The following is a 72,089-nucleotide window of genomic DNA, read 5'->3' as shown; positions in this document are numbered from 1 at the left end:
AAAAATAGATCAACAACAAGATTCTTTTAATGACAATTCGTTGGACGGTTCATCGAATACCACTAATTTAAGACGTAGCGAAAGAATTCGAGAATTACCCCCAAAGAATTATAAGCAAATGCACGATCCTGATTTATTTTTATCTCTTTTTAATGATACGCAATCTTTACCTACATCATATACGAATATTTTCGATAGGCACGATTCTGATAAGTGGTTGAACGCTATACAGGATGAAATTGAGTCGCTTCGAAGCAACCAAACGTGGACATTAGTTATTAGACCGAAAAATGTTAATATTATAAGTTGCAAGTGGGTATTTACAATTAAAAATAATGAATTTGGTGAACCTACACGTTATAAAGCTCGGTTGGTTGCTCGAGGTTTCACTCAAGAGTATTTACAAGACTATCACGAAACGTTCGCACCAGTGGCTCGGATAACTACTTTTAGATTTATATTAGCACTGGCAAATCAGTTTGATTTACATTTACACCACATGGACGTTAAAACCGCGTTTCTAAATGGTATATTGAAAGAAAATATTTATATGGAAGTACCGGAAGGTATTTTAGCAAGTAATAACCAGGTTTGTAAATTGAATAAAACATTATATGGCCTAAAGCAGTCGTCCAGGTGTTGGTATGCACGGTTCGATCTCATTCTCAAGGAAATGGGTTTTAAGAACTCTGAATTAGATCCTTGTCTGTACATATTAGATAAAAATTGTATAGATAAAAACGTGTATATAGTTCTGTACGTTGATGATTTAATTATTACTACTAAAAATAGTAATTTATTACAAGCGTTTAAAAACAGTTTAATGCAAAAATTTCAAATGACTGATTTGAAGGACTTAAAACTATTTCTTGGTATTAGAATTCAAAGAACAACTAATACAATTTCTTTAGATCAAACAACATATTTGCAAAATGTTCTAAATAAATTTTCTATGAAAGATTGTAATCCATCGAATTCACCTTTTCCTTCTAAAATCAATTTTGTAGCTTTAAATTCAGACACTCACTATGATGCACCTTGTAAAAATGTTATAGGATGCCTTATGTATTCAATGCTTTGCACAAGGCCAGATATTTGTGCTTGTATTAATATATTAAGTAGATATCAATCTAAAAATAACGAAGAGTTGTGGAAATATTTAAAACATCTCTTACGATACATTAAAGGTACAATTAATTTAAAATTGGTTTATAAAAAATCTGAATATAAAGAGATAATAAGTGGGTATGCAGATTCCGACTGGGGAGGTGACGAGAACGACAGAAATAGTACAACTGGCTATTTGTTTAAGGCCTTTAATAATTGTACAATTTCGTGGACCACACGAAAACAAAATACTGTCGCCGTCTCTTCAACGGAAGCTGAATACATGGCTCTCTTTGAGGCTGTGAGAGAAGCAGTCTGGATAAGGTCATTGTTAAATAGTATTTCTATACAAATAACAGAGCCTATTGTAATATTTGAAGACAATAATAGTTGTATATGTATTGCCAATAACCCCACAAATCACAAAAAATCTAAGCACATAGATATAAAATATCATTTTATTAGGGAACAAATCGCTAATCAAATAATAAAGCTAGAACCTATTTCCACAGGAAATCAACTAGCTGACATGTTCACAAAAGCGATACCCTCCAAGAGATTTATAGAATTAAGAAAGAATTTAAATTTGTTTTGAAAAATAATTCATGTTTTGTGTTAATCAAGTAAATGAAGGAATGAGTTTATTTAATAAATAAAACTATGGTTTATGTAACTAAATAGTTAGTATTTTATTTGTAAAAATGAGTAATGAAAGAAATTATGTTATGGTATTGTTATATTATATTAACTTGTATTTTTGAGGGGGACTGTTGGAATATACAAAAATTCAAGCCTCTATACATAATAGATTTCTCTTTCATTATATTATTCAATCTTTCACTCATTCACATTCGCTCACCACTCATTCAATCAACGAACAGCTTTACTTGATTATTTAATTATTCATTATTAAAAACATTGTCAAACAGTGCAGACGTGTCTTATTATACCTACCCCATTTCCCTTCATGGTATGTTTCAATATTTAGTATAAGAACTAATTGTGGTATAATAATATAAATAATAGAAAAAAAGGTTAAAACTAACTCTCTATTTTATTGTATACAAAATATAAATAAAAATATTGTAAGTTTAATTGAATCAGTTTTATTTTATAGTCATTTGTTAACTAACATCGAAAGAAATAAAAATAATTCTGTTGTCCTATCTATTTTTTATGAGATTTATGATTGATCTTACGTCGCTCGGTTTGGCGCCATCTATTAGAATATTTGGGCGTAATCTCGTTACCTCGCTTAACCCTTAGTACACGGGCTTGCCGTTTTTGTCGATTTTGTAAGTGTGTGCGTGCGATTCTCAAGGGCACGTAGCTCTTGTAGTCCTCTTAAGCGTATTAATAAATTTATATTTACATACCTCTTGATATATTTTATAATAATTTCAAACTCCGATAAATAATTCTTTAAGCCAATCATGTTTTAATATAATTTCTTCTTTTATCACCACTACTAAAACATAAATTAATACATTCGCAGTTTTTATTTCTTTTAATAATAAACATTTTTTATTATAATTTTGGCTTTTATTTGTGCCGCGAGGGCACAGATTATTTCGCCAATGTCACGTGCGATGGAGATTGATCGGTGCGGTCGAGATTACAGTCTTAATTTAATTTGACGGCATAATAGAAGTGGACTGTTAAACCCATAACCTAAAACAACACAATAATAAATAATTAGATAAACATAAATTTTTATTAAGATAACATACATGAACAAACACAAAACTATTTACAACTTAATTTTATTACGCTCAATATATTTACATAAAAATTTACAAAATGGACTGAACACAAACATTAACATACATTGAACATTAATAGGGCGAAGGACTTAGGGAGGAAGAACGTCATATAAGGAATGGAGGAGCTTGGGGCAAGAAAACAATATATGGGATAAGGAACCTTCGTCGAGGCCACATTCGCACAAAGAATGATCTTTAACTCTAATTTTACAAAGATGTATGGAAGTACATGCATGTCCAAGGCGTAGTCGGCAGATAGTTGTGGTGACCCAACGATTAGCTTGCCTGTGAAGAGAAAACCAATGTCGCCTTGAAATATCTGGTTGTAGAGATGCGTAAAATCTACCTTTAGATTTTGATGAAACTTTCCAAACAGAGTTCCAGGATTTATCCAGATGAGTTTTCGCTAGAGCACACAAGTCCTAGGATGAATTTTTAAAATGTTCAAGCGAGCCAGTTGTTATAGCTCTAGCGAAGGAGTCTGCTGCATCACTATCGGATATATTTGGTATCCAGACAAGCGATATTTCCAGCCCTTTTTGATGACAGGGAAACAATGCCTCCCTGATCTTAAAGATGATAAAAAAATTTCGCCTACTACAAAACGGATTTTCCTTAATTTCCAACAAACAAATCAAAGAATCTGTCAGATTCCCATATGTCTGAGGTCATGGGAGTGGGCAAAAAGGATTCCAAATCCAAAATCGCAATCGCTTCACCGGAAAAGATGGATGTTTCAGGAGGGGATTTAAATTGAAGGACAATTTTGAATTTAGGGATCCAACAGGCTGAGCCGATGCAGCTATCAGGGGATAGTTTCGAGACATCAGTAAATATAAGTAAATGATTTGACCAATTTTGATTAAAAAATCTTTGAAATTTAGAATTTGAAAATGAAAATTTCGAAAGCCGAATTGAGAGGGCGAGAGATTATTCCTGCTTTCCATTATCCATTCCAAACGGTTTTTTAGGAGATGTTCAGTAACTTTCACTAATGTAGATGATAAAGCAATGGGTCTATAAGAATTTGGATCCAAAGGGCTTTTTCCTGGTTTGAGTATGGGGATAATAATTTCGGACTTCCAAGATTCCGGGACGATTCCTGTTAAGAAAAAAGCATTAATGATATTCAGATAGACGCATTTAGCTTTATCACTGAGGTTTATTATAAAGGAGTAGGGCACGCCATCTTCCCCTGGTGACGAGTCCATTTAGAGCTGTGTATAGCTCAGAAAGTGTAAACGAACTATCCATATCATCTGAGACTGAGGTTGGAGTAAAGTTTATAAAACTATCTTGGCATGGTACAAAGGGAGGTGCAATTTTGGTAGTAAAATCATTAAGCCATTCGGACGGATTATAGGCGTTTAGGTTTTCTGAATTGAGGGAGCGACTTAAATCTCTTAAGATTTCTCCAAACTGTTTGAGGGGAGACCGAGGACTAAGGGATTCACAGAAATTGATCCAACCCTGCTTTTTCTTTTTAGAAAATATTTTTTTAATTTTGGCATCTATACGCAGTATATGACTTTTCGGCTTCGGATCTCTGTTGGACCAAGGCATTACACTCTTCATCCCACCAAGGTGGAGAGAAACAAATCGTTTTATTAATATTTTTTTGTGGAAAGTGGGAATCAGCGGAGGATTTGATAATATTAAGGAAAATGTCGTAGTAAGCAACAGCATTTACAGCATTTACACCATTTACAAAATCAGGGAGGGAGCTTAACATGACATCAACAGAGTTAGAATATGCTAACCAGTTAAAAATTTTAAGCCTATATTTTAGGAGAGGGGATGATTTGGTGACAGCAATGGATCTGTTGTTTAATGAGAGAAGGATAGGGAAATGGTCACTTCCAAACGTCGATGGGAGGATGTTCCAACATATTTGCTAGGATAGGGAGGGAGATGGGTATAAATCAACAGCAGAATTAGGATTCTGATTAGGATAAACTCTACGAGTAGGCGAACCATCATTGAGAATGCAAAAATTTACATCATCAGCGATGTCCGCCAACAAGGGAGCAAATCCATCACAGAAATAGGAACCCCATAATGTATGGTGGGCATTAAAATCCCCCATTACAAGAACAGGGCTTGGGAGAGGAAATAAAATAAAGTGTAACTCAGGAGCAAGTGAAGGAGTAGGACGGGGAATGTAAATAGATAAAAAAGAAATGTTGAAGGCTTTGATAGCTACAGCATTAATGTGCTGGCTAAAAGGAGGTAAGGGGTTTGGGAGAAGGAAATGGAGTGCTTGATTAGGACGGACGCTTTTGCAATTCCATTGAAGGAATCTGGTTGGGGTCATTGTGGAGGATGTCAAATAATTGATTTAAGTCATTAGCAACGTTGGACGGTAAAGGGATTTCATTGCATGTACTGAGGATATTTAGGAGGATTTTTGTGAGTAGTTCCAATAAGTTAGGATTATTATTAGGAGGGGACAGGTTAGCAACATTTAAGGCACAACCATTAGGAGAGCAGGAGGGGCTATTGCCAACTATGGCTTGTTGGGCATGTTTATCATACCCCTTCCATTGAGGAAGTCTAGGGGCGGGAGATTGGACAATGGTTTGTCTGTATGATTTACTAGGACAGGGGGTGGAAGGACCATGGTTAGATGGGATGTATATGGGAACCCGTAAATTTTTCCCACTGCTGGGCTTATCGATTAGGATGCACGCGTTTTAACCACTGGGCCATCTCGGCTCATATTTTTTTTTTTTATAAAAAATAAATTTTTTTATATAAAAAAAAACAACTCTTTTGCTACCTCTGCATAGGATCTACGGACACTAGGACACTACGGACACTACTACACTAGTCCTGAGACATTACAATTTTTATAGAGTGCTATCGCGAATACTTCGGGCAATCTTTATCTGTGGAAAAGTGTTTGCCAGAGCAGTGTAGGCATGTAGCATTGTCTTTAACAACCTCACACAACTCACCTGTATGAGATTGGGAACGTTTAAAACACCTGGGATTTGGATCTACACTAAGTCTCAATGTGTGGCCACATTATAACGACAACAGTTCAAGCATATTATAGTGGGGAGATTATAGGTTTCGACAGGGAGGGATATATGGTAGAAAAAGATTTTACAAGGAAGGGTTTGACCTTTAAAAGTTATAACAACCGATTGAGTTGGAATCCAGGACACAACTCCTTCGTTAAAAGTCTTGCGGTTTAGTCGTCTCAATTTGATTATTTCCCCACATCGATGAGGGAGCTCAATTGATTTCAAAAGATCCTCCATAGACCAGTCCACCGGGATGCCTTTTATTAGACCCATTCTGGTAATGTTATATGTGGGTAAACTAGCCTTATACTTGCAAAGATCCAGTATTGGGTTTTTAAGAAAATTATTTGCCGCTTGTGCTGATGAAAATTGTATTTCTATTTTATTGCGACCAACATTTTTACATTAACAATTGAGCAAATCTTGTGATTGTGTAAGAACTGTCCGAATTTAATGGCTCGGATCGAAATACCAGCAGCTGGATCAGCAACTTCCCGAGAGACGTGAACTATGAAGGGACCTTTATCGTCATCTGTATAACTTTTAGGGCCATCAATAAAAGATGGATTTACATATACTGTTTGAATAGAAGGACTTGCGGTAGTAGGGTGGACTACTGTTTTCTTAGAGGAACTACTACTGTTTTCTTGGAGGAAACAAGAGAACATGAAGAATTATCTCCGGAACGTTTGCGAGAGGAGGATGATGAGAGGTCAGTTTGTAATTCTGAACCCCCGGGATCGGGAGGTTCAGGAGGAGGATCGACATCCATTATAAACTAACTACTGTAACTAAGCTAATATACTTTATCTATAATAAAAATTAAAAAATAACACTTACCGTAACCGAATTATGTTAGTAAAACCCAAAAACCATAAAATCGAACTATTTGCACTGAAAATTAATGAAAGAATTACACAAAGTTATTGTAAAAACACAGATATCTCACTAACACGTGTGTCAACCAAAGCTAGCATTAGCATTAGCAGCCTGTAAATTTTCCCACTGCTGGGCTAAAGGCCTCCACTCCCTTTGAGGAGAAGGTTTGGAGCATATTCCACCACGCTGCTTCAATGCGGGTTGGCGGAATACACATGTGGCAGAATTTCGTTGAAATTAGACACATGCAGGTTTTCTCACGATGTTTTCCTTCACCGCCGAGCACGAGATGAATTATAAACACAAATTAAGCTCATGAAAATTCAGAGGTGCCTGCCTGTGTTTGAACCCGAAATCATCGGTTAAGATGCACGCGTTCTAACCACGGGGACATCTCGGCTCAACCAAAGCTAAGCACAAAAAAGCTAAGCACAAAAAAGCAAGCGAAAACACAAAATAAACATTGTAAAATAAGATAATATACACATGACAAGTGTCAAATACAATGAAAATGACCGAATATATTTTTCTCAGCTTTTTTTTGCGCGTGTAAGTGAGATGGAAATATAAATTGTGGTGTACGTGTAGTCCAGGGGCATGCAACTCTTGTACATTAATCAGAAAAAAAAGAAATGTTTAGAAATTAGCGCCATCTTTTGGTCAATGCCCCTAAACTTACTTAAACTTTAAAACTGTGTTGTTTATGCGCTCGCTAGATGGCATTAGCATAGTAGTAAACATTAAGATCTAAAAATATTTTAATTAGCTAGTATAAGTATTATTATTTAATAGGGTTTATTATTTAGTAGATGTTTCAGATGACGAAATTATTTTATTTCGAAAATGATTCTGTTTGTTGTCATATAAAAAATCTAATAATTTCATGGTGCTGGCAGCATTTTAAATTCTCAAAATTTGTAACCTACTTTATATACTCTTTGTTTGTAACGACTTTAACCAAACGGCAAAAGTTTAAGATTGTTTGAATCGTTCGCTGTGCATCGCGCTAACTTTTATTTAACTTGTGAAAATTCCATCAAACTCCCGATTCAAGTGTCATTTGGTTGTAAAAAAGATGGTGAGAAATTTAAAACTACATTGGTTTATGTTTGGGTACATTACTGGCCCAGTTCCTACCACTGGTTTCATTTGATGAACTTCATAGTACATTTGAGGATATGTAAACCTTCGGGCAAAATCTAATATCTTTTATATATATACTATATATATATATGCTTTTATCCAACATAAATTTTAATTGTCCCAGACTAAGTTTTCACCAGTGTCTATTTGATGTACCTACTACAAGAACAAAATTCACACAAAACAGTTTTATATTCCGATCTTGTAGGAATTATAACAAATATTTTTCTAATGTTGACTTATTTGTAACCACACTAAATTATTTTAAAAATTTAATTAAAAATGCTTTAGATAATCGTAATTATAGTTACATTTAAAGAAGATGTAATTTGATGTATTTTTACTAATTTATTATTGTTAACATTATTTTATTTTAATTAAATGCTTATGTGTTCAGATTTTATATTAGGTTAGATTAGATAATTAATATATTAAATTAAATTCATATCATTGTATTCTAATTGCTCTAATTCTGTATTATTTGTAAGTGAAAAATTAATTGGTATCTGTATTACCTTTTCTAATCATATATTTGTGTATTATGTTACTGTTTGTTTCCCAAATAAAATAAATAAATAAATAAATATATATATATATATCGCAGATCCATTGCATCGATTTCCTAAACCACAATACCCATATCTAGAAAAATTTAATGTATGGAAATCTGTCCTCGCTGAAGATATTCAAGACAAAGGAGACATTTACATTTATAACCAAATTCATATATGCTATCGCCACTTTGAAGAATGTTATTGTTCTCAAAGCCACAGACTCACAGCTAATGCAGTTCCAACGCTAAATATTGGTAAGTTTTTATGTTGTATTTTTTGTATAAGATAATATTATTATTTGGCCTACTTATTAATAAACTTGGACTAAAGTATTATTAAGTTTACCTTTAGTATTATAAAAGTATAAACCAATTCAGTATTACTAATATAGTATACCATGATGGTGTCTCACTTGATTAGTCTTGCAAGCTAATTTTACATTCCACTATTTATACTTTCAGGTTCATCTCAGCTGCAACCCATGGAAACTGATGTTATTGAACATGTGCTTTATGTAATGCAGCCATCAACTGCCTTAAAAACAAAGGATGATCAGGGTGAAGGTACTTGCAAAGAAGAGCAAATTGGTTTTTCAGAATTTTTCTTAGATTTTATTTAATATTCCAACATTAAGTTTTTATTTTATTTATTTATTTATTTTCAAAATACAAAACAAGTTAGTTTAACAAGATAAAATGCCACGAAAACCCCTAAAGGGTTTATCTGGGCAAGTTGTCGTTCACAAGTAACAGTAGGTATATATAACAGTAGTAGTATTATATTATAGTACATCTCTGAACCAAATTACAACCTGATCCTTAAATGATCCTCACAATTAGGCATTTTTATTAATATTATAGTTAATGATTTACATTCTTATAGATAGAATTATGAGTAAGAAGTTGTGTGGGATTTAACGAGAAAAATTCGATAGAAAAAATAATAAGACGTGTATCAGTGGTGAACTGCTATATTCAGTGACGACAAAAAAATATGTAACTTAAATCTAAGTACATCTAATTGCACGACGGCGCAATAAGTGCAGCTGCATTAAATTTCTCGCAGGAGCTTAAACATGCCCCCGGGCGTTGAAAGCATGGCTTTTAACCATGGAAGGTTGTTATGATGACAGAGGCAATGGACAAATTCTGTTGAATGCCCTTCTGATAACACCAGTAGACGTCCGAATATCTGCCACGCGAACAATACCGTCCGAACAATACCGTCCGAACCAGGGTGGACTGCAACAACTCTTCCAAGTCTCCATTTTAAGGGAGGAAGATTGTCCTCCTTCACAACAACCATGGATCCTAACTTAAGCCCATCTTTACATGAGCGCCACTTGGTCCTCTGTTGGAGTTCAGCTACGTACTCCTTACTCCACTTTGCCCAGAAATGTTGGCGGAGTTGTTCAATTCTTTGGTAGCAAGTAAGCTGGCTTGTTGAAACATCCTGAAGATTAGGCTGTGGTATTGAGGTGAAGGGTCGGCCAATTAAAAAATGTCCTGGCGTAAGCGGTGTATCGTCATCAGGATCTGAAGACAGCGATGTCAATGGGCGGGAATTTAATATTGCTTCGATCTGTGTTAACGTAGTGTAAAGCTCCACAAAAGTTAAATGACAACCCTCGCTGCAAATGATATTTGGTTGACTACACACCAGCCTCCCAGAGACAAATGTATCAGTAGCCCTTAATTCTAAAGATTCGTAAATATTTGTCGTCCATTCTCAAACACCTTATCAAAAAATCAAATCTATCTCTGCTCATGGCAGCAACATATCTGTTTCCTGAATACGAACAATCAAATAGCTCATCCGAGATCAAATGATTGTCTTTCATAGCAGCTGTAAGTGTTAGTATGCCAAAAAGAGCCCGAAGTTTATTTATTTATTTATTTCATAGGAAGCCAACATAATGTACAATGATCTAAAATTTTTTTAACAGTAAAAGTTTTACAATATAGAATATGTAGCTACAAAGTACATTACAATTATAGGCTAACTCAGCATGCACTGTAATAAAAACATAAAAAAAAACTTTTCTCACAACTTTTTTCTCACTCCATGTTTACAAATATATAAATTAAAAAATAACAACACAACACTATGCTTATCTAATAAAGTTTAAACCAATCTAAGCTTCAAATTGAAAAATAAGTAGAGATAAAAAATTTAAACAACGAAATAGCTAGTATAAAACACAAAATAAAAAATTATAAAATAATAAACATTGAAAACCATAAAAGAGGTATATGGACTATTCCGCAGATATTTTTATAATACGTATATTACGTTAAAAGTTTAAAATTATTTTTTATTTTTGTTTTATAAGATTTTAGATCATCGTTATATATATCAATACCAACTTTTTTAGAAATTTTATTATAAGTTCTAAAAGCCCTATTTAACCCTTAATCAAACAAACTTTATTTTTCGAGTAATTTGAAATCTGGTCACGGCTTTTAGGTAAGTGGGTGCCGTAGATTTCGAAAAACAACTCCTTTTTTTTATAAAAAGGGGGGAAATGGGGGTTTTGCAGTGGGAAATTATTTCCCAGTATCCGGTATTTCAAAGCAAAATATAATTAAGTGGGAAATTATTTCCCATTATCCGGAATAGCTCTCAACTTTTGATATATTTTTACTACAAGTTCTCTGTTCTTTCTGTTTGGTACTGCAAAAGCGACACCTTTTGTAAGTATTAGTCTCTTCTGGCAAGTGTATGCCCACATTCAATAAACGAATTTCGTCTGGCACGCCAAACCTACCCCCTTTCTTATCTTTTTTAAAAAGTACACCTGTTTGTGCTTTACCTTTCCGTGTTGTGTGATTATCTATTAGGGCACGTGCTAAGCGTAACCTAAATTCTCGGTGTCCGTGAAGGGTCGCAACATGTGTATAGTTGTAGGTAATATATGCATTTATTATGGATGCATCGAACAAAAAAAAGAAAAGTCTCATCCAGTATTTTCGTGATTTACGGCTTATTAGATACGATGATCTAAAATGATCGAATAGATCAACTCCACCCATGCTAAGTGTATACGAAGCAATTGCTTTCGGGCAAAGAATGTCTGCTCTAGAACCATCCTTTTGGGTCCTCTTTACAAGCATTGTATCTAGTGGCTGATGGGCTGTCGTAAGTATAGCGACTTCTTTCGTATCAAGCCATTTAATGGCTGTGATTGGCTCTGCAGTAACAGCTGCAAACTGATGTTTTTCCAATCGCAATGGTTTTGGTTGCTTTTTCTTTATTATATCAGGTAGATCTTTTCTATTGCATCTGACTGTCCCTACTGCATAAATCTTTTTATCATAAAGATCTTCCATAAGATTACAACTTGTAAAAAAGTTATCAAATGCGACTAAAGTATTTTTTGGTACACTACTGCAGAGTTTCATGACAACATTGTATCCTAATCCTTCATTTTCCGTGCTGTCGCCTTTTCCAGTATAAACTTCAAATTGGTACAAGTACCCGGTTTTTGCATCGCACCTTGCCCAGACTTTAAATCCTCTCTTGATGGGCTTTTTCGGCATATATTGCTTTAACGAACTTCGACCTTTAAACTTCACCATACATTCATCAATTGATTGTACTTCAGAATTAAATGCTTCTCTCTGATAAACCTTGTTCAGTTCTGTGAGGAGGGGTCTCAGTTCAGAGCCTCTTGGTGGTTCCATTTCATTATCATTTAAGTGGAGATTTTCCGTAATTTTTTTAAATCTTGTGATTGGGAAAACCTGGGCAATTTCCTTGTTGTAATAAAAAGGATCTGAAGACCAGTACAGTTCCATGTCCGGCAGAGGATTTAAGCCCATGAGGATTAAAACTCCTAGATACGCCTTAATATCTTGTTGAGTTACTGGTTGCCATTTGTTGCTATTTTTCTGATATGCGTATCTATTTGTTTGTTCCACAATTATAACAATCAGTTCATCAGGAAAAAGCCGTTCAAAAATACTTAGTGGTGAAGTTTTGTGCGTGTCATTCGCCTTGGGTTTAAAACGTTTTTCAAAAACGGGAATATCATGGGTTTCGGATTTTGTCTCCCATACTCTTGGCTTAGAACGATCTCTGCGTATTTCGTTGTTAGTTTCAGTCTGTTCATCATCTGCCAAAATCTCTTCCATGGGAACGTCAATGACATTTAAGTCTTGCTGAACTTCAAATGCGTGAATGTCTTGAAGTTGTATATTACATTCGTCATTTTCTGTATCTAAGTAAGTTAGCAAAGGACTGTCTGTTGTTGGTGAGTTTGTGATATGAGATGTTTCTCCTAAGGCTGTCAGTAAGGCATCCGTTGAAATCTGTTGGGCTTGTATAGTAGGCGTTTCTTGTTTATCTTCATTCGATTCGAAGCCGAAGATATATTCAAGACGTTGTTCAATTAGGTTATCGTCAAGCTGATTGAGGTAAGTATCGGATGGAGAATGAATGCTATTGCCATAGCATGAGTCATCTTCAGAATCTGAGGTTGATAAATCAGACAAGTTGTCTAAATTTTGCACCACCTCCTCCAATTTTTTCTTTGATAGAACTTTTTGTAACTTTTTAGCGTCCATATTTAAATAGCTAAAACAAATAAAAGGAAGTCTAAACTAACTTGGTAGTCTGAGCAGTACAAATAGTTCTAAAATATAATAGTTATAAAAATCAAGTGAGAAATCACACAAACGCAGTCATAACTGTCGAGAAAGCTCCATACATGAGTTACTCGCTGACAATTTTGTGTAAGTTAGATAAAATTATAAGTAACTATACCTGTTTAGGTACTTATATAGTGCAACAGACAAATTATTTATTGTATATATAGAAATTGGTATTTTTCAAATGCAGGAACAAACAATGGGAAATAATTTCCCACATAATTAAACCTAAGAAAATACAACAAATATCAATGCTACGAGCCCAAAAACCGTAAGAAACATTCAGAAAACAAGTCTAGTTTACAAGATTATTGTGTTTATGCACTTACCAGATTTTTTTCTTCAAAAACTTTTAAATCTTCCGTTTGAACTGGTTTTTTCACAAAATATTTCAAACTGTGTTTTTGACATTGACATACAATGACAGTTCGCGCCTTAAGACAAAATGTTGCAAATAAATAAAATTATACTCGTTTTCACGAAAGAAGTCCCACAGACGCAGCGCTGTATTCGCGCGACATAATGTTGCCAGGGTTAATTACGGGAAAATATTATACCTATTACGAATATTAAGATACGATATCAAAAAATGTTTAATTATTTTTTTTTTAGTATTTTATTAATTAAATTTTATATTTATTGTTTAATTGTATAAGTTGCATTTTCATTAATTATATAATTGGATTTGTTTTATTAACTGGATTTTAAATGTTATTTATGAAAATTATTGAATAGATGGAATTATTAGTGTTGTTATTAATATTGATTATGTAATTTGATTATTTATTTAGAATTTTCCGGGATATTAAGCGGGATTTTATATATCACAAAATAAGGAATAAAAAACAAAAATAATTTACAGTTTTATTGAATAATTATGATCAGTTACATCATCACTATCGGAAGAGTGAATGGAAACAGAGTCAGATTCTGTTTCACTATCACTAGCTGTGGATATGATGAGTCGATCCATTTCTTCATCTATAAGGCTGTCATTTTTCAAATATTCCTATTCCAAATGCTCTACGTGTTTGCATTGAGCAGCCCAATCTTCTGCTGAGATACTCTTAAAAGCATCTTCCGTTATAATCGTTATGTTTTTTGGGTCTTGGGACACGTTTTTATCCGCTACCTTTCTTTTCACAAGGCTCCAGATTTTTTCAATCGGGTTGATTTCGCAGTGATAAGGCGGCAATTTCAAAACCTCATGGTTGTGAGCTTTTAATAATTCATCCACAGCATATGTCGGTGGACCTTTATTTTGTTTGACGAGATCAAACAAAACAGCTTTTGTCCATGTGTTTTCAAAATAGATACCCTTTTCTCGCAGCCACTCTTGCAACTTACTTTTGATGCTCGACATTGTAGGCGCTTTGTTTATTTGTGTACAGTGATAAGAAGCGTTGTCCATTACCACAAGAGACCTTTCACGTAGGTTAGGAATCAGTTTTTCCTTCAGCCATTTAAGGAAATTTGTAGAGTTCATGTCATCGTGATAATCTGAAGACTTGGACTGGGATTTGAACATCAACAATGCACCATTTATGAAACCATTCTCTGTCCCTGCATGAGCAATTATCCAGCGACTCCCTACAGATTCTGAGACCATCAGTCCCGGCTCCTTCTCACTTTGCCAACAACTTTTTGCATGATATGTATTATGTATATAGGTCTCATCTAAATATACGATTGGCCTTTTTTCCACAGTGCGATTTCTTCGGATTTTTTCCAAATATCTTGCACGCCATGCGATTATGTCATGGCGTTCCATAAGAATTTTACGTTTGGATTGGCATCGCTTATACTTGAAACCAATATTATTTAATATTCTATGCAATGTTGTGATGCTTCCCTGAAAATTTATATCTTTTCTCAATGCGGCACGTAGCTTAACCAATGTCGGTAACTCCTTCCTCACAATATAAAAACTGTGAATTTTTTCCCGTATGGCGCACAGATCAAACCCATCCAAGTCGAACTTTTTGGGATGCGGACGACTTTTCCCTGGTGTGACAATTTTTTTGAAGTACTCGCTGCTGTTATGCCTTCTTTTGTTATCCTGGTCACAGTTTTTTCGGACACGCCTGCAATTAAATTAAGAACAAATAAAAATACTAAAATTAAAAAATATATATCACTTGCAAGTTCTTTTTTTTAATATAAATTCATCTTAAAAACAAAAATAATAGTAATATATCAACAATACAATAAATCGGCAAAAAAATCATTGGTACGGCAGCCCTAAAACTAACCTGTCATTGCGGCGACTCTCTTGCGAACATTGTTTAGTGGTATTAAAATACCTTTATTCTTTTGTTCCGCATCACAAAACTCCTTCACCTTCAATATAATTTCTCGAGCTGAACTTTTTACAACTTTAGGCATCACGAAAGATCCAATAACGCACTAATCTTATTAAAAAAACACAAACATCTACCACAACAAACGAACTTGATAACATTGACTGACCATTGACATCGACAAAAGACAACATGACCGATCTGTCAAATTTGAAAGTATTGTTTAGTTCCACAATCCACCGCGGGACTTCTTTTATGAAAAGGACTCTAAAAAATTCTGTACGATTATTTTTCCCTAAGGTTGGTACTGATTAGAGTTGCCAAAAACGAAATAAAACAAAAAAATTACAGTAGTGGCATGTGGGAAATAATTTCCCAATATTTGATTAAGGGTTAAAGGTGCCGTTATTCCTAAATTTGTTCTCGCAAACCGACATTTGAAAGTTGGTGTATTTGTATGCCTCGCGTTAGGTCTCGGTACTACTATTTTAAATTCTTTTAATAATTGAGGACAATCAATGTTACCTGATGTTATTTTATATAAAAAGCATAAGTCCAGCATATCTCTACGTTTTTTAAGCGTTATCATATTGTAATGTTTTAATAAAGGATCATAATTATTAAGCATAATCATGTTTCTATCTTTGAACCTAACAAATTTTAGCAATTTCTTTTGAATTCTCTCTATCCTGTCTATAATATTGGATGTTTTTCTGCTGAACGTTAAGATGTAACATTTGCTTTGATTTAAATTCATATGGTTTTCCCTACACCACTTTGCAAATCTGTCCAAGTCTAACTATAGCAATTCCGAATCCTGTAAACTATTTATATTCCTATAAATTTTCAGGTCATCTGCATAAAGTTGAATTTTACTGTGATGAAAACAATTTTCCACATCGTTTATAAAAATACCAAAGGTTATATAATATAGGAACTCCAGAGGTTGCCGAAAACGTATACGATTCATATCCACCCATGACCACATTCATTTCCCTTTTTTTTTTTTTTAAGATTCACCAGTGGTAAATACATCAACACGTACAAAGGTATACAATTTTAATACAACTTAAAACTAAATGCATTACCTATTATGTGATTTCCTAAAACACACAGCGTTATGATGAAGAAAGCTGTTGTGTGAATCTGCCTTATCTTATAAATCTATGATAAAACTTACCAAATTATCTCTGGTTCTATACTTGTCTCTTTCTCTCACCAGCAGGATTCATCTTCTGTCTCAGGAATGTGATTGACAGCTCATAGCGTTTGTGAATTTTGCAAATTTTGCAAATAATTGTAAAAAAGTGTTTAAATACAATTAGAATTTGTGTAAAATTTTCACACAGCGTCAAATACGTATACGTATTTGTTTACACATAGTTTAAATAGTGTTTATAAATGGATCCGGAAGAAATCAATTCGGTAAATTTCGGAGGTGAACCAAGTTCTGTTGCTGATGCTTCGGATGAAGATCGGCATTCGAACAATATAAGTAATAATACTTCAACTTCTTCTTCATCCTCGGAGGACGAAGAAGGCACAGCTTCACCTCCGCCCAAAAAAAGACGAAAGAAAAGTAAGTATAAACGTGTTCAGACATGTTCGGACCCGCGAATAGATACACTCATTCAACAAGTAGGGTACATGTCTCAATACTTATCACATTTACCACATTTACCACATTTAGCTAATAACCATCAAATTAATTGTGAACAAAATCATAACGAGCCATCAACATCTCAATTCTTGACAAATCCACTAACTTCAAATAAACTATCTTTGGGTAACTTAGGAACCGAGTTTGACGAACGAACAATAATTCCTCCAGCAGACAAAGATCTTTTACAAGAGTTATGTATTCTTCAAAAATTTGACACACCTGCTTGGAAAGACATTCGATATAAAAAATCTTTAAAATCTTGTACTCCCGGTTTTATGGGTTTAAAACTTAATGAAGAATTAAGTCATTTTGATAAAAATAAAGACTATCTTGCATCCACCGAACAGTTATTAGCAGGACTGTCAAATAATATTTTACAGCAGAGACAGTTATTAAAGTTAGGGTTACAGGATTTAATAGATTGGGCAGCTATGAATCCTAATAATATTAATTCTAACTCATTTGATAAAATTTCTAATATATTTGGCCCGGGTTCACCGTCTTACAAAAATTCCGAAACAGCAATGCAAATTATCTGTGGTAAAAGGGCAGAATGCATTGAGGTGAGAAGGGACCGCATTTTAAAAGAAATAGCTAACCCTAATTTACGTAGTACCCTAAGGAATGTGCCTCCAAGTCAGGAGTATCTTTTTAGCCGGGAAGCTTTGCAACCTGTTATAGCTTCCTTAGGTGGCTCTCAGGTGTGGCTTAATACACCTGCTTATCTAAGTGATAATAAGAGATTGAGTACATCACAATACCAGAACAAAGGCTCCTTCAAAACAAATATTAAAAATAATAGGCCTCAAAAGAAACAAAATTATAAATTTAATAATCAGCCCTTTCGTAAAAACCATAAAAGACACACCAACACACCTGCCACCAGTAGCAATAGTAAACAAAGTTGACAATCAATCAATTCAAAAACTTCAAGGGAGGTTGTCTGAAGGAGTATGCTCATATGTGGCAGCGGCTCGGAGCCAGCAACTACATAATGAAATTATTAACTGGGGGTCGAATTCCATTTTCGAAGAAACCTCCATTACAGTACCCAGACAGCCTTATTTTAAAAAAATTTGCTACCAAAGTAACGAAGGACATGACGGACATGATTCTTCAATTAAAACAGAAAAAAATATTAGAGACACCTCCACACTTGAGCCCAGGTTTTCTTTGTCGAATGTTTCTTGTAAAATAATCGGACGGGGGACTGAGACCTGTCTTCGATCTCAGAGGTTTAAATGCTTTTGTGACAGTAAAACATTTTCAATTAATTTCACAAATAGATGTAGCAGATTTTTTACAACTGAACGACTGGCTGGTGAAAATAGACATTCATCAGGCCTATTTTCACTTACCAATTGCAGAGGCACACCGCAGGTTTCTCAGGTTAGTATACCAGAACGAAGTTCTGCAGCTAACATCCCTACCATTCGGCCTGTCGTCAGCCCCAAAGATGTTTGCATCAGTGTCAAACTGGGTAGCAGAAACCCTTCGAGCTCGAGGGTTCCCCTTATTAGTTTATCTAGACGACTATTTTCTGGTCAATCAAGACAGAACAGCACTTTTATCCCAGGTTGCGGAAACCTTAAGAACATTAGAGACTTTGGGGTGGCATTTAAATTACCCAAAGTCTGTGCTAGACCCCTCTCAGGAGGTAGAGTACCTAGGCTTGGTATAGAACACCAAACAAAACAAAGTGAAACTTCCTTCCAAGAAAGTATTGAAAATAAAAAGTTTCATTGATACATAGTATTTTTAAGGAAGTTGACATTGATGCCCCACCGGGTAGTATCAGGTCAGCGGTTGCCTCAAGAAGCTGGTTAGAGAATAGACCTGTGCAGGAGATACTTAATAGAGGAAACTGGAAGAGTATCGAAACTTTCGGAAAATTTTACTGTCGGCCAGTAAACAATAAAGATAAAGTTAATAGCAGTGTTGATTTACTACGTACAAACTTTACTAATCTTTAAAACTTTTTAACAATTATTATTTTTCATAACATTACTCTTATCTCTAAATTAGTCAAAGATGATTATGAGACTGATTTATTGTACCTTTATTATTGTTATATTATAAATATATATACTGTCTTTTTTTTTTTGACTTGAAATTGAAAAACTTGCTAGAAATTGTTCATTATTTTTGTTTGTTACTTTTATATTGTTGATTAAAATTATTAATTAACACAAAATGTTAATTTACTATTGTTTTAAAGAAATTATGAATCAATACAGTTTATGAATAACACTAACTAGTTTTGTTAGAAGAATAGAAATAAAAGATGTAAGACTGTTCATAATATTTTAATTATTAGCAACTCATTAAACAAATTTTCACAAAGAAAAGTTTTATAATTTATTCTAGTTTCAAATAAAATTCATCATAGCGTTTGTGTTTACCACCAGCAGATACAAACACATCTTCATCATAACGCTGTGTGTTTTAGGAAATCACATAATATGACTGTTTTGCACTACAACAAAACAGGTATTATGTGTTGAATAAAACACACAGCGTTATGGTATGTGTGTTTTATTCAACACATAATACCTGTTTTGTTGTAGTGCAAAACAGTCATATTAAGGTGAATACCACTTGCAAAGATAAAGTTGGAGATGACAAACTTACAAATAATTAATTGTTAGTAAATCAAGGTTAAAAATGACAAGAATTAACAATAATAGTAAAATAATAACATACAAATATAAACAAAATAAATTAGTTCGCTGAAAATTTTGACAATATTTTTTTGTGAAACTTGTTTGATGAGTCTCCAAAAGGGTCTAAAACAGCACTGTGCTCATTCAAAATTTTACACAAGCGAGATACAGGTAAATTGCTTCCTAAAACAGTTTTGCGAAAAGGTCTTACTCAAAGTCAAAGTCAAAAATCTTTATTCAATATAAAAGTGTTTACACTTGCTTATTGATTGTCAAAAATCTACCACCGGTTCGGAATTTAGCACCTCGGACCTGAGAAGAACCGGCGAAAGAAACTCAGCGGGATATTTTTTTTTTTTTTTTAACCATTTAACTTTTTTTTTAACAATTTACTAATGGTGTTATTGGTTTACGTGGAAATCTAATGGGAACATTCAATTTAATTTTTTGATATCAAAAACGAGTTATCATAATTGTTGTTAAGTGTTTTATATAGAAATTTTAAATCCAACAAATCCCTCCGATCACTTAGTGAAAGAATTTTGATTTTTTTTGTTGTAGGTAATTATGCAAAAGTGTAAGCAGGTTTCCATTAAATCCATATCTGTGAAGTTTGTTCATTAAAATATTGTGATCCACGACATCAAATGCTTTAGCCAAATCGGTATAGATACAGTCAAACTGATAATTATTATCCATAGATTTAGTAATACTATTAACAAATGTGGCCAAATTAGACACTGTGGACCTGTTTTTAATAAAACCGTGTTGATGATGTGTTATTAGTGATTTCATTGGCCAAGTTAAAAAAGGAGATAGTAATGACTCAAATATTTTGGAAAATATAGATAGAATTGACACGGGTCTATAGTTTTTATATCTTTTCTGTCCCCACTTTTAAAAATCGGGACTACCCGCACCTTTTTCCACAAACTTGGAAATTTGCCTTCATCTATTGAATTTTGATAAATTATTGAAAGTGGATCTACCAAAGCTGATGCACACTGTTTAACAAAAATTGGAGGAACATTATCTGGACCTGTACCTTTATTGACATTTACTGATTTTAGTTTATTTAATATTTCGTTCTTATTAATAATTATTTTAGTTATTTGTGAATATTGACTTGAATTATTTATTAAAGTTGAGGTTTCGCAATGCGTAGAAACGTAATTACTATAAATACTTGAAAAATGTTTGGCAAATTGGTCACAAATTCTTTTCCCATCACTATAATTACAATTATCCATTGTCATCAAGGCTGGGTAGTCACATTTTTGGTTTCGAAGATCCTTTTGATAAGAGTAAAAGAGCTTTGGATTTATTTTAATGTTGTTTTCTATGTTTTCAATATATCTCTTATCCGTATCAATAATATCCCTACACCTGTCCCTAAGTAATTTAAATTCAATTTCATCTAGTGGGTTACCATACTTTTTGCTTAATAGTCTATATTTGTTTTTTTTTCTTTTAGCCTCCTTATAAGTTGACGCGAATACCACATTGGATATTTAGTTTGATTTTTAACAACCTTTTTTGGAACATAAAGTTCTATAATTTTTCTTAATTCCTCATAGAATATTGTGACCATATCATCGATATTGTTACAATTAATAAATATTCTTTCCCAATTTATGTGACCTAGTTTTTCTTTAATGACTTCATAGTCAGCATTAAAATAAGCATATTTAATTTTGTTCTTAGGTGTTATTAAAATTTCAGTCGAATCGTCAATTTCAATAATAAATTCCAAGGGAGCGTGATATTTGTCAATAGAACACATATATGTATCACTGTCTTGAACATTAATGTTCGTCATGTTAGTGAAAACCAAATCCAAAATTTTTCCATAGTTATTTTTAATACCGTTAACCTGGGATAGGTTTGTCAAATCCATGAAATCCTTTACTAAAGCATTAGCCGTAAAATTCGTTCTTAATACTGTAAATTTTTATGAATTGTCTTCTTCACAAGCCCATTGTATGGATGGAATATTAAAATCACTAATTACACTATGCAACAAAAAAAAATTTTTTTTATTTCACTGGGTTCACACTATGTAATTATGTTTTGCCACCTTAAAACTATGTCAAATATCGAAATAGAATTGTTCTATCACATCACGTTTAATAGTGAAACGCATTTATTGATTACACTTAAAAGTACCTACATAACTGGTGACAAATGTACAATAAGTGTTATTCTGCATTTAAAAAATAACTTTTTTTCGAGCGACTGGCTTATCTCTTATAGTCAGTAGTGGCAGTATCCCTCTGGAGGTTCCAACAGAAGTCTGCAAGCATGGCTGGCTCCCATCTACCCTGATAACGGTTCTCGTATTCTGCAATTTCTTGATGAAATCTTTCACCATGTTCATCACTTACTGAACCCATGTTATCGGGAAAAAAACTTAAATGGGAGTGTAAAAAATGAATTTTTAACGACATATTGCATCCTAGTTTCTGATAGGCATCCAGCATCCGATTAATTTTGTGATGGAAATCCGGTGATTTGTGATTTCCGAGAATTTTTTTTGTGACGTCAACAAAAGCCAACCATGCATTTTTTTCAATCGGTTTGAGGTTCGATAAAAAAGCAGGATCATTAACCAATTTCCTTATGTCAGGACCGATGAAAATACCTTCTTTAATTTTTGCCTCACTTAGCCCAGGAAACTTTGTTTTAAGAAATAAAAATCCAGGTCCGTCTTTGGGGAGTGCTTTTACAAAATTTTTTATTAAACCAAGTTTGATGTGTAACGGCGGTAAAATGATTTTCTGAGGTGGTACTAATGGTTCGGTTTTTACATTTTTTTGACCAAGCACGAAACCAGATCTTAAAGGCCAGTTTTGTTTTATAAAGTGATCTGAACGCGCTCTACTATCCCATTCACAGAGAAAACAACAATATTTTGTATAGCCGGTTTGCAGCCCTAAAATTAAGGCACTACCTTTAAATTTGCACATACATGCCATTTGTGTTCTTCGTAGTTTACCTTATCCCGAATTTGTTTTAAAATATCGTAAGTTTCTTTTAAGTGAGCGCCGTAAGCTACAGGCAAAGATGGTATATTACCGTTATGGAGTAAAACCGCCTTCAAACTTCGTTTTGATCCGTCAATGAGCAATATCCACTCTTTTGATACATGCTTGTGACCTAATGCTGACATTAATCCATCAATATAATTACAGAACACTAGTCCATCTATTTTTGAATAAAAGGTAGCTAAAGCAATATGACGTTTTCGATAAGTTGTAATGTTAACACCACTTTGCAATAGATTCCACTGTTTTAACCTCGAGCATAATATTTCGGATTTTTCTTTCGTCAAATTTAAATCTCTAACAAGGTCATTTAGTTCTGACTGACTAATCAAACGTTGGGTATGTATGTTATTATACTGTTTATATACTGTATTTTTATCATTTGTAAATAGCTCTCCGCTATTGGAAGGGCCTGCTTCGTTTTCTTCAATAGAACTCGATAAACTTGAAGAACTACAAAATCTTTTCGAAACTGGAATGTCTGGCGAATGTGGTAGCGGCATTGATACTGATGACACAGTAGCATACTTCACCGAATGTTTTGATTTTTTTGAATAACCTTTCACAGTTGTTAAACAGAAGTAACAGTCATGTACGTGATTTATCGGTTCACGCCACTGCATTGGTACACCAAAAGGCATCTGTTTAATATTGCCTTTGTACCAACCCGTCAAATATTTATAACATTTTAAACAACACACTTTCGGCACCCATGATTTGTCTTGATTTTTAATGGCAATTTTAAAATAAGCTTCATAACACTTCTCAAACAGAGGCGAAATTGGCTTTTTTTCACTTTTAGGTGTAAATTGACCACAAACATAACAAAATAAGCTAGGAGAATTAACACAGACACGCGGCATTTTGTAGATTTATGAATAACATATATGTCTTAATGACTTTTGTACACATAAATGATATAATTTTATAACTACCCTCAACTAATTGTAGCGGAAAGTAAATAAAGCAAGATTATAATCTTATGTTACGAAAATTATCGTTATTTTTGTTCTGGGATGTGATATCTAAATATAAATTTATTTTCTATTTTTCTATTTTTACTAATCATACCTAATACAAATCACCACCCGGGATATCAGTGATTTTTTTGGTGTTGCATAGTGTTATTAGTGTAAAACTTTGTTTATTAACCACTTTTTCTACGTTTTGAATGAAAACATCTAGAGTTTCACATTTTAGGGGCGATGGAATATATACTCCACATAAAGTTCTTGAGAAGTTGTGATTTTAAAAGTTTCCTTTACATCAGGCCTTTGAATCTTCAGCAGAATGTCAGCGTTGGTTCCTTTTGTTATCTCCTCGACAATATCATCAGTAATAAATATATTGAAGAATTCTAACGGCTTATAAAGGCCTTTATTCATTCGAGTGGGCCCTCTAGATGTCTGTATAATATTAGCAGATGACACTCTGCCACTTGTTCTGCCTTTAGTAGCCGTCCAACCATGATCGTTTTTGCCTCTGAAAATTTGACGCTGTGACATAATAATAGAACTCGGCATACTTGGCGAAGCACTTTCAGGAGTTTCAAGGTTATTTTCAGACGCATCCTCAGAAACTGCTGGTAGAGTTTCTGAGCATTCACTATCCGATCCCTGAATCTGTTCATCACTCGTTTCATGCAACAACCGACTGATTTCTTCAGCATCTATATGAATTTGTGACGTCATTATATTATTTTGACGACGCGACGGCCGACTGAGTTGGCGGGAATGGCAAGTTTAGGAACGCGAAAAACAAATGAGTTATATCGATTTTGTAAAATCGATTACGTCGATTCGACGTAGGTAATCTATCTAGGGTCAAATTTATAACATTATAATGCACGTAAATGTATTATTATCCATGTGTTTCCTAATATTTACTGCTGTTCTTAAGTGGTGTTGTATTGTTTTTTAATTACGCGTTAATTACATAAGAAAAAATATCTAAAAACGATTCGATCAATTAAAACATTCCACCTGAAGACCGCTGTACCAAGTGTGTAGTTTTGATACCTACAAATCATCTAATTTAATACTAATTTTGTGTTACTTTTTTTTTGTGTGTTTCGTGTTGTTTGTGGTGTACAATAAAGTGTATAAATGAAATAAATATATTTCATTCATTATCATAATATACATCTCTTGGAATGCCTACTCGATTAATAAATGTACTAGGGGTAAAAATATTTTCTACAGAGGTACGCAAACTACTATTGAGTGCTGTAATGTATATGTACGAACCTGGCATCTTTTATAAACGTACATTATATGTATTTTAAAAGAGCATTACTATAGATTTACATTAATATGTATTACTTCGTATGCAATACAGGACCTGTTTAGAAATACCTAGTAAAAATGTATAAAAAATTATGTTAAAATGTTTATTTACGTTTCTTATATATGTATATCACAATATATATATAAAGTATAGTTTTTCTTTTTTTTTCTTCAATCAAGCTACTTAAATTATACTAAAATTTAAAATAAAAACATGGTCATCTATTAACAGTATTTAAAACGGGATATTTACCATGTTTTTTATTATTATTTGATATAGCTCGATATTTCGACATTATCTACGAATGTCTTGTTTTTTTTACATTTTTATAACGAGTTAAAATACGCGGTCTAAACAGCACTTGCCAGTCAAGCGGAATACAATTTTTTTTTCAAATGATTTTATTTTTCTAAACTACTTGACGCGGATACAAAAAAATAAATGCTTAATAATTTCGGCGGCTAAAAATGTCAAAATTCACGCTTTCATTCCTCGTGTTTGAAAACATGGATGTCATTCGATGTAGGGAAACCATCCAATTATTGGTACTTTAAGCAGCTACTTCAACCGGTAAAATTTGCATGTAAAATTATATTTTAACCAAGAAAAAAGCATTTATATTGGTCTTCTAATCTTTGGAGAATATTATAAGAAATTGTCATTATTAAATTAAATCGTTTTATTTAATATATGAACCTTTTAAAAATACCTAATATACCAGTTGCTGGCATAAAAACAAAATAAAAGCCTCTGTTACAAGAAAAGTAATATTTATATGAATAGGTAGATACCGTATCAGTTGGAACGTTTATTTTTAAATATAGTTTTAAACTATCCATAAAATATTAAAAGAAAACCCAAAAAAAACCTTCTAGGCTTAATCAAGAAAATAAAATATTTTAAGCTTACGACTACTTAACTTCCTTAATTACATTTAATGAAATCACAGCTCTAATCGATTGAGATCATAAGTAATTCCTAAGTTACGTTTGTCATCTAAATCAGTCTCAGTTAACATTTTGTTTATCTCAGCTGTTTTATTTGTTAGTATTTTCAAGTACAGCGTCCAATTTGCAAGTCATTATCAAGTTTATAGAAATCTTCCGAAAATCAAATTTTGGACACGTTGTCTTTAGCCTTAGTTTTTTTTTGTATTTCTTTACCACTTACTTCTCTTTTTCCAATTTCTTTTGTTCTCTTTCTTCTTTTCTCTTTTTAATGTCTTCTGCTTTCTCTTCTTTAATTTTTTTTTTCATTTTTCTCAGTTTCGGCTCCATCCAGCTGATGTTAATACAAAAGGCATCTTCTTGGTATTTTTTATCCCTTTTTTTTGTGGCGTTTTAGGTAGTACCAAAATATATTGTAGCTTCATTATAGTATTGTCTTCCTTAGCCAATAGTCTTTAAGTTACATAAGATTATTTTGATCTGCACCTGGTTGTTTGATGCTTGGTACGTAAGTGAATGATTGCTGTAAGATCTAAGCATGCTGTAAAGAAGTAGAGGCTCTTTGGGAGGATACTTGCTCCGTGGATTCTATCTGATTGAGTGCTCGTTGAGTGGGTGAAAGATGATTGCGTGGTGGTTGGCTAAATGTTCCTCGAATAGGTTCTTGTTGGGTGGATATATCTTCTATAAAAATCATTTATTTCAGAGCTTTGGACTATTTCCTTAACAAAGATATCTTGAGGAACAAAATCAAAACTTTGTTCACCGACATTTTTGTTTGGAGAGTTATTGAAAATTATGGAGATAATAAATTGAATTGAAAATTATGGATATTTTTAATGTCAAAATTCCCGATATTGTCATTCTGATTGATTGTGTCAAGTCTTGAGCTAACCTGCAAATCATTCTGAGACCTGGTAAAGAAATGCCAGATTTTTAATAAATACTCACTTGACTCCTCTGTCGTCAATTCTCTTTTATCAATTTTATGTATTGCACTTTCTCCCAACGACTTTATAAAGTCATATTTGGTGAGCACCCGATCGTCTGTTACATACTTGGGTTGCGTTAAGGTGCGGCTATTTTATTTGCAGTTCCTAGGCACTTGGTATATGGTCTACTGCATGTTCGTTTAAAGGACAAAGTCCAGTTGCTCTAAAATTTATAATTGTAGACGTTTTAAGACTTTTTCTATAGCATCTTTAAGTAATCTTTAAATAAAAAACAAATTAGTTTTCGTTAACGCTAGAGATGGATTATTTCTACGCCATTCTAGGACAGTTTTCTGCCATTGTGATTTTAATGGTTTAAACGCGGCGACGTCTGCAGGTGAAGGAGCCTACAGTTGGGATATAACGCTATAAGAATTATACCCAAACTAGTACATAATTCACTTGTAGTAAACGTCAAGTGCGATTTGTGGCCGTCTACAGGAAATTGTGTGCCAATTTTAGCGAGGTGATGATGTAAAACGTTTTTGATATTCTCAAAAAATACATCAGAATTCATCCATCCGTTATCACTGAAGCCCACGCCCCGATCTTCAGGGATTTAAGAAGTTATCTTATCAAGTAATCTTTTATATGGAAAAATTACCATTAGCGGAGTAAGTTGACCATCTGCACCAAAAGTAAACATGACGGTTAGGGATGTTCTGGCTTGGTCGTGGTCAATTTCGTAAAGGTTTTTTTCCCCTTAGAGCTTAAAACGATACCTTTTTTTTTGGACAAAGAATAAAATCGGTTTCATCACCATTGAATACTCTTAATGGGCTTGCTAAGATGTCATAGTAGCTATTTTCAGTCATGTAAATCCTGATTTGTTTAAATCATCCTCTTACATCAGACTCAGAGACCGTGGAGCTGGCACCTGTTACGGCTTATGATGTTCAGAACGTAACAGTTGGATGTATATCTAAAAATAATAATTTGAACCAATTCTCACCATTCTTAAAACTGCTGGCTCACCCTGTATTATTGATAAAGTCTGAAACACTTTATCAAACCTTTTTTTTCTCTTCGAAAATTTTTTGCTACAGATTTTTATCCAGTCAACAAAAAGTAGTTTTTCGTCGTCAGTTAAAATTGTGGACGGACCGGGCTTAAGGCCATGGTCAGTACGCTAAAGGTTTTTGCAGCAAATTTTTTGCTCATGCCCTTTGATATTTTGTGGAGAGCTTTTTGTGGTTTTCTTCTGTGTAAATCTTCCGTTTAAAACATTTTTTACTATTTTTTTCTCTAGAATTCTTCAGACTAGGCTTCATTTTGAAAGTGGCTGAAACGATAATATTTTTATTGGGACCTTTTTAACCAATGTTTGACACCCGTGCCAATGAATGGATTTTATATTTTTGGCAGTGGGTCAGCATTTGGATTGATGTATCCAAACTTTAGAAAATATTTTAAATGCAATTTCAATTAAATTTCGAGACAAACAAGGTATAATTTTGAATAAACTCAAATTATTTTAGATATCATATTATGATAGCTCTTACCTTACCGAATATTTTGAATATTTTTGTCGCACAAGTTGCTTGTCTGCTTGTGATTTCTTTAGTGTATTGATAGTTTTTACACCTATCTTTAGTTTAATAAATGTTCATTCTTATTACGTTAAAAAAAATATATATGGGATATACAATAATACTTATTAATCGTGTTATAATCTAAAATATAAAAGAAGAATAATATCCAAACTCATTAGAAAAGTTAAAAAATTAAATGTTTCGTACAATAATGTGAAGTGAGCGAAGATTCGAAATATTTGTAATAACAATCCTAAGTCTGCACAGACGAAATGGTAATTAATGCACTGTATGTGAGCTGTGAACAGTGGGCAGTTTGTTCTATATCTATATATAACTTAATAAACATGGACACTCAACCTTTTTATAAATGGTGGTGATCCACACAAATATAGAAGACAAACAAGCACCTTTAAAATAGTTAAAATAGTGTGAAAGTGTATAAATTATAATATATCATTAAATTTCTTTTAAAGTTTCTAGTTATAGGAAAAACTACTCAATTTCTACCATAATAAGATAAATTAATATTATATATGATTATGAACTTTGGAATATTATAAATTTAAATACAAAAAAAGTAACTATTTTATTTATAATACCCAATATACCTTTTGGTGTTAATGATAATTATATTTATGCTTTTTTATTAGTGGTTAGTTACTTGTAGGCGTAAAATTATATTTATCTATGTTTGTATATATATACATACTTTAATTAAAATATTGTTTAAATACTAGTGTTTCATTCTATTAAAGTAAGAGATGGACTTAGTTCTCATCTTTTATTCTTGTAGAAATATTAATCATAAGATACAATAATAAATAAAAATGTTTTCATTTTTAATTCATATACAAATGTAAGTAATTTGATTGAGGAAAAATAAAATGAGTTAATTATAGAGAACTAAATATAAATGTTGATAAAAACCGCTGTATAACAATCTAAAGAATACATATCAATGACAATCTATACTAATGTTCTTTTAAAAGAGAAGGTTTATAAAAGGTGTCAGGGAAATAATTTTTTAAAAACCTATAATTATAGTATCAGTAAGTTAAAAATACCACTCAGATGAGTGGTTTGTTAGTTCCGTCCAAATCATAGGGATTGCAAATGGCATCGAAATGAGATCGAAATCTTTTCGCCCATCCAGTGAAAAGACCCACACATGTAACACAACAGATGTGTGGAACGCACGCTTTGTTTTAATGTCCGATGGCAAAGCCAAAATATAACTTAATTACTAATGGTGTCAAATTCCTTCGCTGAGTTTTAAAAGTTATGTCACAATAAATGTAACAAAACTTGTCAGGATCATTTTCTTAACATTATTTAAGAATCACTTAACTCTAAAAACAGAACACAACACTAATTTTGTGGCTGTAACACAAAAACTACACCTGATGGTATTAAAATAAATATGGTAATAAAATGAGGGTAAACAGGTACTTTAAAATAAGCAAGCACCTTTCATCTTGTTACAACATTTTGTTGATCAGTGTAATCTGCTTACATGTGAAGGATTTATCCATGCTTTACCTAATACGGTTTTTAATTGTGTAGGCGATTGTTCCAAGGGACGCCTTTCATGGTTTGTAGATATTAAAATTGTACAGTTAATACAGAGTTTCTTCCAGTCGAATGTTCTTATTGTTGAATACTCACGCAACGTAGTTGACATTTGTAAGATATTGATTTTAAGTTCTTTCTGTTGACGGAAAAATATTATTTTCGAAATATAAAATTCGAAAATGTGATACTCATAACATTGAGACAAAGAACTAATTACTCTTGTTAGTCGGCTAAATACAGTCAGAAACTCTTTTGTAGAGACAATATATATATAGCAGGATTTAACAGCAGGATCCCAATAGAAGCGATCAAAATGCTTATACTGCTAAATTTGAAAAAAACTTTGGTGTGTAATGCTTGTGTATTTAATCAAAGACTATTACTTCTGGACGTTGTTATGTAGTTCCATTGATTATTAGCTATGTGTGCCTGAGCTTGGGTTTTTTTATTGTTTTTGGGTATAAAATTCTAAGTTCTGTCTAATAAAACGTGATTTTATTTCCTTTCGATCAAACTCTCAAATAAAACACCGATCACCGGTCGAATTTTAGTAATTGCGTTTATTCGGTAGTTATATTTGTACGGTTCCTAAACGTCCATCGAACAGAACAGCAATTAAGACTACTCGTAACGTAACGTACTGTTGTGCTCCGGTTTGAAGAGTAAGTGAGCCAGTGTAACTACAGGCACAAGGGGCATAACATCTTAGTTCCCAAGTTAGGTGGCGCATTGAGGATGTAAGAAATGGTTATGGAATGGAATGGAATATTTCTTACAACGCCCTTGTCTATATGGGCGGTGGTGACCACTTACCATCAGGTGGATTACTTGCATATTTAAAAATACTTTTGTTCGTTCCAATCGTTTTAATAAATAATTTTATTACTTACGCGTCATGGTCTGCTAGTAGGAGGAAAGCAGCTACGAGTCCTAAGAGTTGCAGTGGTACGCTGTGGAAATAGCCACTCATGTCCCGAGTATCGATTGCAAGGAACTAGAAGGCAGAACGCGCGATACCTTCGTCACAGTCGCGGGACAGACTGCCGTCTGCTTAGGCTGGCTCGATTGTATTGCCAGATGTCCCCGATGTCAGACGATATGAAATCCCATTATTAATTAATGACTCCATAGAAATGATTATACTTTTATTTAAAAAAGGTAAGGACGTTACGATTCCTGGCGGATAAAGAAATCACTTTATTTATTTATTTATTTAAAAAAAAAAGTTTTATTATGTAATAATAAATCTCAAATACATTATCTTTTGTATTAAAACATATATATGACTGACATATGATGAAATTCCTCGTGGAGATAAAAAAACCCTTACTTTCGGGAAATGTGCGGAATCTGGCAACAGTGTCACTCGAAGTGCGCATTACTTTTGTATTGATTTCTATGACCCAGATAACGCTCGACTCTCTATCGACCGTAGTGGCGGCGCATGTCTGAACATACAATATACTGAAAGAAGTAAAAGGATATAATGGAGAGTTTTTAGCATGAATTTATTATATTACGTACGAGATATTGCAATGTGTAATGTACTAAGGCTTGGGTAAGATTAATGATGAATTGGAACCTCCATAGCTGTGTGAGATTATGAGGTCTTGGCAAAGGCTTAATAAGACTTACTAAGGCTTGATTTTTACGTGGTCTCGGCCTAACCCAACAATTAATAGTCGAATAACTTCAATATTAGATATATATATATATATATACACTTATATCGGGAACTACAACCGCTATTGTTTCGACGCGACTTATTGCAACAGTTATGCTGTAATGTAACAAATAATGTAAAAGAAAAGAAATAAATATGTCTTGGGAAGCGATTTGACGTTCGTTCGTGTCCATTTTTATTATGATTTAATATTTTAAAGTTGAAACTTAAATTACATTTTTTTTAAAAGTCAGTCTTGCTCCAGTAAACTTGTCTGGCGCTACCGGTTGAATTGTTTCAAATTAATTCTTCTAGCCTTCGTTCTTAATAATTTAGCATCAAAATCCGTGAATAGTTAGGATTTCAAAGGTCTGTAATAAACAATCCAGAACAAAATAATAATAAGACGCATCGTTGAACGTTCGTTTTCAACTTCTTTCGCAATTTTTGATATTTTGGGATAAGACCTAATATAACATTTGAAAAATCGTGTAATTACATTTTTGAAATAAAATATTATTAGTTTAAGTTTTTTTTAGTGTGTATTTTTTATATATAAAATCATAATGGAAGATATAACCCTGGTTCCTAACGAAATTTTAAAATGAATTCCTTTTTTTGGTGGCGACAAACGCCAATTAAACTTATTCATAAGAACATGTCAATATGTTATAAATAAATTACAAGGCAGTGATGCACAAAATGTCTATTTTATGCATAGCATCACTAGTAGCTTAGTAAATAAGGCCGCTTCGGTTATTAGCGAGAGCGAGAATATAAAATCACAGAATGAATTTAAGGATTTGTTAATTCAACACTGGAAAACCGCGAATTAGAAAATTAAAGAAAAAATCAGGAGAAAGTTACCTTGATTTTTGTAATAGAATCCAGTCGGTACATTTAGTTCTTTAATTTAATTCAAGAGTTAATAAAATATTTAACGAAGACATTAAGTATTAAGAATATTTATAAGCGTTCTACCCAAGTAAATATTTTCAAATAATAACAATCATCGATCCCTATACAATTCCAAAGAGTTCTGGTTTGTAATACTTTGACTTTTTACTTAATTTAACGATTTACTGTATAAATATCAAAATAGATAAGACGTTAGAAGTTTTTCTAGAGTTCTGCGGTAATTTTTTTCAAATTATAGCATCTTTCCTAAAAAAAATTTTAAAAAATATTTCTAAAAATGTCCTAAAAAATATCTAAATTCGTGAGATGTTAGCATTTTTTAAAAGTTCTTCCCCCGTGAATGTTTTCAAGTAATTAATATCATCTACCCTTTCACAATTCCAAAGAGTTCTGTTTTCGAGTACATTTACTTTTTATTAAAATTAACGATTTATGGTAGAAAAATGGAAACTTCAAAATCCAAAGACAAGTAAGTTCTTAAATTTATAATTAACCCTTTAACCGCCCGACTTCATATCTGTTGGCGTGCCCCCAGCGCCCGGCACAGTGAAGTGAATCGAAAAATAAATATATACCTACAAAAAAGAGGGATGTGCAATACTTAACTTTTAGATGTCGATATTTCGTTTAACCCTTTAACCGCCCGACTTAGCTTGGTGGAGATATAGATACCTACTTGAGTATTACTTACCTTACGAAATCATTCGGCATTTTTCGTAAACCAGGAAAACAAAAAGTGTTTGAAAATTTGAACGATTTATTAATTCGTACTTAGGCTATTCAAAATAAAATCAGTCCAGAGAAGAAAAACGATTGATTTCTCAAAAGTAAGTAGGTACAGGTAATGAGTTCTTATGTGTATTGATTTATACCTACTCTTAAGTTTTAGTGCGAGTTTTTATACGTAGTCGATCGTGTCTACGTTAACTTCAATTTGTACTGAAACTAAAGTAACGCCTGGTGACAATAACGGGAACTACAAATGTTCCACAAATCTACGTAAACGTTAACACGATCGAATACGAGTACTTAAAAAAACTCGCACTGCCTACTAAACAATTAACAACAAAAATAAAAAAAATTACACTTTGACATGTCATTATCAGTTTACATATAGACTTAAATGGTAACGATATTTATCACAATCACAATTTATATCACACTAATGAACAATAAACAGTTGTTGCAGTCTTGAATATATTCTGAGATCAGTATGTCTTATGAAGTGTTGAGGATATTTATTCGTACAATTTGCTATTTTCTGTAACAAGCCTTTGCTACAAAAATGTTCGAAGAAATCTAATTCCGTGGAGGTACCATCTAATTTGACAGCAGGCGACAGTCCACAAACAAAGTCGTCGAATTCTTCTAACATTGGGGTAGGTTCAAAAATCGCTGTGAAGAGTAGACGTGTATTTTGTTAATTACGCAAAACAGTGAATTAGTGCTAATTAACTTTGACTTTTAGCTAAAAAAGTAACTAGTACTCATAACTGTGTGAACATTCCTAGTGAGTTATAGTCCAGTCAAATTACGAAATAAATAAACATGAGCGAACACAGTTTGGGGATTTTGAGGATCGATAGGGGGGTGCATCGTGAGCATAAATTCCAATTTGAGGGGCTGTACTGAGGTCAGCTCAAGGTCATTTCGATGGAAACGCGTTTAATTCGATATCTCGAGAAATATCAGTGTTAGCCAAAAAAATTGTAGAGACCTTTTCTCTTCTAAATGAAATTTATTAACTTTTTTATTTAAAACTTTTTTTTATAACATCAATATTTTTCAACTTATTACTCCCGCAAGGCAAAAATGTTATTTTTTTTTCCTATTTTTCGTCGTTTTGTCCCCAACCATTCAATTTTATTGAATTTTACCGATCATCAACGTGAATATCTTTTAATTATGCACAATTTTGTTCTCAAACTTTTTTCTGTAATGCCAATACCTTCGGAGTTATACATTACTTTACCGAGCGAAATCCGCGCCACTGTCGCAATATAAAAAGAAAATCGATTAAACTATTTAAAAATTGGGTATTTAATTTGGGTAAATTTATGGGTTTGTTTGGGTAAGAAGTAAATTAACAATTAAAACTGTTTCACACATTTATTGATAAAAAAATAGGTTATGAAATTCGGAAAATTAAGCACCCGAGGTCGATGTAAGTGATTCGTGAATATTAAAGACGGTATCGGGGCATACGTCGTCCTCGTCCATTACGTCAAGATCATCATCGTCGATAATATTGGCGATATTGGAACAATAATTATCTTGGCAATTATTACAAATCACTGAGCAAAAGAGGCCGGCCTTTCTGCATCCGCACGCTTTGCCGCACTTGGTTTTGCATTTGCACGCAATCGATCTCAGTAAATTATCCGGAGCTGGTTGCGATGACATCGTTATTGGCTCCAATCCACGGGGGGTTCGACGCCAGCCCCACTCCTCGGGTTCCAGATAATTTTCCAGCCAGTATTGTACTTGGTAAAAGCACCTCAGCGAGTGAAAAAATGCCGCATCAGAGGTAGGAGGAAGAGATTCTAATTTAACCCTCCCACTGCCTGCCAGTTTTTTATATCCCTTATATCGGAGCTCGTTGAGATTGGTACAATTCGTGTCACCTGCCTTGCGATACAAATTCAAAATGAATTGTTCGCCGTTTGAAGCGATAGTTGTTTTATCTGCTTTGTCCTGCAGAAAAACTTCAGTTAACGGAACCAAATCCGGAGATTTTTTGAATGCGGTCATTGTTTTCATCTTGCCTAGGTTGAATGGTGCCGATGTTGTGTCGCAACCACTAATCGCGTGCAAAAATAATAAGTTTTTTGCGGCATTCGGCCCATATATCGGTTTAAGGCAGTGTGGGCTATATGTAGCGTCCGTCGATTTGCCTCGGCCAGGTTTTCGCAAGTAAATGTTGTTGCATGCGCCGGCTGTTGCAGTCAGCAAAACCAGCAAATCCACGTCTTCACCAATAACAACCGCAGCACTATACTCTTGCGAAATTCTCTTAGCCGTACTGATAATAAGACTATCTGCATCTTCTACGGCTTGCTCCACCTCTATGTCCGATTTGATGAGAACCGTTTTCAGTAGTGACATGAATCTGGTCTTATTGCTCTCGTTGCCTAAAAACTTATCTTGAGCTGTGGTGAGGGTCATATTGTCGGTGAAAATGATATCCACACATGGCTTCAACTGGGATCGGCGCAGTCGTTCGGCAGATTTGGTGCCAAAGTTGGAAATATCTTCGGGATAGCCATCGAATACAATTACTACGTCTGTACCGTAGTGTTTTTTTGTGTATGCTACGTATTTCTGGCATATATCGGAATAGGTAACGTTGCTGCCCCACACAACCCTGTGTAGAAGAAATCCACCGTCAACAATGAATTTAGGGTTCGGCCCTAAGTCCGGAGGTGTTTTTAACGGCAGGAAGCAATCATATAGCGTAGATTTTGTGCCGTGGCGCATTCCTTCCTGTGTGAATAACGACATCGGATAAGGTGCCAGCTCGTGTTTTAAGATTTCTATTAATTCCGTTGGCAAATTTTCAGACAGAGTCATTCGTTGGAATAATAACAGCGGCTAGATTGGAACAAGTGGCGCATTGTCATCCACACGGATGCTGTTGGTAATTGCAGCTAATGGAAGGACTTTTTTTTTTCGTTGAAACTTGTACGTGGCGAATGGTTTTCCGATCATCTCGTTCAACATTTTCGCGCCAACTTCATCGCAAAGATGACAGTTGATTGTCGAGTCGCCGATGGCACCAGTACTTAGTGACCGCAAGTTGCATGCCTCGATGAAAGGTTGGCGCTCACTCAACCAGTTGTCCAATTTTTCTGAGTCGCTGTTATCTCGCACAATGCGCGTCGGTCTAGCATCAACATGCTACTCAGTAGTTGCGCTGAATACGCCGCAAAAATTTTCGACTTCGTCACAAACATGTAGCATTGAGATCATTCCTAGAATCCATCTGGATGTTGTGTGAGAGTTTATCCCACGTCCTTGCGTTAGTCCACCAGCTACTTTCATAGGTCGATTTAATCTTTGCTCAATTACCATGTCGGACATAATTCCTGACCACGACTTGTCCGTAAAGTGCATCGTAAAGAAGCCATTAACAAAATCTTGCAGCTCGAAATCAAGAAATTTATCTTGCAAATCCATCATTCTCTGCAGATATATATGTGCTGCTTTTGCGTACAAGAAATGGCCACTAGCGTGGAAATATGGCAACATTTTTTGTATGGTGTCAAGATGCAAGTTCCAATTTCCCGATCTTTCGGCTTCAATAAAGTTTTTCATGAGCGTAACCATACGAAAGTATTGTATCCAAAGTCTTCCGGTAGGGCTCAGCTCTTCAAGTACTTTCAGTTGATTTTCGAATTTCTTATACGCGGCTTCAACAACAGGATTCTCGGCTTCTGTGAGGATGTAGGATCGTTCGGGCCCGGATAAAATCGAATCAAGTTCTTCTCGTTCTTCTTCCGTAAATTCGCTCTCCATGCTGTCAATTATCATCTTGGCTAGCGATTGGTGAACCAGTGTGTGTCCTCTGACAGCCCGAGAATATGCATGTCCAGACAAAATATGGACGACGCTGTTACCAGCGTATATCGTCTGTAGAAGCTCTGTCAGGCCACTGCCATCCATAATGTTTCCTATTGAGCCTAAGAAGGACATCAATAAATGGAACCCGCCCAAACGGAGGACTATTTTACCGACAGGTGAAGTCGAATCAACGCCAGATATAATATCGTGAGCTTTCATGAAAAGCGGAAGGTCGAAAGTGACAACACAACCTTTTTGCCCGGTTTCTTTGCATTTTTCGGTAGCCAAACGTAACGCGGTATAAATAGTGTCTTCTTTGGACGGAGGAGCATCGATGACTGGTAATGGAATTACCCTCGTTTTCTTGAATGATTTTTCAGCTATCACTTGTTGCATGAAGCCATTCCATCCACCAATATCGGGTCGAACAGTTCACTTGCCACATAACCATAAAAAGTCGGCAAGCGTTGGAGAAATCGTCAGATTTATCGGACGAATGGAATTGATGTTGAGGGCACAAAGTTCATTCGGGCCACAACGGTTTTCGTATGTCTCGACACATCCCGTGTCCGAACTTTGCTATCTCCGACGCAGTTAATTTCGTAGATTTCCGCGAGGCAGGTGTTTCGTAAGAGACGGCTTCGGAAGGAGTAACGCACTGTATACCCCCCATTACATGAAAAGTATTGTGTTCATCAATTGTATTAACATTGAAATCGGAATAATCGAAGACAAACTGAGAAAAACCATCTATCCCGATTTTTGGAGAATGATTCTCGATACAGCATGATTCAAATAATAACACTTCATTGTAGGAAGAGCAAAATCCAAAAGCTGACAGTATGTTGATGAGATGTTTTGACGCGAATTTCCTGTACAGAAATGTTGCAACTCCCAATTGCAGGGGAGAATGAAATCTGCGAGGTTGAACTGCAGTCATGATGGCATGTGCGATGGTAGTGCAGACAGTTTCCCGCTTATTGGCCGTTGAATACTTGTATGTCATTATTAAGGTGCGAAGAAAAACTTTGAGCGATTGTGGAATTGTCGACTCAATATTTTTCATGAAATCGTCGATCGGAGGAAATTCGTCTTGTAGCAAAAGGCCTCGAATATATTGCAGTATTATTCTTGCTGCTTCTTCGACAACACGTGACCTCTCTTCGACTGGGTTTCCTTTTTTGGCCTTATAAAACGAATCGCTTAAAATTTTCGCACCTACATTCGTTAAGCAAATAAATGTGCCAAGACGTTGTCGTTCGAATATTACGATATTATCGCGGTACTTGTTTATTAAGTACTTTTTTATGGTACGGAAGTCTACTTCTTCAGCACCCTCGATTTGCTGGATTATGTCGGAAAGTTTGAATTGACAATCATCATCATTCGATAGCATGTAATTGTATATTGCGTCGACAACTTCTTCGATATTCTCACAACTGCGTCTTCTTTTTACTCCCCTTTTCGGTTCAACCTTTATATCGAGCCAGCATTTGTGATGGTATCTTGCGCCAGCACCAACATCATCAGAAACTTCTCGTATACGCGCAATAACCGACTGTGACAGTTGATCATTTCGGCCCTTCAATATCGACAACATGGATTTTTTCACCGCTGAAAATGACTTTACCGTACTTATACGAATTCGCTGTTTGAGGCGAACGCGTTGGTTCATTTCTTGAACGTTTTCCGGAATCTTTTCGGTGCAAATAAAGCACGTGTTTTTGAAATCGAACTCCTCTTCTTGTGGTACGGATAAAGGTGTCGGTGATTGCGATGACGACGAAGAGTCTGACGATAGACTTCGCCGTACAACAGCTGCTGCAGCTCTCTCATCTCCATAATGTCTTTGACACGAAGAATGCACCCTAATAAAAAATTAATACCAGGAGTAAACACTGGAAAATTTTGTGATAGTGAAAAATAATTTTTATAACGGTAAAAAAATTATTAATATTACCTTATACTCGATAGAGACGTTAACATGCGCTCATGTTCCTTATTTCCCCTTATCACACTGGCTTTTATAAGTGTTTCAATCCGTTTTTTTTTCACCGTATTCACTTCTCCTTCACTTAACGTTTTGCTGCATATAAAGCAATGTTCCATTTTTACTTCATGCCGCAGTAAAACATTCTAAAACAGAAAATACACGATTTTTGATCCGCACTGCGTAGAAGCCACTGAACAACTGAACGGTTATGCTCACTTTCACTCCTATTTGCCCCGATCCCTTCTTAGGCTAAGGTCCAGTTTCACCATACCCTGTTAAATATTTAACGTATTGTTAAGTCAGTTAACGGACTGTTAAAGTTATCGAGTGTCCCACCACGAGTTAACGCGTGTTTATTTGTTATAACAAGCCGTTAAATTTAATCACCGCTGTAGACGTCCGTTAGACCGTAACAGACAATTAAACTCAAGATGGACGCTGCGTACAATTTTATTTTCGAAAATAATGTTTTAGAAAATTTAGATTACTTAGACACAATAGTGCGACGCCCAAGAATTTTTAAAGAACGCCGTTCTTATTTCGAGGAATACGACGATTTAGATTTCTGTACCAGATTCCGTTTATCTAAAGAAACAACCCTAGATATTTTGCAGTTGATTGAAGATAAATTGGAATATCCATCAGATCGGTAAGTTAATATATTTATTATATTTATTATCAATTTTACTTAGGTGCCTAAAATTATTTTCAGTAAGTAATTGTATTAGCAATTACCTCGCATCAGTATAAAACAAACCTAACCCAACTAATTTTGTTTCAGGAATGAATCAATTTCTCCCATTAATCAGATTCTTTTGACCTTGAGATATTATGCAACTGGTTCTCAACAAATAACAGTGGGAGATTATTGTGGAATAAGTAAGTCGTCATCTCATAGAATAGAATAGATTTGGTTGCAAGATGGCCTGGCAGCAGTCAAGACCAGACTATTTGGAACGCTTCCTACAGAAATGCTTTGTTTGAGAGAGGCAGGTATGGGGATGCTATATTATTGGCAGATAGTGGGTACATGAATCGGTCTTATATCATGATGCCTCTGGATAATCCACAAACACCAGAGGAGATTCTTTACAATGAGGCGCAAATAAGAAGCAGGAATCCTATTGAACATTTATTTGGGGTGTGGAAAAGTAGATTCCCTGTACTTGCCCTGGGGATGCAGATTCACTTAAACAAATGTCTCCCTGTTATTGTTGCCACTGGAGTTCTACACAACATTGCAGTAAAGGCAAAAGAAGATATACCACCAGATGATCCTGAACTTGAGCTCACTGTACCATGGGAAGAAATGTTCCGTCAAGGCCATATCAGGGAACAAAGAAATACTGAAGGGGTCAGAGATATAAATCCTGAGCGAAGAATGCTGATAAATAATTATTTTAAGAGTTTACATATATCCCATAATTTACATTGATTATTATCTATGTACTAAAACAATAAATAAAATTACAAAATACAGAATTTATTATTTATTTACTTATAATCTTTGTACAGCTAAAATACTTTAATTTAATACAAAATTTGAAAAACTAAGCTGTCTCTTAATCCAGCAAGATTCACTTACATGCATTCAAAAACAAAAAAAACAAGGTTTAAAACTGAAAAATCGCAAATTACAACTCAAAGTTGTATCAATGAAAAAAAACTTTACTTTTTTTACTAATTAAGGTTTTTTCTTAATGTTTCAACTTCAAGTTGTAATTTTTCAGTTTTCAATTTTTCTTGTTTTAGCTGTTCTTGTAAAATTAATTCTTTAAGAGCAGCCTCTGTTTGGGTATTTCTTTTCATCGTCTCTATTAATTCTAATTTACTTTGCAGAACTTTATCCTGCAAAGAAGTCTTCGGCCTACGTCGATGCAACCAAGTTGATGGATTGTTTTCTTTATTTGCTGACAATGTATTTGACATTTTTGTTTTTAAAACTTTTGGAGTCCAGGAGCTCCAGTTATTCTTTTCTACATCCTCCTGAAAAAAAAGTAACAAAAGTTCATATCATCATAGTATCATCATCCTATCAGAGGAATGTCAAGATGGCGGGACCCCCCACGCTATTACAATCTACACCTATATACAATTTACGCTTAACATATTGGTCAGACAATAAAAAACCTATAAGACAAGTATTTCTACGCACCTCAGTTAAGATATTGTCATCTTTGATTTCATTTGTCTGCAATGTACAACCTTTATCTTCTTGAGTGGAATCCTGAGATGTTTTTGAAGAAGTAGCAGCATTGACATCCAGAATTGTCTGTTTTTCTGAATCAGTCACTACAACGTCCTGGTAAATAAATAAAAATAATGTATTTTGAGAGGCGATGATTTCTATATTGTAATAAATTTCAGAATGAGAGTTTACTGATTTATTAATCATTTCTATTAAAGTTTTTGGTCCAGTTAGTCCCTGATCTATAAACTGAATATCAAAATCGTAGGGATTTTCTAATCCGTCTAATGTAGGTCCAAGTAGCACTTCCACTTGTCCTTGTAGAGGTCCTGGTGGTGGAATATCGGACCTCCCTCCTCCTGGAAAGAAAACCAGTAATTAGTACTCATTGCATAGTACTACTTCATATTTTATTAACAAAAAACAATGTCAGAACCTACCAGTTAATAAATTATTTTTTTTCGTCGCAGCTTTGTCTTTTCGCGTAGTGCGTTTAATATTATCCCAACAGGTTTTTAATTGTTCTACGTTTCGAACATAGAATGAACTCAAACAGTTAAATTCTTCCGCTAGTTTCTTCCATCCTTCATTTTTGATCGCAGTAGTTACTGCGTCCGTTTTCTTATTTTCAATTAGATCCTTGTATTTTGTAACTAAATGAACAAGGATTTCCTTTTCATTTGACGAAAAATTCGGTCCGCGTGTTTTCTTTGACATAGTTATTTATATTCAATAAGAAGCACACCACAAACACAATCAAAGAGCACAAAATAATGCTGCATAACCTCAGCTCAAAAATAAATATTACCATGTTATAATTATTTGACGTTTCAATCGGTTTAAATCAAAAGTAGTTAACATTTCATTGAAATCACTCGGAGCTAACGATTTTTGAAATTGGTCGCGCAGCACAACAAATGACGTATTATACGACTAGATAAAATATTACCGAACTTCGTCTAAATGACATGTCACAAATAAGCATTTCAATTTGGTTGCTTAAAATAAGAGTGAGTAACTTACAAGCCATTCAGTTAAATGTTCTATTTAATAACGGCTTGTTAAATTATGTTCCTGGGACATTTAATGATATAACAGCCCGTTAATTATTAACAACTCATTAGTAAATTACTGATTAAGATTTAACAAACATAGTTTGGTGAAATTAGACCTAAAAATAGATTTCGTAGGACGAGGGTTACCCCAGGTATAAAAATCGAGGACAGATGTTCCTTACCCGCAACAGTGTGTCTGTGGATACACGTTGCGACAATGGCGTGGCTTTCGCTCGGTAAAAGAATATATAACTCCGAAGGTATCGGCATTACAGAAAAAAGTTTAAGAACAAAATTGTGCATAATTAAAAGATATACACGTTGATGATCGGTAAAATTCAATAAAATTGAATGGTTGGGGAGAAAACGACGAAAAATAGGAAAAAAAAATAACATTTTTGCCTTGCGGGAGTAATAAGTTGAAAAATATTGATGTTATAAAAAAAAGTTTTAAATAAAAAAGTTAATAAATTTCATTTAGAAGAGAAAAGGTCTCTACAATTTTTTGGCTAACACTGATATTTCTCGAGATATCGAATTAAACGCGTTTCCATCGAAATGACCTTGAGCTGACCTCAGTACAGCCCCTCAAATTGGAATTTATGCTCACGATGCACCCCCCTATCGATCCTCAAAATCCCCAAACTGTGTTCGCTCATGTTTATTTAACCCGTTTTTTTTCGTAATTTGACTGGACTATTATTATTGTTTGCAAATGAAGATAAGGCCGGCGCGCCTGAGCTAGCGAGCGGGGCCACCTGCCTCACCCGCGAAAGCAGAACGGTTGCTATTTTTTAACTCGCTCGCACACTGACTCCGCGTTAAGCGCATACGCTGCTGCAAGTAAGTTAATACATCGAATATTGCATTGTTACCGACAATATAAATATTATAAAAATACTTATTTTGCTCGCTTGGAACGTACGATATCAATAATGAGCGCAACAAAATCGCCCCCGACTGTCACTGGCGGTGGATCACAACCTGATCTATCAAAATTACACGGGGATAGTACTGGCTCACAGATAACTTAAACGAAAACAACCAGCCGATCATGACTGTCAGTGCTCGCAAGAAATTAAATTAAGAGGACTATAAGAGCTAAGTGCCCTTGAGAATCGCACGCACACACTTACAAAATCGACAAAAACGGCAAGCCCGTGTACTAAGGGTTAAGCGAGGTAACAAGGTTACGCCCTAGAAGATCAATCATAAATCTCATAAAAAATAGATAGGACAACAGAATTATTTTTATTTCTTTCGATGTTAGATAACAAATGATTATAAAATAAGACTGATTCAATTAAACTTACAATATTTTTTATTTATATTTTGTATACAATAAAATAGACAGTTTTAACACGTTGACGGACAGTACTCTCTCACATGTTATGGTTGCTGAGACAGTACTATTTTTCATACATTGCCCATAGGCGTAGCGTCACAGCGCAACTATTAGAATAACACATGATATGACAGAACGGATATAGACGTGAACGTCATAAGGCGTTCTGTCACATAGGTTATGTATTTTTGTAGATATATGACAATACGTTCTGAGGCGTAAACGTCTATATCCGTAGTGTCATATTTTATATGCCCTAAGTATATGCTTTGTGCACTTACGCCCTCAGGCGTCTATGTCTATGTGATAGTAAAAAATAAAAGAAAGCTTTCATCAGTCAAAATTAAGTTTTATTTTTTACAAATATCAAAACAATCACAGTTATTGCAATGGCATACAATTTTTATAAACTAAATGTATATAAATCTTCTCAAAAATCAACATAATTATATTTAAATCAGTCTTACATTTTGTACGTAAGGAACGTGATATCACAATCAGTTTCATAATCTAAAAATCAGTGTAATTATTCATTATTGTCAATACTATTATGGTAAGATTCGAAACATGGTGGACACAATGGGGGTTTATCGGGGCATCCTTTACAGCGATAGCTCGTTTCCTTTCGAATATTTTTTTTAGTACAAACTTTGCACTTTAGGAAAGCAAACTTTTTTGCTGTACCAGGTCTAGATAAAATTTGTTCTGGCCAATGACCAGTTGTGATATTTTCAGTACCAGAAATATTGACTGCCTGTGGAGCAGATGATGTGCTTGGTCGGAATCGTCTGTTATCATAAATGCTGCTTTGATTGACCATGTCTTTTCCTATGATAGTTCGATCATGAATCCCAATCATCACCTTGATCAGTTCCTCTCGATAGTTAATATAATGATGCGAAGAGGCGTTGTTTTTCTTATATTTTTTATATAGAAAGTAAGCATTCCATACCGCAATATCTAGCAAGTGAAACAATACCTTTTTGTACCATCTTATAGTTTTTCGGGGGCACGAGTAATAAGATATCATTTGATCGGACCTATCAATGCCAGACATGTACCTGTTATAAAGTTCCACTTCTGCGGGTTTCTGTCTTCTCTTGCCAAATCTGTTACTCACTTCCACAATCGAAGGATGTTGGCCAGTGGTAATCATCATTACTGGACGTTTATCTTTCCACTTTGAAACGTAAACTTTATTCTTACGTGCCCATACGTGCTCACCTCTCTTCAGCTTTTTCTTTACAATATATACAGGATTTTCTCTACGATTTGCCCGCAAGGTTCCAGTGCAGTGGGTCTTCAAATCAATCAGTTTCTGTGATAAATTCACAGAATTATAGTAGTTATCCATAAAAAGATGATGACCATGTAGCAAATACGGACGCATTAATCGCAATACGAGTTTTTCTGTCTTAGACCCATTTTCACCCAAGTTTTGCTCAGGTGCTTCTTTACCTGAATACATTTTCATATTTAGCACATAGCCATCAGACGTGGTGAGTTCATAAAATTTGATGCCATAGCGAGCCTTTTTCGACTTGATGTATTGACGAAAGTGCAAACGACCTCGAAACAGTAGAAGCGACTCATCCAATGATAGTTCTTTTCCAGCATTGTAAATTTTACGAAAGTTTAGAGTCATCATATCAATAAATTTTACAACCTTATTTTCTCCTTTGGCTTCCAATTCCGATGCATAAAGGCAGCGTAGGATTTGCTCATATCTTCGTCCTGACATTATGTAACTAAATATGGGGTGATAATATAGTGGATCGGATAATGAAAAAAGGTTTCTTTGTTTAGGACATTTTATATGACCTTTGAGTAGGCTAAGTCCAAGAAATTTCATAATCTCTTCAGAAGTGACTTCACGGTATGCCATTTTGCGGCTATGTCTGGTGTGAGGTCTATTACTATTGCATAAAGCATTCCCATAACTATTAGTACAGTTTACCAGGTATTCTATATAATTTTGCGGAAATGCAAGGTAGAAAAAATCAAGAACTCCGTTCATGTCATCAACATTTACGGTTATACCACATTGAGAGCTATCAAAATTGAAATCTGGTATTTCGGCAATTGTGTGAGACCATGATTCATTTGCAAGAGGTATGTCTGATACCCTAGGACTCGTATTGTTAGGGTTCGGTTGATCAGAGGTGACTTGATCCACATTAGTGTTCTCTTCGTCATTTACAAACACACCAGGTACCAATGGAGCAGGTTCTTGGTTTACAGAGATCTCAGAACTTTGGATAATGTGATTACTAAGTTCATCAGGGTCATCTGTATCACTAGATGAATAGGATGTAGACTCACCAGAGGATACTGCAGCTGTTCTATGTTGTTTGTGTCTCATTTGTGATGCTTGAGCTTCACCCTCGGAACTCGAAGATACTTCACCAGATGGTTGAAAATCGGCATCGGATCCGAATTCTCCATCATCTTCAAAGGGGTCATGACTAGATTCAGAAGTCAAAGCAGCGTCAAATAGGTCCTGAATCCGCTTTTGTTCTTTTTCATATGAATCGCGGGAAGCCATCTGCAAAAATATTAGTTTACAATGTATTACAACTAAATGGTATTGAAAACATACATTAGCAACATAAATAAGTTATTTGTATATACAAATAACTTATTTATGTTAAAACTAGTATAGTTTTAGTATTTTATATTCATAAAACAATAAAATTACGTTAAAAACAAACAATGCTTACGTTCGGAAAAAATAATTGCGCGCGAAATCACGTAACGACCTGTCGGCGCACCGCCGTGGCGCAGTACTAAACAAAATGTATGAAAACACGACGGCTATGGGCGTAGTGTGTGTGAGGGCGGTGCCGAAAAAATGTGGATGTGTGTGTGCAGGTACTTTCTTTGAACAGATTTTTAAACATTGTGTGGTGACAGTACAAACTCTAAAATATATCTTCGGTGACAGTACAACATGCCCTTCCTTATGAATGCCTGTAAAATTTCACGTCTTATGACGTACTGTGTTTAAACTAGTCAAAAGATCGACGTCGAAGGGCGTACTGTCGTATTACTTCTGACTGGCTTGACGCCTACAGGCAGTACTGTCCGTCAACGTGTTAACCTTTTTTTCCACCACAATCAGTTCTTATACTAAATATTAAAACATACCAATTTTTAACATTTTATAAAAGTTTAATGATCTATTTATATAATAAAATCGTAAGTGTTCGAAATCTGTAGTGTAGTGACCGTGGGGTAACATATAGCGTAGTATTTGTTCGTTTTATTAATATTGGTTTACAAAGAAAAAAAAATATATTCAATTTAAAAAAAAAAACATCTAAATATTTACTAGAAAAAAATGTTGTCAATTCGATTTGGTTGAATCAAAGGTTAATCATAATAGGTTTAATCATAAATCTCATAAAAATAGATAGGATATTAGAATTATTTGTATTGCTTTTGACTGTTATTCGAAAATGATTAAAAAATAAAACTGATTTAATTAAACTTAAAATATTTTTATTTATATTTAGTACGACAAAAAAAAAAAACATTTTGTGTTAATTTTTTTATGAAATTTATTTATTTAATTTCACTTGTATGTATTAATGTTATTACATATGTCCTGGAATCTTGCAATAAATATTACACCCACTTTCAGTTGAAAGTTGGCACACATATTTAATCTCGATGACAATGCACGATTCATGAATTGCTGCTATATTCAATCCGCCATATTGGACGTTACAAAAAAATTAAAATTTATGAATTACGTACAAATGACACTTCTTAATATTACCAGATAACTAATCTGGTTCACAACAATTACATATTTTTTTTTGATACGACTTTACTTTTTTTTATTATTATTAAAATTAGTTCATACATAACTTTAATTCTTATTATAAACAAAATCGATAAAATTAAGGGGACTACATGAGCTAAATGCAAGTTTTATAATGCAAAAAAGTATATGATCCAATGCAGTAAACCAAATGAAAAAAATATATGATAATCTTCAGGATACATGCTAAGTATTTGTTATTTTGAAAACATGATATAATTAATTTGGTACGATAGAAAAAAATCACAAAGTTACCTCTAAAAAGATCTTTTAATCAATAATAACTATACTTATATACGTTCCATAATTCTGGTTTTTTGTCAGATTGTTCTACAAGCAATATACTATTTAACCTGGGTGTCACTTTTTTAGTAAAATCAATAGATTTTTTTTAAATCCGATATTCTTATTTTCGAACAAAATGCGTACGCATGTGTGCGTAAACTCCGTGTACAGACAATGCCGGCCGAGGCCTGATGCTATACAGACGTGTCGATCTTTTCGCCGCATCAGTCATTACGTTACGAGATATTTTTTTGTAATTTTAATTGTAAATTCATTGTTTCATGTTTTCTTATAATAAATTTTATTCTTTCTTGTAAATAAATATATTAAGTTAAAATAGTGTAGTAGTAATTAGGCATTTGTTTTTTTATTATATTATTTGTTATAAATTTTAATTGTGTAAATATGGGAAATAAAGTGAAACGCGTGAGGAAAACTAAAAAACGTTTATATAAATCAAGCGCCGAACATACATATGAACGATATTAAAAGGTAAAGAGTATTTAATTAGTAAACATATTTTTTTTTATAAATTATGAATATTGAAAACATCTATTAGAAAAATGTGCAATCAGTTCGCAAATAATCAGATTTTTCGAGCCATTCTTAATAATTACGCTTAATTTAAAAACGCTTAATTTATATAAACGTTTTTTATAAACTGAAATAGTAAATTGGTTTAGTGTTAATAATTTAATGTTAAATAGTAAAAAGACTAAATGTATTAAATTCACTACTCCCAATGTAAGATGTGTCAAAACGAGTGTACGTTTAAACGGGGAAGCATTAGATGTTTTAGAATCAACAGAGTTCCTTGGTATGACAATAGACTCTAAGCTCCAATGGGGCCCCCATATAAATAAATTGGCCAATAGACTCAGCTCTGCAGCCTATGCGGTAAAAAAAATTAGACTTTTGACTGATGTGGATACGGCTCGCCTTGTGTACTTCAGTTATTTCCATAGTATAATGTCATATGGCATCCTACTCTGGGGTAATGCAGCTGACATTAATACTATTTTTGTACTGCAGAAGAGGGCTATTCGTGCAATTTATAACCTGGGCCCAAAAGATTCGTTAAGAGGTAAATTTAAAGAAATTAAAATAATGACTGTCGCTTCTCAATTTGTTTTTGATAATGTTATGTATGTACGCAAAAACATAAATGATTTTCCTAGAAATTGTGACGTACATTCTGTTAACACTAGGAACAAGAATAAACTTGTTACTCCAAGTACCCGATTATACAGGGTTAGTAACTCTTTTTTGGGGCAATGTATACGTTTTTACAACAGGATCCCAGAAAATGTTCAAAATTATTCAATTATAAAATTTAAAAGAATCGTTAAAGAGCGTTTGTGTGCTAAAAGATATTACAACACTAATGACTTTTTAGTTGACTGCACACCTTGGGAATGAAATTATCGCCTCCAGGCTGTTTCAAATAACTAAAATATAATTTTCATTGTACACGGAAAATGGTTAAAAAAAAATAAAAAAATATATCCCGCTGAGTTTCTTTCGCCGGTTCTTCTCAGGTCTGAGGTGCTAAATTCCGAACCGGTGGTAGATTTTTGACAATCAATAAGCAAGTGTATACACTTCTATATTGAATAAAGATTTTTGACTTTGACTTAACTTAATATATTTATTTACAAGAAAGAATAAAAAATATTATAAGAAAACATGAAACAATAAATTTACAATTAAAATTACAAAAAAATATCTCGTAACGTAATGAATGATGCGGCGAAAAGATCGACACGTCTGTATAGCATCAGGCCTCGGCCGGCAATGTCTGTACACGGCGTTTACGCACACATGCGTACACATTTTGTTCGAAAATAAGAATATCGGATTTAAAAAAAATCTATTGTTTTTACTAAAAAAGTGACACACAGGTTAAATAGTATATTGCTTGTAGAATAATCTGACAAAAAACCAGAATTATGGAATGTATATAAGTATAGTTATTATTGATTAAAGGATCTTTTTAGAGGTAACTTTGTGATTTTTTTCTATCGTACCAAATTAATTACATCATGTTTTCAAAATAACAAATACTTAGCATGTATCCTGAAGATTATCATATATTTTTTTCATTTGGTTTACTGCATTGGATCATAAACTTTTTTGCATTATAAAACTTGCATTTAGCTCATGTAGTCCCCTTAATGCGCAGCAAGCTAACCCGTATTACGTCACTATTGGAAACATATACTGGGTCGAGCGCGCAAATGATGGGCCAAATGAATGAATGTATCGCAACGGTAAAAAATGAAATTGCAGATCTTAAGACCTCTCATGAAGATAATAAAAAATTATTCAGCAGTAACATAGCAGAAATTAGCTCTCAAATTCAAGATGTAAAATTAGCAACTTCAAAAATGTCATTAGAACATAATAACATAAAATCGCAATTAACTAAACTAGAAGTAAAATTAAATAACGATGAGAAAAAAATTGAATTACTAGAAACTAATATTAAGGAATTAAAAATATGTCCTTCATCTCCTAATAAACACACGAACAAATAATTAGAGAGGTACAAGATAGGAAAAAGAGGGAAAATAATATTATTATAATGGGAATAGCTGAAAATAACGCCACTTATATACAAGAAAGAAATTTTCAAGATGAGAGTGAAGTGCTTAAAATAATAAGACAGATAAATATAGATATTCCAAAACCTCTTAAAATGTTCCGCATTGGTAAATACAGTCCTGGAAATGTTTTCCGACCAGACTCCGGCTCAGCAAAAATACTACTTACATATTAAAGGGGAACTGCAGCAACGAATGAATAGTGGAGAAACAGATATCACTATAAAATACGTGAACGGAACACCAACCATCATTAAAAACCCTCCAAAAAACTCCTGTTGCGGATTTTGATAGTATTTAACGAGGAGACATAAAAAAAGGCGTAGTTTAGTTGCAATGAAAATTTTTTTTACTATGTTACATATTTTATGACAGGGTAGATAAAAAATTACAATAAATAAAGTGCCTTATATCTAAATCGTTCCGTAACGTCCATATACTAAATTGCTTCACAATTTTAACAGGCGCTTGCGCCAACATACCCCCGGACGTTGAAAGATTTCCTTTCAACCAGAATTTTCATCTTCAGGGAGGTCGGGTAATGGGCAAATTTTGCTAAATGACCTTCGAACTACGCCGTTAGACGTCTTGACATCTGCAACTCTGACGATCCCATCTGGACCAGGATGGACAGCCACGATTCTCCCCATTCTCCATTTTAGTGGTGTCAAGTTATCCTCTTTTAAAAGAACCAAAGAGTTGAGTTTCAGCGAACCTTTACATGACCTCCATTTGGTTCTTATCTGAAGTTCCGATATATATTCCTTGCTCCATCGAGTCCAAAAATGTTGTCTGAGCTGTTCTATTCGTTGGAAGCGAGTTAAGGAATTCACAGAGCGATGTTCGTAGTTTGGCGATGGTAATGATACCATAGGGTGTCCAATTAAAAAATGTCCTGGCGTCAATGGCGTTAAATCATCGGGATTTGATGATAATGGCGTCAGTGGTCTTGAGTTTAAGATAGCTTCAATTTGGACTAAAGTGGTGTACAGTTCTTCGTAAGAAAGGTTACAAAGGCCCAACACTCTAACTAAGTGATGTTTAGTTGATTTTACGCCAGCCTCCGCAAGACCAGCAAAATGAGGGGAGTATGCCGGGATAAAATGAAAGTTTATACCTTCCTTTGACATCTCTTCAGTTACCGAATCACAATTTGCTTTAAGAAAGCTCGAAATGTCATTGTATGCACCGACAAATGAACGGCCGTTATCGGAATATATATTTTTCGGCTTTCCTCTACGTGAGATAAACCTCTTTAAAGCTAAAATAAATGTATTACTAGATAAATCACCTACTAACTCGAGGTGAATTGATTTTGTTGTAAAACAAATAAATATAGCAATATAAACTTTAACTAATTTTGTACCTCGACCTTGTCGAACTGCTGATTGGATTGGACCTGCATAATCCAAACCAATATTTTCAAAAGGAAAACCAGCTAGAAGTCGCTGCTGTGGTAAGTAACCCATAGTGGGAGTAACTGTTTCACCTCTGAATCGACAGCATCGCGTACATTGTAAGTAACATTTTCGAGCTAAATTCCGTCCTCTAATAGGCCAATATATTTCTCTAATAGAAGATAATAATAATTGAGGAGCAGCATGAAATAACCTTTTATGTTCATATTCAAATACTAACACTGTAAACCGATGATTGGAATGTAGAAGAATAGGATGCTTTTTATCATACTGATAGTTTGAATTTTGGAGTCGACCACCGACACGCGTGATATTTTGGTCATCTAAAAATACTTTGAATTTATTTAACGGGCTTTTCATAGGCAACTCCTTTTTATTTATTAATAATTTATATTCTATAAATGATTCACTTTGAGATGCCCGAATTATTACATTTAAAGCTCTTTGTAATTCTTTACTACTAAAAGGACCAATATTCTTTATCTTTTTGCATTTCAGATCAACAAATCGTAAAACCCAAGCTAAAGTACGTCTAAGCCGTAGAAAATTAGAAAAAGAGTTAAAATTAATTAATCTATTTAATTCATCATGGTTGACCAAAGCATGTAAAATAGTAATATTTGATTTCATTTCCGGCAGTGTATCATCATCTGTATGTAAAGGTTTAGTTGGCCAACATGACATATCTTTCATCAAAAATTCCGGTCCGGACCACCATTCTTTCAAATCCCGTATTAACTTAAATGCGACACCACGTGAAATATAATCCGCGGGATTTTTATCGGTAGGAACGTGTCTCCACTCACAACTGGGTGTCTTATCTAAAATTTCTGCAATTCTATTCCGGACAAAGGGTTGAAGCTTATTTGGCAACATTTTTAACCTAGCCTAGCCTAGCACTATCATAGTGTCACTCCAAAAAAAGGTTCGTGCTGCTCATACTCGTAATGATGCAACAACCTTTTCATATATACGGACTCCTACCAGGGCACCACAAAGTTCCAACCTTGGAATAGTTGTGGGTTTAAGCGGTGCAACCCGACCTTTAGCTACTAATAAACGCACTAATACATCACCCTCATCATTAACGCTACGTACGTATAGGCACGCACCGTACGCTCGTTCAGACGCATCGCAGAAAATGTGAAATTCTAAAAATTGATATGAATCAATAATAACACGTCGTGGAATCCTAATTTTATTTAATTCCGGTAAATCAACAATCAATTCGGACCAAAGTTTATTAACTTCCGGAGGTAGTTGTTCATCCCAAGACAGTTTGTGTAACCATAATTTTTGAAGTAACACTTTCATTGTCATTACACAAGGACTTAGAAGGCCTAGAGGATCAAAGATTTGTGAAATAACAGAAAGCATTTCACGTTTACTATTACTGTCGATAACTGAATCACTGATGGGAAAACACATTTCATCAGACATTGCCTGCCATCCTAAACCTAATGTTTTAGTCGATTCAAGTCCTCCAATATTTAAATCCAGCGAAGACTGCGACATGTCACATCCGTTAACTAACTGCATGTTTGACTTCCACTTCCTTAAATTCATTTGGGCTGATGCTAGAGTTAAAGTTATCTCTTGACGCAAATGCTCGACTTCAACCATGTCATCTCCGCCTGTAAGGAGGTCATCTACATAAAAATCATGTAGAATGATTTCTGAAACTTTTTGATTATCACACTCTAGACCTAATTGACGAAGACATCTGGTTGCTAAGAACGGAGCACTAGCCGTGCCGTAGGTTACAGTATTTAGTTGATAAGTTTGTAGTGGAGAAAGAGAATTATCACGCCAGACAATCTGCTGCAAGTGTCTGTCATTAGGATGAACCACTACAGTTCGGTACATTTTCTCGATATCTCCGGCGATTATATATTTATGTTGTATAAATCTAATTAGGATAGATATCATCATTGTAAATCCTATCATTTGTAAATTATTAAAAGAAACACCAGTATTTGTTGGGCTACTAGCATTAAAAACCACTCTTAATTTTGTTGTAGTACTACATTCACGCATGACTCCATGATGCGGAATAAAATGTGCGTCTTTGTTTGTAGTGTCACATAGTGACATGTGACCTAAGAGCTCGTATTCGTTCATAAAACTTTTGTACATTTCACAGAATTGTAAGTTACCCTTAAATCTGCGCTCTAACGATGAAAAACAATGCTTTGCTCGAGATATAGATTCACCTAGGAGGTCAGAAGGATATTTTAAAGGAATTCTTACACAAAACTGACCGTTTTCTAAACGCGTAGTATTTTTTTACAAAATGATCTTCGCATGATATTTCCTCAGGTGAATGACTTGATGATGTGCAAACATCTTCTAGTTGCCAAAACCGCGTAAGCAAATGAATTGAATAAAATAAAATTTGAATATTGTCATTCAAATTATCCTCATCATCTGAGATGAGCTTTGTAAGGTTGCACTTACCTTTTGTAAAGGGCAAAGGCATAGCAGTACCCGTTGGCCCAGAAACTAACCAACCTAGCTTAGTTTCACAAAGAATGGGTTGCCCTGGTCTTAATTTTATTATCTTCGATCCTAACAGGTCCCAAAATATATCAGCACCTAGTAATATGTCGACCGGGGCTGGCGTATTAAAATTTGGATCAGCCAAACAGATATTAGATGGGATTTTAAGGCTTGATGGATTTATATAGTTATTAGGAACATTCTCAGTTATGGATGTTAACACAAAACAATTGATCATATAGTCATTATTTATCGACTTTATTGCCACAAAGCACATTTTATTAATTTGCGACAAGGAATTATTGATGCCCATCACTGAATTACTTACATTGTGACCATAAAGTCCCAATTGTCTGTACAATGCTTCGGTCATGACACAAGACGTGCTGCCGCTGTCAAGAAGAGCACGAGCGGTGTAAACTATATTATTTTCCCCAATCACATTTACTAATGCAGTCGAAAGTAAAACACTGTGTTGAATTTTAGCAGTTAACGATAAGTTTGCGCTTTGATTTGGTTGAGCGGACATAATTGCATTATTACCAGTATCATTACTATTAACAGTTTTGTGAACAGAGAGAGTATTTTTAAATTTCGAATGTTCAGCAACGTGTACAAGAGTGTGGTGTTTGCGGCGACATATTTTACAGCCTGCCTTCTTACAGTTGTTGGCATAGTGACCCACAGACAAACAATTAAAGCAGACTTTATAGCTAGGTAAAATTTGCAAACGTGCTTCACATGACAGTGCCAAAAATTCAGGACACGAACTCAATTTATGGTCACCACTACACCTTTGACACTTTTTAGGTTTACATAATTTCATTGGAACTTTTCTTGAGCCGAGATGGCCCAGTGGTTAGATTAGACGCGTGCATCTTAACCGATGATTTCGGGTTCAAACCCAGGCAGGCACCACTGAAATTTCATGTGCTTAATTTGTGTTTATAATTCATCTCGTGCTCGGCGGTGAAGGAAAACATCGTGAGGAAACCTGCATGTGTCTAATTTCAACGAAATTCTGCCACATGTGTATTCCGCCAACCCGCATTGGAGCAGCGGGATGGAATATGCTCCAAACCTTCACCTCAAAGGGAGAGGAGCCCTTTTTCCCAGCAGTGGGACATTTACGAGCTGCTACTAGGTTTACATAAAGCAGGACTCAAATTATTTTTATCATCACCAGAGTTACTTTTATTGTTGTAATCTTGTACAATCATTGTCTTGACCTTAACATTTTTTAATGTGTTTGCATTTTTAGTAGCTGAGGAATTTGAAAGTTCTAATGTTTCTATTATATCAGATCGATTCTTAATAAAAGTTAAAAATTTGGAAAACGTAATTTTTGAATTCTTTTCTAGATTGCCTTTGTACTCCTCCCATTCACGATATGTTTTACTATCTAATTTATGTGTAATAATATAGATTAAAAGAGTATCCCACTGATTAACAGGTTCACCTAGTGATTCCAATGCACGCAAATTTTTATTTATTTGATCTATTAAATTTTTTTAATGTTATTGACGACTCCTTGTGAATAACATCCATATTAAATAATGTTGATACATGATGTTGGGTTAATAAATGCTTATTATCAAATCGATCACAAAGGAGTTGCCAAGCCACAGAATAATTCGCAGCTGAAAACTGAATTGAGTTAATTACCACAGCAGCAGATCCTTCTAGCGAGGATCTTAAATAATGAAATTTATTAATATCATTCATGTCATCATTTGAATGTATTAAACTCACAAAAGTGTCATGAAACTCTAGCCAGTTTGTGTAGGATCCATTGAATTTTGGTAATTGAATCGTTGGTAACTTCACAAATTTATGATTGCTAGAAATTAATGTCGCGTCACTATTTGCTTGATCCTTTTTCTTATAATTTGCAAGTATTTCTTGAGCCCGAGATATAGACTTGTAGGAATTGCATTCTACATTATAATTCATACATGCGTCGACGTCCAGAGACGCGCTCCGACTAAATTAAAAACCGTTTTGTATCATGGTTGAGTATTGCTGTTGGCCCTACTGGCCTTTACAGCGTCACCGAACGTTGGGGCGAGTGTTACGACTCTGCCTTAGAGTGAACCCTTTTGGGCTCGAGAGTGACGTTCGTCCTGAGGGTGTCTCCTATGAGATCGCACCTCGGCTCAGAACGTAGTCGGTGGGATGTGAATTTAAGCACTGATAGAATTTACTGACGTCACGGACGTCGCCAATCTGGGTCCTCGTTTCCGCCGGCGGAAACGCTGTGGGTGATTAAAAACCAAATTCGGGAGCTATTTATACTACGCGAAAATCGGCAAGCGCACACGGCGCTTATCCAGCGCGCTCTATCGGACTTTCGTGTCAACACACGAAATGAACATATGAAATTGCGGCGTCGTCATTGGTCGAAAAATCGAACATTTAATTCGTAGTTTAATTTCCAAAATATTTTCAATTGTAATGTATAACTTTTAATTGGCTGAATCATAATTTTTATCATTGTAAATTTTGTAACTTTCTATTGGTAGAAAAGTAAGCGTTTTCTTTGGACGAAAGAATTTGTAAATATGCACTGAAATTATTTCATTGGATAATATTATTCTTAGATTTTGTATATATATCGACACATTTTTGAAATAAAATCATTCCGATCCGACCAGCAAGAAAGTGTTCTTTTACTCAAGAAATATCTACGAATAGTAACAACAAGTAGGCTAGGGACCAGTACCCCTACAGACTTATAATAAAAGGATTCAAACTCGCTACGTTCTAACAAATGACTATCCATATTGTCAGTATTGCATTCCAATGACACCTGAACTTCATCGTATTGTTCATACATAGCCTCGAGCCTATTCAAACGCAATTGCAATTCGCTAACCTCAGAGGTGGTCAAAGTTGAAGGATCCAATGAATTTAAATAGTTAGAAAAGAAAGTTAACCTTCCTTTGTAGCACGTTTCCTAGTAAGCTCCTTATCCTCAGGCATTGCGTAGGCTGGTGTAACAATCTGGAATTTATACAAATCAAAGTGAGAATTTATACAAATAAACAATTTATACTAGTTACAGACTGTAATAATAAACAATTCGACAATATTTTAAAGATTTAACAGTACAACAAATAAAATTTAAATAACTACAGGTTACAAGTTAGCACGTGCTCTAAGAACTAAACAAAATTACTTTAACTTCAATATTAATAAAGTTAAATAAACTGAAATTTTAATAAATTATAACCGTAAAGTGATGTTGCAATAATCTTTATGATCTAAAAAAGCGTTTATAATGCAGTTATTTTATATTCTTTGATAACTACTCTTTGATAGATCTTTACAACATAATTAATAAAATAATTTAACTAGGCTTCATTAAGTTAAATTAATTTTATAATAATAATATTCGTAGAATTTTATTCACTTTACAGTATTAACAAAGACATACTAACCTTAAGCAAATTATTTTACGCTAAATACTACCTTAGAGTGTTGGGAATTAATAATCATCAAGATCTTCATGAGTTTACCACTGGGTGCTCTGCTATCCAGACCACAGAATCTTCTTATTATATCAGCGTCCAAGTTATCCTCTGGATGACGCAACAAAACCATGCAGTGATTCCCAGCTATAATATTTCTTAATGTCCAACAATTTAACAAATCCTTGATAAATTTTCTTTAATTTGAACTGGTTTTTTCACATCCAGGCTCGAAACGGACCATGTTGCGGATTTTGATAGTATTTAACGAGGAGACATTAAAAAAGGCGTAGTTTAGTTGCAATGAAATTTTTTTTTACTGTGTTACATATTTTATGACAGGGTGGATAAAAAATTACAATAAATAAAGTGCCTTATATCTAAATCGTTCCGTAACGTCCATATACTAAATTGCTTCACAATTTTAACAGGCGCTTGCGCCAACAACTCCAATCACCGCCATTAGATAAAAGTACAAGTAACACTATAAATTACCAACTAGTTAACGACTATCAAGAATTACACACCGAAAAGTCGCGCTTATCGTTTTTATACTTGAACGCACGAAGTATAAAGAAAAAAGGCAAATTAGATGAATTAAATTGCATTTTAAAAGCTATGCCAACCACTATTCATGCTATATTGCTCACAGAAACTTGGATATCATCAGAAGAACAAGCATTACAGTTACAGATAGATAATTATACACATTACTACAATTACAGGACAGACATGAGAGGAGGGGGAGTGTCAGCTTACATTCATAATAACTTACAACATAGTGAAATCGAGTCAATTTACCGAGGTGGTAATAACTACCTATGGATACATATCGAAAAATGTGCATTGGACATTGGCGTAGTATACAATCCTGGAGATACAAATTTTGAGCAATTTCTTGAAGATTACGATAACCAATTACAGCAGCGAAAAAGGGCTATAGTGTTTGGAGACTTCAACATCAATCTATTGGAGAATAATAAGAAACTAACGAGATATAAACAAATAATAAATGAATCAGGTTACAGACTACTGAATAAAACAAATTCGACATATTGTACACGAGATTCGATTACAAAAATATCGATTTTAGATCATGTAAGCACCAACTTACAAACAAATTACTTCAACGTAGCCATTATTAACTCATCTTTTTCAGACCATAAACAAATTTACGTTCAAATTAACAAATTCAATACTCCTAGAAAAATTCGTACCACTTATGAAGCAATAGATTATATGCAACTTTATAGCTCTCTAGAATCGAAGTGTTTAAATAGCACAATAAATGATTATGTAGAACTTGAAACTATAATAAAACAAAATATAATTGACTGTAAAATTATAAAAACTAAAATATTGAACAATATACGAGAAGATTAGATAAATAAGGATATTATAGATAAAATAAGTCAGAGGAACTATTTATGGGCACTATATAAGAACAATCCGGAAGATCAGAAGATAAAAAACGATTTCAATGTAAAAATGTATGACACAGCTAAATTAATACAAGAAATGAAAGAGTCATATTACTGTAAACTATTTACAAACAGCGCAAATAACTCAAAAAGAACTTGGAACTTGATAAATAAACTATCTAATAATAAAACGAAACAGAGTTGTGCTCCCTCAAAAATTATCCTAGATTCAAAAGTAATCACCGATACAAACGAAATTTGCAATATTTTCAATAAGTTTTTCTCTACAATAGGTTGCCTTTTAGCTGAAAAAAAATCCTGCACCCCATTCATACAATCAATAAAAATCACAGCTGTAAACTTTTGACATTAGAACCGTGTAATTCCCATGAAATTAAAAAAAAACATAAATAATTTAGATTCAAATTCGAGTTCTGGCATAGACAAAATTAGTACGAAAGCAGTAAAATGTTTAAGAGATTTGATTTCAAAAAGCTTGGTACAGTGTTTTAATAATCTTATGTCCGAAGAAAGATTCCCCGACTCATTAAAGATTGCAAAAATAACACCTATTCATAAATCTGGCTCTAAAACAGATCCAGGTAACTATCGCCCAGTTTCCGTATTACCCGTTCTCTCTAAAATATTAGAAAAACCGATTCACAGTCGTTTAACTGCGTACTTAAATTCTTTTGACTTTATATCTGGACGACAATACGGTTTTAGGGCTAGAAGTAGTACTACTGTTGCAATCGTAGATCTCGTAACAAAAATAAGACAAAACATAGACAAGAAGAATATCGTATTAGGAGTTTTTATCGATCTGAATAAAGCGTTTGATACTATAAGCCATAAACTTCTATTGCATAAACTTGAAAACATCGGTATTAAAGGTTCTGCTCTTGATATATTAAAATCCTATCTGACGAACCGATTGCAAGTTGTTAAAATTGGAAATGACCAAAGCAGCACTTTGCCTATCACTTGTGGAGTCCCAAAAGGATCCATTTTAGGACCGCTTCTCTTTTTGATTTACATAAATAATATTACATCTTTGGAATTACACGGTCACCTAACTTTGTATGCGGATGATACATGTTTGTTCTATTTTGGTAACAAAATAAATGATATTATCACTCAAGCACAAAAAGATCTAGTTCTTCTACATGAATGGTTCCGCCATAACTTATTAACTGTAAATGCCTCTAAGACATGTTACATAATATTTAAACCTAAAAATAAAATAATTTTGCAACATGATCCGCTAACTATTGACAACATTGTATTCGAGAAAAAAACCTGCGAAAAATATCTTGGCTTAAGAGTAGATAACCACCTTAATTTTCACAATCAAATAGACCATATTAAAGGAAAACTTTCCTCTTTAATTGGGTCACTAAAGAATATTTCTAGGTGCATACCACAAAAACTACACTATAATATTTACAACTCTTTGGTTAAGTCCCATTTGTTATACTTAATTGAAGTATGGGGTAATGCTAACAAAACAAAATTACAAGAACTCCAAAGAAAACAAAATAAAATAATAAAAATACTCTTTAAATATCCATTATCTACATCCACAGTTAAAATTTTTGAAGAAACGAAGATTATGAATTTAAAACAACTTTATATATACAATTCTTGCATTCTAATAAGAAAAATTATTAATAAATCTGTACACTCTAAATTGTCATTTATGAAACAAGTCAGTACGCGTAGCACCCGTCGCCCTAGCTTATTAGTTCTCCCAAAGACAAGGACAAAATTTGCAAAGAAGGATATCACATCTGAGGCAGCACAACTTTACAACAAATTACCGTCTACTATAAGAAATGCAAGCTCAATTAACGAATTTAAATCTCAGCTTTCACAACATATTTTAGAAAATAATTGATATACTAACGATGTAACACAGTATCTTACTATCGTTAATTGAGTTCTAAATAATCTGGCGACTATTTTTTGTATTTTAACTTTTGTATGTATGTTCTCATGTAAGTGACTATGTCTTTTTGAGAATAAATTCTTTAAATCTAATTTGCGTTGTCCAATTAGTGGTTGTGACATTGTTTTCTTGAATCTGAAAGAATACAAAAATAAATTGTAGAGCAATAAATTGTGTGAGTGGAAAACTCACACGAAACATCGGTTGCCAAGGTAGGAAATTTGAATAGCCTACAAAAGCAAAAGTAGCAGTGCGACTCAGTGCGGTGCGTGGCAGCGCGGCGTCATGCACCAAATTAACATATGTACGTATCTACAGGCGAGTCAGCGAACACTCACGCGACTCGCGCTTCAATCAGAATCTCCGTTCCAGAGTAGCCGCGCGCGCATTCTCATCGCACGGCGCGCTGTCGCCATCTCACTCATTCTAATTAAGTTTAAAATTTCCATTCAGACATAACCATCACATATTACACAATAAATTAAAATATAACTAGGTATGTAATAAAAAAAATAATTACCTCTTCATCAATGTCAAACTCTTCGTCTGATAAAAATTCTTCATTTTCGTCGCCTTCTAGAATTCGTATTAACTCTTCAGTAGTCGTCATGATAAATTTCTGTCATGTACATTTATCGACATATGAACGTAAAACCACATGCACAAGCACGTGGTTTGAAATGAAAATTCCAGAAGGCGGCACTCCTTAATGACGTAAGAAGCGGTCGTCTTTATCCGACCGTGGCGCTGGGCGTACTAACCAAGTATGTTTCGGAACATGTAGGCTAGGGATGGATACCATCAATTCAGTCGCTGACGTTTCACAAGTAAATTTGCTTAATTCTATAGGAATTAAATGAAATACTTACAAATATTTGTAAAAAAATGTTTTATTAACAATTGCTGTATTTGTTTTAAAGTTAATTAGTTAGTATAACGAGAAATATTTTCATTTATTTTTATTTTTGTATCGGTAAATCTTGGCATATGTCTCGTCCCTCACGTCGGATTTTGTCGTCATGGGCGTTGCACATCAATACAATTTCCTAAAAATAATGTTAGTAATTCTTCTAACTTTCGACATTATTTTTAAGACTTCTAATTAAGAGGCTAAAGTGTATTAAACTGTAAACGATTACTTAGTTAACTATATACCTAATGTAAACATATTTTTGATAGAATACAGCCTAATTAAATAAAAAAGCTGATAAAACGATCAGTGTTATTTTGGTCGTAAATATACGACTCAGGCGAAATGGGCCCGAAAATATTTGTCAGATTAATCCGACCTAGGCGATTAAAGGGTTAAAGGAGAATTCACAAGCAACTTCTCCTTCATCTTAAACACTACACAGTCTCATTACTTGGATTCACTTTAAACCTCTGCGACTCTAGTTTTACGATGATTTAAAGCGTATCTGTCAAAGTTTCTGTTATAAGTTTAAAAGTTAATATCAGTTGATAATTTTATTTTCTTTTTGTTGTGTTGTACTGTTTTAACGTAAAAAATGGATATGGTTGATTTAATGGATATCGAGGACATGGAAGTCATCGAGTTGTTACAAACACCACGCGTAAATAACAGAAATCGTCTGCGACGAAATCCTTTCATAGAGCTATCCGATGAAGATTTCAAGCAAAAGTATAGGTTTAACAAACGTTACGCAATGAAAATAATTAATTTAATAAGGGAAGATTTAACCAGAGATCCTAAAGGATGCTCAGTGTCTCCCGAAATACAAGTCGTTTGCGCATTACGAAGCTGGGCTCGACATGAAGTAAGTAGATTAAAATCTTAAATTGAATGTATCACATTAGTATCAGTATTAGTGCGTACTAAATTATGCCTAAGTTTCATACTAATATACGCTATTGTTTTTTTTATAGATCCAGGATGACACAGCCGATTTACATGGACTCTCACAACCTTTTATAAGTCAAACGTGTAAAAAAGTTACAGACGCCATTGCTCAAATATCACATCGATTTATAAAAATGCCTGCTACATTAACAGAACAAGAGGAAGCAATGCAAAAATTTCGTAGAATTGCTAACTTCCCTACAGTAATTGGTGCAATTGACTGTACTCATGTTAGAATTAAAAAGTTAAATGTAGATGGTGGTCATCTATATATTAACCGCAAAGGATTTCCATCTCTCAATGTCCAGGTATTGATATTACTATACATCAATACAATATTAAAATTGTGATCATTTATTCAGGCAGGCAGTTATTAACTTATATGATTTTTCTTTGAATGTATATATGAAATATATTGATGCTTATTGATAGTAACAGACACTACAATGTATAACTATTGTTTCAGGTTGTCTGTGATGCAGATTGTAAAATCATGGACATTGTTACCAGGTGGCGTGGGAGTGTTCATGACTCCAGAATATTTAGAGAAAGTCGTTTGAAGCAGAGATTTGAGGCTGGTGCATTCTCAGGCATATTGTTAGGAGACAGTGGCTATGCTTGTACACCATATTTGTTTACTCCTGTACTGAACCCTACAACACCTCAAGAGGAACGATACAACAGTGCTCACATTAGAACAAGAAATGTAGTAGAAAGATGTTTTGGTCTATGGAAGCAGAGATTCCGGTGTTTATTAAGAGGGCAATATTGCAATATAGAAACTGCCAGAAAAACTATTGTGGCATGTGCTGTACTGCATAATATTGCTCTTGATATGAAGGAAGATGTGTTTAATACTGAGCCGAACAGCCATCAATTTAACTCACAAACTACTGAACCGTTAGTTCAACCAATTGAAAACAATATACGTGGAAATATAAGGAGACGGCAATTCATAGAAAGACATTTTTAATTTAAATTATTTATTTATATATATCTTTAATTATTAAAAATTTTCTCATTGGGTTATAAAATTCTCGTTTTTAATTTATTTTTATATAATTAGCACTTTTAACTGCTCAGCAGAACCTGAAAATCAATATTACCTTTAATCATAAATTTAATGACAAAATGATATATTATAAATGATTTTTTTTTTAAATTCACTTACAATTAATAAATACTGATAATTAATGGACTTCTTATTATTTTCTAGTAACTCAATTTGAAGTTCTAATTTTTTAATTTTTAATTTATATGTTTGAATTTTATAGTGATGCTCCAATTCTAACATTTGTAACTTTTTTACACGTTTGACTTATAAAAGGTTGTGAGAGTCCATGTAAATCGGCTGTGTCATCCTGGATCTATAAAAAAAACAATAGCGTATATTAGTATGAAACTTAGGCATAATTTAGTACGCACTAATACTGATACTAATGTGATACATTCAATTTAAGATTTTAATCTACTTACTTCATGTCGAGCCCAGCTTCGTAATGCGCAAACGACTTGTATTTCGGGAGACACTGAGCATCCTTTAGGATCTCTGGTTAAATCTTCCCTTATTAAATTAATTATTTTCATTGCGTAACGTTTGTTAAACCTATACTTTTGCTTGAAATCTTCATCGGATAGCTCTATGAAAGGATTTCGTCGCAGACGATTTCTGTTATTTACGCGTGGTGTTTGTAACAACTCGATGACTTCCATGTCCTCGATATCCATTAAATCAACCATATCCATTTTTTACGTTAAAACAGTACAACACAACAAAAAGAAAATAAAATTATCAACTGATATTAACTTTTAAACTTATAACAGAAACTTTGACAGATACGCTTTAAACCATCGTAAAACTAGAGTCGCAGAGGTTTAAAGTTAATCCACAGTATAATCTAATGAGACTGTGTGTGTTTTATTCGACACACAACACATGTTTTGTTGTAATGCAAAACATTTATATTGTGTCTATCTAAAACACACAGTGTTTAAGATGAAGATGTGTTTGATATCTGCTGGTGAATTATAACACAAACGCTGTATGAATAAGCATTTAAAAAATCAACTAAAATATAACAAAATTTAAATTAAATAATAAACCTTCCTGACAACTAAAACAATTATGTATTATAATATCTAAAATTAGTCATAACTTTTAGTAGTCATAAAAGTCTTTATTCTCATATCTTTAATGTAACAAAAATTATACTTGCTATATTAATTTAATAAATGAAATATCAATTTCACTCTTTAATATTAAATAATCAAACTATTCATGATTTTAAATTACAATTCTTATATAAAATTTTAATAGTTAACATTATTAGAGACATTAAGTCATTCCTTAACTGTAGTAAAATTGGCTGATAATAAATCTGTTTTATTATTTTCCCCTGACAAAATAGGTATACAGCAAAATTTCTTGAAAGTATTTACTTTGCCAGTTACCTCTTTCGACTTCGCTCGAATTGTGAACACTCATCTTAATTTGAGTAAAATCGCAATTCAACAATTGAAAATTAGGTTGCGGTTTAGTAATCTGCTCCAGGAGCGGGGGGTAGAGGGGCTCTGGGGAAGCATATGAGTATTCTCCCTATGCTCTGGTACCATTCCCATCATGCGAATTTGCTTCGTTCTTGAGATATTGGCAAAAACTAATCATATAATTCTAACCTCAAATCAGGCTATTTATTAACAATTTCGAAACTCAGTGGCCTTCGGCGTTACGGGATGTGCAGCACCTTCGCCTTTCGTAACAAAGCACAGGCACGATGTGCCTGTGCTTTGTTACAGCAGGCGGGTGCTGCACCCCCTTCGCGCCTTCGGTTTCTTAAAAAACACTCTAGGGGTAAGTCCGACAAGACCATATTGAGTCAGAGTTAACAGAGTCGGTTTTGTGTCAATTTTATACAATCAAATGTATAAATCTAAGCTTTCTAGCAAAATCATCGAAATAAATCACAACAAACAAAACGAGATATTTAAATATGAATAACGTCAAAACACATTCGTGATATTTGACACATTCATTTAGCGTTTTGACATATGACAAGCACCTTATGTATATTGCATCCTTGTCGAACTTATACAAAATAGTTACTTATCCTGCTCTTATAGTAATATTACGATCTATTTGACATATTTCCGCGTGTATAGGTTATGATAGTTTTTCTAAATTTTCTCGAAAATGGTGCAGTTTCGCAGGACGCGAGTGGTATTGTTGTAATCAGGGATCAATTCTCTAACATATACAACAATTTGTTTCCCCAAAATCGTGGAGGATTATTCTAAACCCAACCCGAAAATTATTTAAAAACACTTATTAACACAACTAACAACGGTTATAATAATATTTTTAATTTTACAGTACTTAGCACAAAAGTTTTGCTCAGTACGCGGTAAAATTCACAAACGCTGTGACAATTGACAGTGACAGCGCTTACACATAGACTATGGACGCGTTCTTCCTGGTGAGTATATGAAACTTCCTGGAAACTTTAAAATCCAAAGACAAGTAAGTTCTTAAATTTATAATTAATTTCTTCTTCATCTTAAACATTGTGTGTTTTAGATAGACACACAATACACTTATAGGCCCCGTGAGCATCGCATGTGGCGCCGCCCTCGCGGCTCAATCGGAAAGTAAGTAGATGCCCGTGTGACCATATCACGGGGGTGACAGTGTAGTACAAGATAGCAAAAAAAGATTTGTACAAGATTGTATCAAGATTAATATACAAGGCGTGTCGTCTAAGCCACATAAAAACGCTTCAATCACACTAGATGTCGCTACAGAGCCTGATCTTTAATTCTTTTAATTATTATTATTACATTTTAAATATCCAAATTGAGAAAATTAATATTAAAAAATTGTTTATAAAGTAAAATCAAAGTCATTGTACAATTATACTATGAATAAATTTATTCGAGATCACAATTTTACAATGGCAGTACTATGTGATGTGTCGAATTTCAAAACTATATGAACGTTAGAAAAGTTTGAAATTAAAATTATTCTTGTCGAGTTCGTTCTTGTTTTGTGCGTGCGTTTTTGTGTCTGCTTTGATATACATTTTCACTTTTATTTTGACCTTGGCATGTTTTACGGACTCTGATAGTGCTGCTTTCTTTGATATTTGACTATTTTTACGGACTCGTACTCCTCACTTGACCAACCCTGGCAAAGATTTTAGACTGATGATGATGATGAAGATACCGAAAAGACCATGATCTAACTGTTATTTTGGGTGTGACGCAGGTAAGTAATATATTTAAAATTATTAACACGTGCAAAGGACGATTGCTGTTGTCCTGTCATTTTATTTAAAAACCGCCTTTCCTGGCTTCCTTTTTTATATATTTAATCGATGTTTTTTATAAATTGGTTTGCATAAACTAATGACTAAATAAGGGCCGATTACCATTGATTCTCAAGTATTCCATTAAATATTTTATCATATTTTTTACTTTTACCTTTTTTGAAAATTTATATCAGTATACTTGGCATGTAGGTATTATGAATTTTATCATGTTTAACTAAACCATCTGGCTTTAATACAAATATTAAATTTCAGGTCCACTGAATCATTTCCTTAAGCCTCAAAAAGATGTAGAAAGGTTTTAAATCTGGAAATCATTGTTAAAGTCAAAGTCAAAAATCTTTATTTAATATAGAAGTGTTTACACTTGCCCATTGATAGTCAAAAATTTACCACCGGTTCGGAATTTAGTACCTCGGACCTGAGAAGAACCGGTGAAAGAAACTCAGCGGGATATTTTTTTTTTTTACCATTTTGCATGTACAATAATAATTATATTTTAGTTATTTGAAACAGCTTGGAGGCGATCATTTCATTCCCAAGGTGTGCAGTCAACTAAAAAGTCATTAGTGTTGTAATATCCTTTAGCACACAAACACTCTCTAACGATTCTTTTGAATTTTATAATTGAATAATTTTTAATAAATTTGATACCAGAAAAGGGATCCTTATTCTTGTTCCTAGTGTTAATAGAATGTACGTCACAATTTCTGGGAAAATCAATTATGTTTTTGCGTACATACATAACATTATCAAAAACAAATTGAGAAGCCACAGTCATTATTTTAATTTCTTTAAATTGGAGCTTAGAGTCTATTGTCATACCAAAGAACTCTGTTGATTCTAAAACATCTAATTCTTCCCCGTTTAAAAGTACACTCGTTTTGACACATCTTACATTGGGAGTAGTGAATTTAATACATTTTGTCTTTTTACTATTTAACATTAAATTATTAACACTAAACCAATTTACTATTTCACAGAGAGCATTGTCCACATCGTCATATATTGAAAGACATCTTTTTATTTTAAAAATTAAAGAAATATCATCAGCAAACAATACTATCTCGAGTTTATCACCTAGGAGATGTGGCAGAACATTTATATAAACAAGGAAGAGAAATGGTCCAAGAATTGATCCTTGAGGGACCCCCACAGTAACTGGAGACCCAGGAGATCTCTTTCCATTTACATCAACCCTCTGAATCCGATTACTCAAATACGAAATCAGAAGACTGAGTGCAGTGTCTCCAATTCCATAATGACGTAGCTTCCAGACCAAAGTTTTATGTTGCACACAATCACAGGCCTTAGATAAATCACAAAATATCCCTAAGGCATCCTGTGACTCCTCCCAGGCCTTGTAAATATTTTTAACGAGCTCAACACCAGCGTCAGTTGTCGAGCGACCCCTTGTAAATCCAAATAGTTTCTTGTGTAGCAACTTGTTATTGTTAAAATGTACTAGCATTTGATTTAGTAATAACTTTCAAAGATCTTGCTAAAAGTTGGTAGTACAGAGTTGTTGGGGCCTGATGTACTACCTGACTTAAATATTGGTAATACTCGTTGTATTATATTGTTGTTTGTCGCTGGTAGTTTCATGAGGTCAGGAAACACGCCACTAAGGGCACAATTATTAAATATAGTGACAAGGTAGAGTGCGATTACATCAATTATTGAATTGACTACCTTAACAGAGATCCCCCACAGATCGGCAGTTTTCTTAATATCTATTGATCTGAAGGAACTTATTACATAGTCTAGAGCGATCTGTCGGCGCGTGCGCACGTCCTTGGACCTTATTTTTTATTAATCCTAAAGTGAAACAAAAGACAACGCGATAAACGCTCAGTGATATTGTAATAAGCTCTTTAATTGTAATAGTGAGTTAAATAATTGTAAAATAATTATTAAAACCGGTTAAAAAGGAAGTAGGTACGACATTATACTACCCTCATTATCAGTCATGGTAATTAAAAAGTGTTTCAAATGCAAAAAAAATCTAACAAAGAAAATGCCTGGACTGGAATGTAGTAGGTGTAACAAAATAGTCCATTCTGATTCCGTTTGCTCAAAGCTATCGACTAAACAACTGAACACCCTTAAGAACACACCCGGAATAGAATGGAGTTGTGATGAGTGTCTGAAAAATATATCACGCAGATCTTCTTTTGTGATCCCTGAAGACGACGACGATAAGGATGACGAGGAGGCTGTTGGTTACGCAGAGATGACCCCTGTTGTCGATGCTCAAAAGCTGGTGCAGGATATCAATCGAGAGGTAAAAAAAACATTTCGAGAGGAAATCAGTAGTCTTGAGAATGCACTCGACTTCCTTAGCGATCAAATTACATCAATGGAGCAGTCTATAAAAAATCAAGACAGTAAAATTAAGGACCTTGAAAATAAAAATCGTGCCCTGCAAAATGATAACAAAAACCTAGAGCTGCGAGTGAATGCCCTAGAACAAGGGTACAAGGAGCTTGAACAACAATCCCTCGCGACATCCCTTGAAATAGCTGGCTTACCTGAAGTTCCGTCAAATGAGATAAGAAAGATTGTAGATACTGTGGCCTTAAAACTACACGTAGAGAATAAGGAAATCCAATCATCGAGGCGACTACCCGGAACCAAAGATAAACCAGGATCAATCCTCGTGGAACTGAAGTCGAAGGTGCCCCAACAACAGTGGATAGACGCTGGCAGGGAACATTGCCTCACCGTGGGTCAACTAATGCCGAACGTCCCGAAAGAGAAAGCTGAATATCGTGTTTACATACGGGAGGCCCTCACCAAATACCAAAAAACTTTACTATATAATGCTAAAACCCAGCTACTAAACAAGTCCTGTCAATACGTATGGTGTAAGAATGGAAAAGTGTGTGCTAGGAAGTATAGTCATAGTAAAATTTATTATATCCGTACATTAAATGATATAAAACAAATCGAAAAATTATGTTCTAATGATTCTGAAAAACAACCAGGATCCATGTAAGTTATCTAGTACGTATTACCTATCTGCTGTTATCTTTTATTGTTTATTTAATGTTGTAATTTAACTATGGACACAAAAGTTAAGGAATTTTTTAATTGTAATTCCACTAATCATTTCTTCAAACAAATACCACCAAAAACTAATATAGTTCTATCATGTTTGCATTTTAATATAAGATCGATTATAAAAAACTTTACAAAACTACAACAAACCATTCATAATTGTAATTTTCCTCTAGACCTCATTATTTTAACAGAAGTAGGTATCTCAGATAACATAGTAAGCTTGTACAACTTACCCGGCTATAGATTGTACTCACAACTACGAAGTAACAAAAAAGGGGGCGGTATTATTGTTTACATACGCAATCATATTAAGTTCACACCTATTGAAAACAAAAGTAAAGCTTTTGAGAGTCTCATAGGTACCCTAAAATTAAGTTCTCATTGTGAAGTAGCTGTGTGTGCAATCTATAGGCCGCCATCTACAGATAAAAACCTATTTGTTGAAGAGTTAGGTAATTTTATCACTAACTTTAACTTAAGACAAAACTTTTTGCTTGTTGGCGATGTAAACATTGATCTGAAGGTAATTTCTACATACAAAGACTCATATTTATCAGCACTTAGTTAACACGGATTGATGTGTGGCATAACTGATTACACCCGAATTGAATGTAGAAAAGATTTGATTACAAAATCGTGTATTGATCATATATTTGCACGCTTCCCCACACTACATTCGTTCGCGGCGGTGCTCGATGTCGTACTGGCGGATCATCGAGGCATTATATTTACCTGTGTTGACGAATCGCTTGGAATGCATAGGCAAATACAGCATGTTTCTAAAAATATTACTAACTACGCAACTTTTTATAAGGAACTCAAAAATGTTGATTGGACAAAGACAAAAAGTATGACTGCTTCTGATGATGTTTTAAATTTTATTTATAATACTTTTGGCAATGCAATCAAAAATGCAAGCGATAATAAAACGATTAAATCGTCTAACAAGAGTCTGAAGCATTTTAGGTTACCCTGGATCGATGAAAATGTTACCCGGCTTTGTGATAAAAGAGATAAACTTTTTTCTGATTGGAAAAATAGTTTAAACGATCCAAAAATAAAATTAGAATACAATAAAATTCGTAATAAAATTAATAAAATTTTGAAAAATAAAAGAGATAAATACTATTTACAACAAATTAATAATAATTTTAAAAATATAAAAAAACTTTACCATATTGTTAATAAAATGTTAGGAAGAGTGACACTGTCGATTGACCAGGCCATACTTAGAGCGTTTAATGCGCAAGGAATTTCTACTAAAAATATTGCTGACAATTTTGCTCTAAGTTTTGATAAAGCGGTTAAAGACATAATCCCTAAATGTAAAATTAAACTAATAGACCCCAATGTTTCGCGTAAGCCTCTGGGCACAAGTATGTTATTTAAAAAAGCCTCGGCTAAAAGTGTTCATAAAATCATTAAACCACTGAACCCGAGGAAAGCACCGGGCTTAGATAATATTAAGGTTTCCGACATTAAAATGATAGCCGATAGTATAGCTAGCCCTATTGCTGATTTAATA

The 72,089-nt window shown here is 33.9% G+C and overlaps 2 protein-coding genes and 1 pseudogene across 2 annotated transcripts; all 3 read right to left on the bottom strand.

The window, feature by feature from the left end:
- Window positions 1–14,133: 14,133 nt before the first annotated feature.
- Window positions 14,134–15,591, bottom strand: LOC125075566 (annotated as a pseudogene).
- Window positions 15,592–40,835: 25,244 nt separating this feature from the next.
- On the bottom strand, window positions 40,836–41,672 carry LOC125075705. Its single transcript, XM_047687416.1, has 2 exons — window positions 41,416–41,672; window positions 40,836–41,246 (listed from the first exon to the last, which is right to left on the bottom strand). Exons 1-2 carry the CDS (start codon window positions 41,653–41,655, stop codon window positions 40,941–40,943), a joined length of 546 nt encoding a protein of 181 aa, XP_047543372.1. The 5' UTR covers window positions 41,656–41,672; the 3' UTR covers window positions 40,836–40,940.
- A 9,305-nt stretch (window positions 41,673–50,977) lies between these two features.
- Window positions 50,978–52,151, bottom strand: LOC125075692. Its single transcript, XM_047687402.1, has one exon. It carries the CDS (start codon window positions 52,029–52,031, stop codon window positions 51,069–51,071), a length of 963 nt encoding a protein of 320 aa, XP_047543358.1. The 5' UTR covers window positions 52,032–52,151; the 3' UTR covers window positions 50,978–51,068.
- Window positions 52,152–72,089: the final 19,938 nt, after the last annotated feature.

This window comes from Vanessa atalanta, chromosome W (assembly GCF_905147765.1).
Source record: "Vanessa atalanta chromosome W, ilVanAtal1.2, whole genome shotgun sequence".
Lineage (NCBI taxonomy): Eukaryota > Metazoa > Arthropoda > Insecta > Lepidoptera > Nymphalidae > Vanessa > Vanessa atalanta.
This window is presented reverse-complemented; position numbering and strand designations above follow the sequence as displayed.

Coding starts and splice junctions, on each gene's coding strand:
- LOC125075705 (XM_047687416.1), bottom strand. CDS start 41,655: ATGATTAATAAATCAGTAAACTCTCATTCTGAAATTTATTACAATATA. Junction 41,247..41,415: donor ATGACAATATCTTAACTGAG/GTGCGTAGAAAT, acceptor CTTTTTTTTCAG/GAGGATGTAGAAAAGAATAA.
- LOC125075692 (XM_047687402.1), bottom strand. CDS start 52,031: ATGGGTTACTTACCACAGCAGCGACTTCTAGCTGGTTTTCCTTTTGAA.